This window comes from Sminthopsis crassicaudata, chromosome 1 (assembly GCF_048593235.1).
Source record: "Sminthopsis crassicaudata isolate SCR6 chromosome 1, ASM4859323v1, whole genome shotgun sequence".
NCBI lineage: Eukaryota > Metazoa > Chordata > Mammalia > Dasyuromorphia > Dasyuridae > Sminthopsis > Sminthopsis crassicaudata.
The window spans coordinates 2,386,532-2,440,143 of NC_133617.1; the positions used below are offsets into that span (position 1 = coordinate 2,386,532).

Genomic DNA, 53,612 nt, shown 5'->3' on the forward strand with positions numbered 1-53,612 from the left:
TTGTAATTAGGGAGGGGCTGGTGTGTTCCAGACAGCCACTGCAGGTAGTTCTCCAAGGTCTTTTCTTCACTGGAATAGGAGTTGTACATACTGTATCCCAGGGAAATGTTGGGCAACAGATTGGGATTCCTGTTAATCTCATGCAGGGTGAAGGCAGGCATGACGTATTGCTGGTAATTTTTTTCAATAACTCTGGTGAATTAATGGTAAATGTTATAGAACATTCATGCAAACTTCACACAGAATTCATTTCAGAAGACGGACTTTGCCAACATTTATAACCTCTTTCCATACACATTGTTCCAGTATACTTTTTTTGGTAATTTCTTAAAGGGTGAGGACTACTGGCTTTACGTCCCAGTGAAACTCTGCTTGCTTGAGTCATTCACTGATTCCACAAGAAGACATGGATAGTTGTTAATTCTAGAAGCCTTAGAGTATAATGGGAGGGAGAAATATGGTACTGTGAGGCAAGGTGGAAAAAGAGTAATTAGATTGGTTAGAGTCACTGATATATATAGAAACTGTGGAGTGAGACCATATTTCCCTGAAGAAATAAGGGAAGATTTCATAAACATCATCATTGTCTATGAAAACTGAGGATATTTTGATATCTGGGTATTTGGCAAAGAGGTCCTTTAAAAAAGGAGGAAATTACACACCTAAATTCTAATAAGTGTGAGAACAGAATGTGCCACAGATCCAGGCGAGTAATATTTTACTCAGATCCTATCGAATATCACCTATAAAATGAGTTCCTGGTTTAGCTTTTCTCTATCCTCACTTTTTCCTTTTCTCTCGGGATCTGAGAAGCAAAGTCAGTTCCAAGATTTTGGTTTAGGACCAGATCTTCAACCAGGAGCCCAATAGCAAAAAACCTATACCTTTATTATTTTAGGCCATGTTTAAAAATGGACCAAACTTTGTACAATATTCTTCATAGTGACTACCTCTCAGACACTCTGGGCTTATTTTAATGGATGGAGAAGGTTAGAGTGCCATTATTTTCACTTATATTCAATTTCCATCAAATTATCATGGATGTTGACAATATGGAGGCCTTGCCTTCTCAGTGGCTGCAGTTCTCAACGTAAAAATCAAATATTTCATAAAACATAAAAGAGCATTTGATATAGAACAGTATTGTTATTTAATGTTTCACCAATGGGTGGTGACACTTCCCCTCTAGGCCAAACTTCCCACTTTTCCTAGATGCTGAACAACAAATAGAACAAAAACAAGGATACTAAAGCATTAAAGAGATAACCAATAATTCATATCATTTAATGGCCTTGTTCCTTAGACAAAAATATACACAACTGTAATGAAATGTTTATAATTTATTATTATTGATTTCTAGAGAATTCTTATTTATACGTCCAAAGAAAAGTACAAATGATAAAAGAATCTAGAGGGATTAAATAATAACATAAGACTACAACAAGGTTCAGAAAAGAACTTTTATCTGCCAAGGAACCAATCAGTGAAACATTTGGTTTGTCTTCAACCAGCAGAAGACACAATAAATAGCCAATGAATTTCTCCTCTGATGTAACAGAGGGAAAGGATCCATAAATCGGTGGAGGAGTCTGAATTTTTTTGCAACAGCGCAGGGTTACAAACGGTTATATTTGAGTGTTGCATGCCTGTATACTGAGATCCTGCTATAGAAAGGAGGGATTTGCAAAGAGAATTGATTGTGATAATGCATAAAACTAAGAGCTATGGATGCAGCACAAAGGTCAAGATGTTTGGGAAATCCCAGAAAGTAAATACCATCTCTCTGACCCAGATTCATCCAGTTCAGGAAGAGTTAGCTTGAGAAATGAAAAGAAGCCCCCATCACACCACCTCCAGAAAACAGAATTCTCCAGACATCAGTGAGAGGGAACAGGCATTTCATAAAGCCATTTGCAAGTCTGAGCACTTGCTAGCTCTCCATCCTGCACAATTCTGTCTTTTCCCAATAAAGTCAAATTTCCCGAACCTCATTATCCAGCTCCATCAGTCCTTACTTATTCAGTACCTTTGAGATTACCTAAACTAGGATATTCTGACTTTTGTGACAATATTACTTCTTCCAAAAAGAATAGAAAACAGTAATAAATGTATTTACCCACAGGAAGGAGTAACTTATTTTATTTCCAACTCATAAATGAAGTGGGAGGAGTAGAAGTATCCCTAACCCTAAATTTCCTGAAGAAGGGATCCCATGACTTCCTAACAAGGGGCGCTCTCTTGTTGTCAGATAGGCAAAGCTGGAGAGGAGACACAGCTTCCCTTCCCATGAACAGAGCAGATTTCTCCTTGTTCAGGATCTGGACACTCGGCAAGAACTCTGTCCTAGCATAGAAAGGCAGCAGGGCCCAAGTACTTCTGCTGCTTCAGGCTATTAACCCTACACTATTTACATGAAGTCAGGATGGCCTGGAAGGAAGGGAGAGAAAACACTGACCCTGGTAGGGACTGGGAAACCTGGGGACGGCCTGTTTGATGGGGAAGGGGAAGGAGAAAAGAGGGGAGGGAGGTTTTCTTTCTTCAACTCTGATGTTAAGGAGACACAATGAAAGCTGCCAAGAAGATACAAACATGAAGAGACAGGGAGAGGAGAGAGACTCATACTGAACAATGAGGACTTTTCTTGCATCCTCGCAGTGGAAATGAGCACAGGCAGAGAGAGACACTTACCTATAATCCCTACAAGCCCTGTTAGGAGGCCTCTGAAACCGCTCTGCTCCTGTGACATTGCTCACTTCAGGTGACTTTAGGGGGAGAAAGAAGCCGATCTCCACATCTCCACGGATGTAAAGCATGGGTTGATCCTCATAGCAGTCCTGCCCAGACCCTGGAAGCTGCAGCAGCAGAGACACAGCAAGGGAAGAAATGAGGTGAGAAATGCTTCTCACAATGTGGGGCCACATCTCCCTGAACAGTAACCAAAGTTTTAACTCTGAGGCAATGGAGCGACTGCTCCTGCTACAGCCAAGTCAGCTGCTGGAGTCAGGGACTGAGGAGGAACTTTTCAGCACCAGACACGGCCTGTCTATGTATAGAAGCCCGGGCTCTGATCTCCAGGTCACACTGGAGGAAACAGAGGGACATTAGTGAGGTCCGTGTGCAAGACAAGGACAAAGGTGTAAGATGAGGCACCATTATATACTTTCTCTCTGTCTCCAGGTACATTTATTTTTAGATTATTTTGAGTCCATTCGTCTTACTCGATTTTCCTCAGAGAAGTCTCAGTCTCAGAAGAATTCCGGGGACCAGCCTGCCTGGGGCATCTCCAGCTGAGTCCCTGCATCCAGGGAAATCATAAGTGCAAAATTATATTTTGACCTCTCTTTCCCTTGTGCCGTCAGGCTCCATCCCAGAAGTGCCTTTTGTAGGAAAATAGTTTTGTGACCTGACTTCAGCCTGTGCTGGAGAAACCTCGAGAAATATTCTATTGTAGGACTCAAGATTTATTAAATCCTTCAGTGATGACAATTTCCCTAAAAGTCAGTAAAATTGTAGCCTTGATGCTCATAAGTTCCCTGCACCAGGGTCCACGTGAGCCAGGTCCCAGGCTCAGGGCGCAGTGAAATCCATTTAGAAGAGTCATTATAGACAGTCCAGTGCTCATAGTTTTCCTCTGCTAGTGGGTCTTACTCTTTCTGTAGGATTATAACATCCGTTTGCTAGAGATGAAAGGAGCCTCAGAGGTTCCTCAGTCCAGGATTTTGAGGACAGATTTCCACTCTCCAACAACCCGAACAAAGACACCTGCGGCCTCATCATATTCCCCACCTGAAAAAGTTAAAATCACAGGGTCTACAGACACACCTTTGCCCTTTGGGTGGTGGGAGTGAAATGGACAAAAGACTGGCCCCCTCATCCCTAGGTCAGGGGACCTCAGGCTTATAGGAAAATGTTGCTTAAACTCAATTATGGAAGTGTTATGTTCAGACCGGGCCCCATCCCCCGGTTCATGAGACCCTAGACTTTCCAAGAAGTAGGTGTCTAACAAAGTCACAACATAGCAAAACATGTCAACACTCTCATCCAGACACTTCCCCATTGTAAACGAGAAACTGTGTCAGTGATTCCCAAAATTTGTAACCGCAAGGTAAATGGACTTAAAAGTGTACCTCACTAAAGGTTCAGGGCTGATCTCTACTAGCCTATCTAGTGGGGTCAGTCGCTGGCCAGCTAATAAATGATGCTTTAAATTTAATAATCTGATCAGAGCTATCTGGTGTCTGTCCATTTCATTGGAGACCGCAGAGAGATAAGCCTTTGCCTCAGTCTGACAGCCAGTCCCTCTCCCTGGAGGGTGAAAGAGGTTATGGAGGGTCGCCACCGAGAGATGTTTCTTGGCCCCAGTTTCTAGAAATCTCTTTCTGCCGACCAGGTGATTGAGACCCAAATTTTTGAATTCGGTTCAAAATTGGCACAGAGCTTCCTGAAATCCAGTTCTGCTTAATAAGATCTTGAGGGGCCCCTGCAGCTGCCTGAGTATCCTGCAGCCGCCTGGTCTGGTGAGTACTCCTAAAACAAGTGGCTAAGTTGGACTCAACCTCAAATCCCTTGTTGACCTCCACAGGACGCTGTGTGATGGTCCGGTCTAATCTGGTTCCCTGGCAATATGTATTCCATGTTCTGTCTGTGTGTGATTAGTCTGTGTGTTCTGTTGCTTGCAGTCTGTGTCCTGGGTGTTCTGTGTGATTTGTCTGTCTCTCTGTTGGTTGTGGTTCTTGCCCTGTGTGTTCTGTATGTTTGATTGTCTGTTGGTTGAAGAGCCCTGTTAAAGATTTAAGATAAAATTGCCCATTTTTAATCTGTTGCACTAATTTGTAAGCAAAAGCAACAGACTTTAAAAAGTTATGTAAAAGGTGAAAATGGAGCTCTGCATGTATCTGTATATATGTTTGTTTGCTTTTCATTTTTGTTCTGTGTAAAAATTAGCAACCTTGTAAGAGATAAGAATTCAGCCTCTGTGTTGCAGACTTAGAAAAATATCAGGCTGAATTGTTTGAAGTGGAATTCATTCAGAGAAGTAATTCTTTCAAGAGTGGCTCAGGCAAGGAAAGAAGTTTGAAAAAACAAGTTTGAAAAACAGACTTTCTCTCTCTTTCTCTGTCTCTGGTTAACTGCAGTAGTCATGTGGGGAAAAGGGAGAAAAGGGAGAGAAAGGACAAAATAAAAACATAGATTGAAAGAGATTTGATAGTTTGGAGTTAAAAAAAACATAGAAGAGCAGTGTGCTAACATTTAAAGAAAATAAGTTTGCAAGGAATATCTAGGCACACAAAACTGCATAAACTGCACACAAGTGGCCTAATGCTTCTCTAAAGTTCTCATACACATGAAAACTATGGAAAAAGAGCACGGTTTAACACCATATCAAACATTCATGACTCTTTATACCTAACATTACTCTACTATACAGATGATCCCACATTAACTATCATCAGACACAACTTGATATGTATTGTTTGTTCTCTAAGACACATCAGAAGGCCTGTTCCAAAATGTGATGATCATTACCACAATCTTTGGCAAGAATATTTGTCTCATTGACAAAGCAGATATTCATGGATTATAGGAATGATAAAAACTCAAATCCTCTATGACAAATAGTGTTTCAGATCTGAGGGTCACATATATACCCACACATCACAGTAGGAAAGAATCGGCCCATTTGGTGAAGAAGACTTATTCAGTTTATCCTGCCATGCTCTGTCTGATCAGGATTAAGGAAAAATAATCCCAGAGGGGAACAGGTTGCCTCTACTCTGCACTAGATTTCCTGTTATTATATTATCTGGCAACAAAGTTATTAGATGAACCCTTTCTCATGAATCCCTCAACTACGCAGTTCAGTCATGTTTCCACAAGGACATCTAGAGTTAATTCCTATGCTCTTTGAGCTTGTAAGTTTTTGTTTTTACTTTTCTCCAAGTATATGGTCAGGACTATTTATAATTTCAATGTTAGTGACACGACGAAGATCACAAGTGATTTTTCAACAAGACCCTTAAATATTGAATATTAAATAAATTATAGTTAAATAATGTTAGGTTAAATAAGGAGAGTTTTAAAATAAGGAATGTGGATCTAAATGGAGAGAGGCTTCCACTCCTTCCCCTTTTCATATGAGTAGTTCCATATTCAAAACTGACCTCCATTTCCTTTAAATGAAACCATCTAAATTTTTATTGTTTCTCTTCCATGAAATCATCCCCTATTTTTTTCTTCTGAACACACAAAACAGCCACTCATCTGACTGAACAGTGACAAAGTTCACTAAGCAGCCAGCTTAAACTGCAGTGCTCAGAGAGGTCTCTTTTCAATTTGGAAAAGATGAGGTGCTTTCTGAAATGTCACTCCTTGCACCGAATGTTTCTGCTCTCCTTCTGTGCCCATTAATAAAGTTAGGATCCTCTCTGAGAAGAGTGTCAGGAATGTTCTCACACTCTTGTCCATTCATAAATGTAAATATGAAGTACTTAGGACATCTCTGTGCATAAGCTTCCCAGTGCTCCCTAAAACAAGCACATCCCTGCTCAGGCTCAGTTTCCTTTTATGAATAATTCTCATCTCAATAAATTCTGGACTAATAGTGAGGGGATAAGTGATTATGAAAAATGAAGCTCATAGGATGAGATGTAAAAGACTGCAAGATCATTCAACTTAAAGTCAAAATGATAAGATCTAATCAGTTCTCTTCCAACAGTGAATTGTGCAGTGTTGAATAAACACTTTAACTTCTCCAATCATTATTGAACTTATCTGTGTAATGGGCAAATAGAACTAGTTTTGCTTTCAGATCCTTTCTTGGGTTGAAAGCTAAATGGCTTCTTGGCTTACAATATGGTTGATGTTCTAGGAGTTGTTCAAATTCCCTGATGATGAGGACAGTAGCTTTGTTCAGTCACTAGAGCTAAACTGATCTAAGAAAATGCAGATTAATTAGTATCCCAGTCAATCATTAGCTGCATGATAACAATTTAACTTTTCTCAGTCACACTAGTTTCCACTGTAAATGGGAGTTATAAAAATGTCTTCATTATGAGTTTGTTGTGAAGATCAAAAGAAATACATATTTAAAACATTTTAAAAGTTTTTTTACAGGTATGCATAGATGCATTTAATTTTACTGCTGCTGCTCCTTCTACTTATACTACCAATACTACTGCTGTGACTCCTAGCTTGTACAGAAGAACAGAGAATTTTTTAGGTTCTATCTCATTCACCTGGGGTAAACGGTAGAGGTCAAGCAAGGTCCCCATCTGAACAGACAGAGCTGATGTGGCTCCTCCAATGGCAGCCACAACCTTTCCTGGCTCTCTGCAGTTGGAATTAGGGATGAGCTGGTCTATTCCAGACAGCCACCACAGGTAGTTCCCCAAGGTGCTTTCTTCACTGGAATAGGTGTTGTACATATGATATCCCAGGGAAATGTTGGGCAACAGATTGGTATCACTGTTAATCTGACGTACAGTGAAGACAGGCATGAGCATTTGCTGGTAATTTTTTTCATTATGTCTTGAGAATTAATGGTAAATGTTACAGAACATTAATACAACCTTCACACAGAATTCATTTCAGAAGAGGGACTTTTCCAACATTTAGTCAAAACTAAGGACTCCAATAGCAGTTTAGCTCCTTCCATTTGAATTCAAACTAGCCTCTGTCCATACACATTGTTCCAATATTCTTTTCTTTTTGTAATTTCTTAAATGGTGAGGTCTACTGACTGTATGTCCTAATGAAACTCTGCTTCCTTCAGTCATTCACTCATTCCAAAAGAAGACATGGATAGTTGTTGACTCAAGACGCCTTAGAATATAATGGGAGGGAGAAATACGTTACTATGATGTAAGAGGGGAAAAGAATAATCATCACTTATATATGGAAACTGTAGAGTAAAACTGCATTTCCCTGAAGAAATAAGGGAAGAAAGCTCATCATTGTCTATGAAAACTGGGGAGAATTTGATATCTGGATATTTGGCAAAGAGGTCCTTTTAAAAGGAGGAAATTACACACATAAATTGAAATAAGTGTGAGAAGAGAAGGTGCCACATATCCAGGCCACCAATATTTTATACAGATCCTATCTAACATCTCCCTGACAAATGAGTTCCTGGTTCGGCTTTTCTCTTTCCTCAATTTTTCCTTTTCTCTCAGGGACTGAGAAGAGAAGTCAGTACCAAGAATTTGATTTAGTACCAGATCTTCAAGCAGGAGCCCAGTAGCAAAGAACCTCTATTATTCTAGGCAATTTTAAAAAATAGACCAAACCTTGTACATTATTTGCAATGGTGACTACCTCTCAGACACTCTGGGCTTGTTTTAATGGCTGGACAAGGTTAGTGTGACATTATACTCACTTATATTCAATTTCCATCAAATTATCATTGATGTTGACAATATGGGGTCATCGCTTTCTCCCTGGGATTCAGTTCTCAAGGTAAAAATCAAGTAATTCATAAAACATAAAAGGGCATTTGACTTAGAACAGGATTGTTATTTAATGTTTCATCAATAGGTGGTGACACTCCTTGCTCTGGGTCAAATTTCCTAATTTTCCTAGATGCTGAACAACAAATAGAACAAAAACAAGTATACTAAAGCATTAAAGAGGTAACCAATAACTCATATCATTGAATGGCCTTGTTTCTTAGACAAAAAATATACACAATTTTAAGACTATATTTATAATTTATGAATATTGATTCATAGAGAATTTTTATTTATAAGTACAAAATGAAATGAAAAAAAAATCCAGAGGGATTAAATAATGGCATAAGACTATAACAAGGTCCAGAAAAGAATCCTTATCTGCCAAAGAACTTTTTAGTGAAACTCATGGTCTGTCTTCAACAAGCAGAAGACACAGTAAATAACCGATGAGCATCTCCTCTGATGTGACAGGAAAATGATCCATAAATCGGTGGAGGAGTCTGAATTTTTTTTTTGCTACAGCTCAGACTTACAAACGGTTATATCTGAGTATTGCATGGCTATATACTGAGATCCTGCTATGGAAAGGAAGGATTTGCAAAGATAATTGATCATGATAATGCATAAAACTAAGACCTATGCAGCAGCACAAAGAAGCCAGCCAAGTACCATCTAAATATTTCATTTATTGATCTGAGAGCCAGGGTCTATATTTTCTCTCAGCTAATATTGCAATGACACTAGAGTCTTCAGGTTACTTAGTGAATATTTCAAGATTACAGATACACATCCTGCCCTTGCTTGCAGCTTAACATGAACATTAAACAGTGATTAGCAGTAAGTCTGCCTATTGTAACAATCATCAATTGTAGCACTTGGCAGTAACAGTCTACTTATTGTAACAGAGTCATAAATTGTTAGGTTCTTACTAAGTGCCAAGTCTGTACTTAACAATTCTCTAGTACTGGTCTTTACTAGGAGTTTAACCCCTTTGAGTCTTGAGTGCTGCCCTCTTTTATCCTCCCAGAGAATGGGCGGGCGATAACGCAAGGGATTCTGGGAAGAAATACTTCAACCAATTAACTTGCTCCTCCTAAGCATGCAAGCTCCTCCCCAGGAACTCAAAGGGGTTAAACTCCTAATAAAGACCAGAACTAGAGAATTGTTAAGTACAGACTTGGCACTTAGTAAGAACCTAACAAATTGTGTACTTCCTGAAGGCCTTGCTCCTATGACATTCATCAAGCCTCTTATCTCAGAAATATTTCCAGCAATTCTATTCTAATTATTGCTCTATAATAGACAACCAGCAGGACGATTTCAAAAAGGGCTGGAGAGACTGACATGAACTGATGCTGAGTGAACAGAGCAGAACCAGGAGATCATCGTTCACGGCAAAAACAAGGTTATATGATGATCATCATCTGAAGGACGTGGGTCTATTCAACAATGAGGTGCTTCAGATCCAGTGCTTTACTGATAAAGAGAGCCATCTACAACCAGACAGAGGACTGTGGGAACTGAGTATGGTTCAAAAATGAGCATTTTCACTTTTTGTTGTTATTTGCTTGCATTTTATTTTGTCAATAACATTTTCTGGTTTGATTTGATTTTTCTTGCACAGCAGGACAATTGTATACATATGTGTGAACATATTGACTTTAACCTATAATTCTACCATGTTTAACATATACTGGCCTACTTGCCATCTCAAGAAGGGGGTGAGGAAAGGGGGGAAATTGGAACACAAGGTTTTGTAAAGGTCAATGTTGAAGAATTGTTCATGCATATGTTTTTTTTTTTATTAATTATAGTTTTTATTTACCAGATATATGCATGGGTAATTTTACAGCATCGACAATTGCCAAACTTGTTGTTCCATTTTTTCCCCTCCTTTCCCCACCCAGATGACAGTTTGACCAATATATGTTAAATATGTTAAAGTATGTGTTAAATACAATATACATATACATGTCCAAACAGTTGTTTTGCTGTACAAAAAAGAATCAGACTTTGAAACAGTGTACAATTAGCCTGTGAAGGAAATCCAAAATGCAGGTGGGCAAAAATAGAGGGATTGGGAATTCTATGTAGCGGTTCATAGTCATCTCCTAGAGTTCTTTCACTGGGTGTAGCTGGTTCAGTTCCTTACTGCTCTAGTGGGATTGATTTGGTTCATCTCATTGTTGAAGAGGGCCATGTCCATCAGAATTGATCCTCATACGGTATTGTTGTTGAATATATAATGATCTTCTGGTTCTGCTCATTTCACTCAGCATCAGTTCATGTAAGTCTCTGCAAGCCTCTCTGTATTCATCCTGCTGGTCATTTCTTACAGAACAATAATATTCCATAATATTCATATACCACAATTTATTCAGCCATTCTCCAATTGATGGGCATCCACTTAGTTTCCAGTTTCTGGCCACTACAAAGAGGGCTCATGCATATGTTTTAAAACTAACTAGCTTTAATAAAGAAAAAAAATAAAAGAAAGAAAGAAAAAGAAGAGCTATTCTATGCTCCCAAAACATCTTAAAAACAGAGCTGAGAAGACCAAATAAAGAGGTAACTCACTACAGATCTCACCCCAAATGCTCCAAATTATTTTAAACTGATAATAAATACATTTTACTCATAAAAAAGATGGACTGGAACATTTTTCTAATCTAAGACAACTTCCCATCAAGGAAGGTCCATTGTGAGATAGGAGCTCAGTAGTGGTATTGTTGAGGGCGGTAGCCCCTTGATATTCCTTGTTTGATCTCCAACTTCCTTTGGGACTTGGACCTTTGATACAAGATGTGGTCAAACTAGTTTGGGCTATCTGAGCTGTCCAGGGTTTTACAGCCCCCATTCTAATCTTCTCAGATAGACGAAATGGCATCAGGAAATTCCTTTTTGGGAAGAGACTTCTGTCTGTCTCCAAAAGATAACAAGAGAATCCTTATGTTATTTACATCACTCTCAGGCTGAATGATTGTGCTCTTGTATAAAAGAGACAACTCAAAAATCTACTTTTTTGCAAAATGGGCCTTGTACCATGCAGCCATTTTGCCCACCGGCTCTCCGGTGTTTCCATTCTAATCAATAAAGACTATGTTTCCATAGAGCATTAAGTAGCAAATTCATTTGCTGCCGAACCAGCCCTTGGTTACTTTGGGGAAGGAAGGAGAGAGAGAAAAGGAACTGACCCATCTCGGTTTAGACCATGGTTTACTCCTCATCATTTACTCCTCATCAGTATTGATGAAGCCAGAAAAGTCACAGCCCTGGCTTGATGCCAGCAAACAAGATGTAATAACTCTGAATCTGCTGCTGTCTTGGCAGAAATATGAGGTATTATTGGCCAAATGTAAGCTAATGCCTTTATGAGAAATCCAGACGCCATTAATCAGAATGTTAATAATGGAAAAGTAGAAAACAATGTGATATATCTAATTGGAAAAATAATGACTGAGGAGAGATCATTTTAAACTTATGGGACTTCCTAGAAATCTTCTGGTGCGATATTATCAAGGAAAACTCTTGGTATTTTAGAGGGTAAAAGAGAAATTGAATGAATGCACTGATCATATTCTGAAGAATTCAAGAAGGAAATGTCCAGAAATGGGGTTGTCAAATTCCAAAACTTTTAGGTAAAAGGGAAAATATTGCAAATATCTAGTAAGAAAGAGTTCAAATATAGTGAGAAGAAAGTCAGGACACATAAGATATTGTTGCTTCTTCTTTAAAGGATCAGAGTATTATGAATGTGAATTTCTTAGAGCAAAGGAGCTAGGATTGTAAACAAGAATCACTGCCCAGTAAAACTGATGAGAAACCTTCAGGAAAAAGGTAGGAACTCAGTGAAGTAGAAGAATTTCAAGTATTTGTGATAAAAAGACCAGAACGAAACAAAAATTCTGATTTTCAAATACAGAATTTAGAAGAAGCACAAGTTGTTAATCAGGAAATGGAAATCATTAGGGACTTAACCTGATTTACCTTTTTACATTCTTACATGAGAGCATGATCCTTGTAATTCATGAGAAATTTCCCATTATTAGGGAAGTTAGAAGAAGTGTATAAAAAAGAGTGCATAGGTGTGAACTGAATATGAATATGAAAGAATACTTTATGAAAGAAATAGCATTAAATTAAAGGGTTGGTGGAATATATTGGGAGAAAGGGAAAGGAGAAGTAGAATGGCATAAATTATCTTCTACTAAAATGGAAACAAAGCATTTAGTAGAGGGGAAGGAAGGAAAGGATAGAGAGGAAGTGAATTTGTCTTCATTTGTATTGGGTCTAAGAGGAAATAACATACACATTCAACCTAGATATAGAAATCCATTTTATTTTGCAAGGTAATAGGAGGATAAAGGAATATGAGCAGGGGCTAGGGTAAGAAAAGAGAGGAAATATTGGGAAATGTGTGGTGAAACGTAAAAGGATAAATTGAAAGAAAAATAAATGAATAAATGGGGAAATGCAGTTAGCAATAGTCATTGTGAAAACAATTTTGAAACAGCCTTCTTTGATGCAGCCAGCTCTTCTGAAATGTATAGATAAAGGAATGGAATATGTTAAAATATGAGCCAATCCCCAATTGATATTGATTAAAATATGTGATATCTATTGAAAAGTCCCTAAAATGAGCTGTATGTGCCAACATGTTTGTGGCAGCTCTTTTTGTTGTAGCTAAAAACTGGAAGTTGAATGGATGTCCATCAATTGGAGAATGGTTGGGTAAATTGTGGTATATGAAGGGTATTGAATATTATTGCTCTGTAAGAAATGACCAGCAGGAGGAATATAGAGAGGCCTGGAGAGACTTACATCAACTGATGCTGAGTGAAATGAGCAGAACCAGAAGATCACTATACACTTCAACAACAATACTGTATGAAGATGTATTCTCATGTAAGTGGAAATCTTCAACATAAAGAAGATCCAACTCACTTCCAGTTGATCAGTGATGGACAGAAATAACTACACCCAGAGAAGGAACACTGGGAAGTGAATGTAAATTGTTAGCACTACTGTCTATCTACCCAGGTTACTTATACCTTCGGAAGCTAATAATTAATGTGCAACAAGAAAATGGTATTTACACACATATATTGTATCTAAGTTATATTGTAACACATGTAAAATGTATGGGATTACCTGCCATCGGGGGGAGGGAGTGGAGGGAGGGAGGGGATAATTTGGAAAAATGAATAAAAAAAAATTAAAAAAAAAAGAAAAGTCCCTAAAATTATGCAAATTCATTCACCTAAAACTAACACTACATAGCTTGATATACAAAAGGGATTAAGAAAAAAGGAATAGGAAATATATATACAAAAATATTGATGTCACCTCTGTTCTCGGGGAAAGAATTGGAAATTGAGGGAATTCTCATCAAATACAGAATGACTGAGGAAATTGTGGTATGTGATTGTGATGGAATACTTTGATGATTCTGTAACTATGATGACCAGAAAAATCTGGAAGGATATACATGAACATAGGAAAAGTGAAATATAAGGTGTACAAAGTCAAGCAATAGAGTGGACTGGTCACCAGCAAATAACTTTGCTTTTTCAACAACACAATGATCCAAAACTACTCTGAAAGGCTTTATGATGAACCATCACACAGTTTGTAAAATATTATTTTAAGGGTTCTTTTTATTAACCCAAGGAATGGTGCATGTATAGTTCTCAACAAGACATTTATATAAATACTTTGTGTAACTGCACATGTGGCTTCTCAATGGTTCTGGGGTTGGAAAAGAAGGGAGAGAATGTGGAAGTCAAAGCATTAAAAACAAAGGAAAAATATTATTTTACATGGAATGGGGGAAAATAAAGACATCAAATTAAAAAAAAATAATTCTAGCTCCTGGAACTCCTTTGATTCTTGTTCTGCTTTATGGTATTTTCCCATGATGTCAGGAGAATCACAAGACATTTGGGAATAAAAATGCAGCCCAGTAACCCGGCGCTGGAGGCCAAGATGGAGAAGATCTCCACAATCATCACAGCTTTCCCTTTGGAGCTCTGATATGTGGGGAGGAAAGAGATCCAGACGCTGCAAAACACCAGCATGCTGAAAGTGATGAACTTGGCTTCATTGAAGGCATCAGGCAGGTTCCTGGCCAGGAAGGCTATGGTGAAGCTGCCCAGGGCCAGAAAGCCCATGTAGCCCAGGACACAGTGAAATGCAAAGGCAGAGCCCTCATTACATGTGAGGATGATGTGTCTGGATTCAGAGTGTGTGTCTGCTTCTGGAAAGGGGGGAGAGGTCCCCAACCAGATGGCACAGAAAAGCACTTGAATTCCGGAGCAGATGAGAACAACACAGTAGGGCACTCTAGGATGAAGGAATATCCGCATCTTGCTCGTGGCCCTGTAACCTTGAAAGCCAGAACCACTATGATAGTTTTGGCCAAAATGGAGAAAATGGCCACCGTGAACATAACTGCAAATACTGTTTGTCTGAGAAGGCAGGAAGCAGTGGTGGGACGGCCCACAAAGAGCAAGGAGCAGAAGAAGCAGGGGGAAAGGGTGGAGAGGAACAGGTAGCTGAGGTTCCTGTTATTGGCTTGGACTATGGGAGTGTCTTGGAATTTCACAAAGACCCACAGAACCAGGGCAGTGAAGAAGGAGAGTGAAAGAGCTACAGCTGTCACTGCCTTCCCCCAAGGGTCATTCACATCCAGGAAGGTCACAGTCGTGGAGAGGCATCAATCTCTCTGCTCATTGGGATATTCATCCTCTGGGCGCTTCTTACACTGGTCTGCATCTGCAGGAGACAAACAAGGACTTAAAATTTAGATTAAAACATTTCTCTACATTCCCACAGCAGGAAATAGTCAGGAGAGCTTCAGCAAGTCCTTCTGCTTCCATAGAACACAAAACCCCATTCTCTCTTTACTGATGACACAGTCACTGCTAATTCACTTGGTACACTGGCCAGATCAAATCTATCCATGCCCTTAATCTCTGGTTGGCTTTCTTTCACATTCTTTCATTTCTTTTTTGTAAGTGATGTCACCTTTTATTTTTAACCTAATCACTAAGGACAGTAAGCTTAGACAGTGGAGCCCTTCAGTATCAAATATCCAGACTACTTCTGTGTTGTGTTGGGCAACAACTCAAGTTGAAGAGCTGCCTGTATCAATACTTCCTCACTCTTTCCAGCTCCCAGTTTACACCTTTCCACAACCAATTGATATGGATTTTAAACATTTCCTTGGCAGATACAGTGCATATATTCTTGTCTCTGTTGGAGTAGAAGCTCCTTGAATGAAGGATTCAATTCTTTTTCATCACTCTAACCCTTTATTTATGACCAAGTTCTTCTCATACTAAATAACTATTGACCAACTGATTAATGACTTATTAAATAGCTGGCAAGTTTCTTATAGAAAACCTGTTTCTTTTGATTTGGAAGTGTTCCTTTTATTTATCCCAAGAGAAATGAAGCCTTCCCAGGATATATTCAATAGTGAAAATGATAACCTGTTAATACTTTCATTTCATCAATTAATTTAAAGAAAAATTCTTTTTTGGATCCTCAATGGGATTTTTTCACTAGTATTTGGAATATTGGCTTGACCTTATTTTAAAGGTAGCTTTCAGATCCATGAAACCTGAAATTAGCATCTGGACAACTTCAGTGACCCACTAGACCCTTTATTTCTATCAGAAGTCTCTCTTTTGCCTAAAAATTATTTTTTTCTCCTTATTGAGTCTTCCCTTTTTCTAAGATCTTCACAAATCTTTTATTGCCCCCGACACATCTGCAGTGAAAACCCCAAGAGACATGCTAGCTATGTCACAAGTTGCCATCAGCTGTTTCAATTTTACTCTGCACTATCAGTAAGTACATGACTACTTGTGAATGAATAGGACTTGAAGTCAAGAAAGTCAGAGTTTACAGCCTGTGTCAGAAACACAGTTATTATGTGACTCTGGGCAATTAATATCCTTTGGTGTGCCTTTGTTTTCCTTTCAGTGAAAAGGATAATAATCACACCATCTTTATAAGGTTATCATAAGCATCAAATGAGAGAAAGCATATAGCACAAAATTGAGCCTATATTTACATGTTTTTTTACAATTTTTACCACCATCATCCTCATCCTTCTCGTCACTAAATAAAGAGTTTACCTTCATTGCAAGGGAGAGACCCATTGTAGGATCTCCTTATAGAAGTAGCCTTTACTCTGCTTTCCTCTTTTGCCTTCTTTCTTGAATTCAAAACCATGTTAGGCCAGGCTCAAATACTATTTGAGTATTGTATAAATGCAGTGCTATTGAATAAGCCATGGCAGCATCCATTCTGCTTTGAGCTTATGAGTCAGTGTTGACTCCACAAGCCCTGTGACCCATGAGGTGATTTACTTATCCCATGCCTCATTTCTTTTTTTTTCCCCTTGAGGCTGGGGTTAAGTGACTTGCCCAGGGTCACACAGCTAGGAAGTGTTAAGTATCTGAGACCAGATTTGAACTCTGGTCCTCCTGAATTCAGGGCTGGTACTCTATCCACTGCACTACCTAACTGCCCCTCATGCCTCATTTCTTAACCTCCTGAGCTGATTCGTTATCTGATGTCACTCCATGTGCAATGTGATGAAAACAGGTGATGGCCATGAAGGGGCAGATGCACTTTTAATACTGTGGAAGTCACTCTGCTCCACAATGTGACCCCAGAAAACAAGGCCCAGCTAAATGCCTGACCTTCTTAGGTAGAGATTGTTCCTGCTGCAGGAATTCTCTCTAACCACAATCACAGGTCCAGTCCCAGGGCTATCACTGCTTTCAGCTGTGTTGATTAAAATGTCAGGGGGAAAAAGATATTGAAAAAGATAGCAGTGCTCATGCATAGGTATTGCCAACACCATATAAAGCAAATACAAGGTAACACTGGAAGAGACAATGGAGATAATGACACTAGCAGTGTTGGTTTCATAAGGGATTCTGGTGAAGTTCCAATGAGGTAACACTTAAAAGCATTTTATAAGTTTTAAAATGCTATATAAATTATGGCTCTTATAAACATTATTAAATGAGTAATATATCTGACTCATAATAATATAAATACTAATTTATAATTATTTTATATAATACTATAATACAAGATATAAATATATATAATAATTATAACAACAATAAAAAATAAAATAATTGAAGTCAATTATGTGTATCTTTCTATTAAAGAGGTATCAAGGAATGACTCCTGTTCAGATTTGCCTGAGATTCAGAATGGCTGGAAAACCACATCTCACACAGAGCTGGTGAGAGGAGCAAAGATCACCTACCAATGTGACCTTGGCTATGATATCATAGGCAACTACACCGTCACTTGCCAGTGAGACCTGACATGGAGCAGTGATCCACCCTTTTGTGAGAAAAGTAAGACAAATCTAAGGTTTGTTTTTTTTTCCTGGGTCAATAATAGTCTGATTGTAGCTAGATCCTGTAGTTTGAGGGTCTAAATAGAATACATTGAGTTTAATGATGGGATCCTCAGATTTTCTTTTTTTTCAATTCTAATTTTATTTATCTAATATTTCCCTCAGGTCTATTTTTCATTAGTTTTTTAAATATTTTTGAGTTCTAGGTTCTCTTCCTTTTCCCCACCTACAATTAAGAAACTGCATGTGAAGTAATATAAAACATTTCCCAAAAAGTCAAGTTGTTAAATAAAATATAGATTTCCTGCACTAATGAAAATTAAAACCCTAAAGGAAAAACTAAAGTTAAAAATAAAGAGAGAGGAAAAGAGAGAAATGAAGAATGCTTCAATTTATATTCAGACTCCATCAGTTCCTTCTCTGAGTATGGATAGGATTTTTCATCATAAGTCCTTCAGAGTAGTTGGGGGTGGTTGTACTACTGAGAATAGAAAAATAATTTACAGCTAGTCATTCCCAGAACATTGCCATTACTTTGTATACAGGACATTCCAGATTGTTTTTCCTGAGAGCCTCCTGCTCATCATTTCCCAGAGAACAATAATATTCCATCAGAGAAATTTGTTTCAATTTTTTTTACAATTACTATTGCTAATCGTATTTTCCCCACATTTATTCTCTGTCTCCTTTACCCTGTCTCTGCTCAAAAAGGTTTTACTACTGACCACTCCCTCCCCCAATATGCCGTGTCTTTTATCACCCTACTTCTGGAGAATTGGTGAATATCCTGATAAATCAAAAATATTCATTAAAACATTGAGGGGGCAGAGTGGGTGAATTATACAAAACCACTTTTAGAGAGAAATGCAAAAAAAATAGTTGAATCCCCCTGCTACCTTTTGGGGTTCAAGGTCATTCTATATCCCTGAGAAGCAGACTGAGGATGCTGAAATTGAATATTTTGTTGCTTAGCACAAGTAGTATAATATAGATTCTCTTTCCAAAGATCTTCTCAAATGATTACATAAAAGAAATGACAAAGCAGTAACTGAGCTCCAAGCCTCCAAGGAGATCCATGCTTCAATCAAGGTGTTGAACCAGATAGCTTCTAGAGTTGCTTCCATACAAATCTAAGATTCTAGGATTGCAACATTCTATTATGAGATTTTATGATTCTGAGTTTTAGTGATTCCATGCCATCTGCTGGCATTTTAATAGCACTGCACAATTTAGTTAAATAATTAAAGATATTCCAGAGTATATGCCTGAAGTAACAGTAATTCCAAGCAAATGTTGTAGTACAGAATGGCATATGGGAAAAGTCTGCTCTCATTATGATTCAGCTGCCTAGGGAAGGGCATCAGTGCACATTAGCCTAGAGGGTTCCTTCTAATTCCTAATCCAAATCTCCTCTTATCAAGTAGCTGAGGGGTCTTGCAGCCTCCAAAAGAAAAATGGGACACCAAAGGGGTTTCTTTATGAGGTGGGAGGTTGGATGTGCTTTATCTCTAAGGTACCTTTTTAATTCAAAAAGCCTAAAAGTGAGCTTCATGGCTGGGAGAGGACTCTTCCAGGCCAGTTGTCTGGTTCGAGAAAGAAATCACAGAATCACAGAACTGGAGAGTTGGAGTGATTGTCTAGTCCAACCCATTCCCACGTTGAGCATATTGTCAACTTGGAGCAGCAGCAGATCTCGAGTCACAAAGACCCATCTTCCAGAGTTCAAATTTGGCCTCAGACACTTACTAACTGCATGACCCCAGGCAAGTCATTTAGCCCTATTTGCCTCAATGTCCCCATCTGTAAAATAAATGAGAGAAGGAAATAACAAACCATTCCAGTATCTCTGCCAAGAAAATCCCCCAAAAGGTCACAAAGAGTTGTATACAGTGGAACAATGAACAATATTATACAGTTTCTTCCTGGATATCTTCAAGGAGAGAGGAACCCACCCCCTTTCAAGAGAGGTTATTTGACTTTTCGACAACTTTGATTCTCAGGAAGTCTTTCCTGACTTTAAGCTGCAACTGGCTCATTTGAGATTCCCAACCATTATTCTTGATTCTTTCTTCTAGAGTTAAACATAGCAGCTCTAATCCCTCCTCCTCCTTCATATACTTAAAGAGTTGTCATGGCCCCTCCTGCATCTTCTCTTCTCTAAGATGAACATGCCCAGTTATATTCCTTGATCCTCATATGATTTAGATTCAAAGCCCTTCCCTATCCTGGTTGCCTTCTCTGGATATTCACTAACTTATCAATATCTTTCTTAATCCATGGAATTCAGGTAAGACACTTAATGGGATCTGACGAAAACAAAAAACTAAAAAACACTAGTGGAACTATTGACACTCTACTCTTAAAAACTCTACCTTTCTGAACATGTCCTAAGATCACATTAGCCTAGAACTCAAAGCTTTTGGCAAACTGTTAAGCCCAGTGGTTTGCTGTGTAGATAACCATGTCACCAAGTCATCTAATAAATTCCATAGTTTGTCTTGTAAGGAGGGAGGGGAACCCTACAGTAAATCTCATCTATCCAAGGTCCCACATCACTTACCTACTTGCTGGGATTTGTAAAATACGACAAGTGCCTCAACCATTCTGCCCCTGCTTTATTGAAGGATTTCTGTAATTTTCTCTTTCCCAGCAACATGGGGCTTATAGAATCACACAGAGACCATTTATGAAATATTCCTGCCTCCAAGAAACACCATACACACACACACACACACACACACACACACACACACACACACACACACATATATATGACATAAAATGAAGCAAGTGATCACAAGAATAAATGAAAGAAAAAGCATTTATTTATGACATTGTACTAAGTGCTGGCTATACAATTTGAAAAGTCAAACAATCGCCATTCCCAAGGAACTCACAATCTAATAGAAGAGACAGCATATACAGGAGAAAAGATTGAGAGTCTGAGCAGTCCACAGTGTAGAGCAGCAAGAGCAATTAGTAACATTATGATCCTGATGTCAGTTACAGAGCAAGTAAAGCTTGATGCTTCTCATTCCACTCTGTGTTTTCTTCCCATTCCTTCCTTGGTTACCCAAGGGATTTGTACCCATAAGGAAATCTGCCTCAAATAAATACATCTCGGGGCAGAGCCAAGATGGCGGAGAAGATACACGCGATTCTGTGAGCTCCCTTCTTCCCTCAGTACCAATTAGTTAAATCAGCCTCAAAAATAACGCTGGACTGATAGAAACCACAAGGACTGGAAGCACGACTTACCAGCTGGAAAGAATCTGGAGTTTCACCAGAAAAGGTCGGTTCACAGGGGAGGAAAAAAAGAGGCCAGCACAGATGGTTGGGTGGTGGCACACTTCGCTGATCTCGCTGGGGAGGGCTCTGGGATCAAATCAAAATGGCTGCATGGTACAAGGCCAATTTTGCAAAGAGTAGATTTTTGAGGACTCTGTTTTATACCAGAGCACAATCATTCAGATGCAGTGATGTAAGGAGGTTCCTGAGAGTGATGTAAATAAGATAAGGATTCTCTTGTTATCTTTTAGGGACAGACAGAAGTCTCTTCCCAAAAAGGAATTTCCTGATGACATTTGGTCTATCTGAGTAGATTAGAATGGGGGCTGTAAAACCCCGGCCAGCTCAGATAGCCCAAACTAGTTTGACGAGATCTTGTATCAAAGGTCCAAGTCCCAAAGGAAGTTGGAGATCAAACAAGGAATACCAAGGGGCTACTGCCCTCAACAGTTTTTGCCATTGAACACCTGGTTAAAGGAGGCAAGGTGCTTCATGAGACTGAATCTAACAGGGTAAAGGCATGTGGACTATTGGAACCATCACTGGAAGCAGCTGATGTAACACTTTCAGTAAGTACAGGTCCACAGCTTGATATTTTCTCCTATTTTGTCCTGGATTACTTGGATCTGAGGTTTCAATAACTGACAAAGCTAACTGCATTTCTAAAAAGATGTCTTCTCTTTCTTTAGCTCTCTTAATTGCCTCCTGAACTCACCCACATGATTCATTTCTGTAAGAAATTAGTTTCCATTCAGATCTGTATTTAGGAGAAGCCTCTAAACAGGGATCTGTAGGTTGTGTGAATTATCCTTTTTGTTAACATTTAAACATACTATAGCTTGGGGCAAGTCTTCTTCCTCCACAGTACTAGCAGACAAATCTACTTTAAACACTCTAGAACTTAAAACAACGCCCTCTGGAGGCAGAAGAGAGATTTTCAAAATATTTCAACTAGAAAATATAATAACTGGAAAAACTCCTGGCCCTGTTTCTCTAAAATATTCACTCATCGATTTTCCCTCTGTCTTCCCTCTGTCTTGTGAAAACCAAAAACAGCATTTTTCTCTAAACTCTAAAAATTCCTGTAACTGTCCTGTAATAATTCCCAATTCTCTTTCCTTTCCTAGCTTCTTTAATACTTTCAAGTAACATCCTAGGTCCCTGTCTCCTAATTGCTTTTGCCCCATTCTGATTCAATATGTGCACTACATAAGTATCAGTGGTACAAAACTCAATATTACTTCTACCTAATTCTTGTGTTAGCCTGGAGATAAAGTGATTTTACCTTTTACCTAAATCCTAGAGCTCATCAAGAGGTCCCTCTCCTCTGCAATGGCATTCAGGTCTAGTTGAGTCCCAGTGTGGATGCCTGATCCCCAACTAGGATGAGTGTGCAAACGAAAGTGCAGGAACCAGCCAGGTACCATCTAAGCATTCCATTTATTGTTCTGAGAGCCAGGGTCTGTATTTTCTCTAAGCTCATATTGCAAAAACACTAGAGTGATTAGCAGTAAGTCTGCCTATTGTAACAATCATAAATTGTAGCACTTTGTGGTAACATTCTACTTATTGTAACAGAGTCATAAATTGTGTACTTCAGGAAGGCCTTGTTACTATTACATTCTTCAAGCTTTTTATCCCAGAAATATCCCAAAAAATTCTATTCTAATTATTGTTCTATAACAACGACCAGCAAGAAGATTTCAGAGAGGCCTGGAGAGACTTATAAGAGCTGATGATGGGTGAACAGAGCAGAACCCGGAGATCATTGTGCATGGCAACAACAAGGTTATATGATGATCAATTCAGGAACATGTGGCTCTCTTCAACAATGAGATGCTTCAGACCAGATCCAATGGTTTTGATAAAGAGAACTTTGTATAACCAGAGAGGATTGTGGGGACTGAGTGTAGTTCACAATAGAAAATTTTCACTTTCTTGTTGTCATTTGCTTGCATTTTATTTTGTTTCTCACTTTTTTTCTGGTTGGATTTGAATTTTCTAGCACAGCAAGATAATTGTATAAATATGTATCATAACCTATATTTCTACAATGTTTAACATATATTGGACTACTTGCCATCCCGGGAAGGGTTTAGGAGAGGGGGGAAATTGGAACACAAGGTTTTGCAAGGCTTAATGTTGAAGAATTGTCAATGCATATTTTTTAAATTTTAGCTTTTTATTTACAAGATATATGCATAGGTATTTTTTCAGCATTCACCCTTGTAAAACTTTCTGTTCCAACTTTTCCCCTCCTTCCACTCACCCCCTCCTCTAAATGGCAGATAGAGCAATACATGTTAAATATATTAAAGTATATGTTGAACACTATATATGTATAGATATCATACAGTTATTTTGCCCATGCATATGTTACAAGCTTTAATAAAGAAAAAATAAAAGAAAGAAAGAAAGAAAGAAAGAAAGAAAGAAAGAAAGAAAGAAAGAAAGAAAGAAAGAAAGAAAGAGGAATGCTACTCTATGTTCCCTAAAACATCTTGGACACAGAGCTCAGAAGGCCAAATAAAGAAGGAACTCATTTCAGTTTTCACCCTAAATCCTCCAAATGCCTTTAAAATGATGATAAATGCATTTTAGAGTTTATTACTCAGAAAAAAAGATGGAGTGGAATATTTTTCTAATCTATGACAACTTGGAAAGGTCTATTGTGAGTTAGGAGCACAATAGTGGTATAGGTCAAGCCAGTAAAGTCCCAGCCCTGCCTTGATCCCAGCAATGAAGTTATACCAACTCTGAATCTGCTGTTGTCTTTGCAGAAATATAAGGTATAATTGGTCAAGCTAATGCTTCCAGATATAATCACTCAAAATATACATAATGAAAAAGTAGAAAACAATCTGATATATCTCACTGGAAAAATAATGGTGCCACAGAGATCATTTACAATTATGGGACTTCCAAGACATCTTCTGGTAAGATAATATTGAGGAAAACTCTAGGTATTCTAGAGGGAAAAAGACAAGTGGAATGAACACACTGATGGCCATCTGAAGAACTCAGGAAGAAAATGTCCAGAAATAGGGTAGTCAAACTCCAGAACTTTTAGGTAAATGGGAAAATATTGCAAGTATTTAGAAAGGAAGAATTCAAGGATAGTGAAAAGACAGTTAGAATACATAAGATATTGTTACTTCTTTTTTAAAGGATCAGAGAATTTGGAAGTAGAATTTCTGTAGAGCAAAGGAGCTGGGATTGTAACCAGGAATCACCTGCCCAGTAAAACTGATGATAAACCTTAAGGAAAACAGAAAAAACACAGGAAAATAGACGAATTCCTAGTATTTGTGAGGAAAAGGCCAGAGCTGAACAGAAAATTTCACTTTCACTTACAGGACTCAGGAAAAGCACAAGTAATTAATCAGCAAGAGGAAATGATAAGAGACTTAACCTGATTTATCTGTTGACATTCTTCCATGTAATTCATGAGAAATTTCCCATTATTAGGGAAGTTAGAAGGAGTGAGTATAAACAGAGTGCATAGGTGTGAATTGAATATGAATATGAAAGAATCCTTTTTGAAAGAAATTTCATTAAATTAAAGGGCTGGAGGAATGAATTGGGAGAAAGGGAAAAGGAGAAGTAGAATGGCATAAATTATCTTCTATTAAAGAGGAAACACAGCATTTAGTAGAGGGGAAGGAAGGAGGGGAGGGAGAATGAGTCAATATTACAATCAGTCAAACTGGCTGTAAGAAGAAATAGTTATAGAAATCCATATTATTTTGGAAGATAGTAGGAGGAAAATGAATATGAGAAGGGGGTAGGGTGAGAAAAGAAGGAATATTGTGAAAAGTGTGGTGAGAAGTAAACTCCTTTGATGAGGGATAAATTGAAAAAAATGGAATTAATGGGAGAAATACAGTTAGCAACAGTCATTGTGAAAACAATTTTGAAGCAACTTTCATTGATGTAGCAGCTCTTCTCAAATGTATAGATAAAGGAATGAAATGTTTTAACCTATGTGCCAGTTCCCTATTGATATCGATTAAGATATATGATCTATGTTGAAAAGGCCATAAAATTAGGCAAATTCATCCACCTAAAACTAACATGGCTTGAAACCCAAAAGGGGATTAAGAAAAAAGGAAAAGGAATTATATGTACAAAAATCTGGATGTCACTTTTTTTTTTCTTGGGGAAAGAATTGGAAATTGAGAGAATTCCCATCAAATGCAGAATGATTGAAGAAATTGTGGTATGTAATTGTGATGGAATACTTTGATGATTCTCTAGGTATGATGACCAGAAAAATCCTGAAACATATACATGAAAATATGAAAACTAAAAGGTAATGAGTACAAAGTCAAGCAATATAGCAGACTGGTCACCTGCAAATAACTTTGTTTTTCAACAACACAATGATCCAAAACTACTCTCAAGGGCTTTATGATGAAACTGATGATGTAACACAGATTTATATATATATATATATATATATATATATATATGTATATATATATATATATACATATATATATATATATAATATGTATATATATATATATTTATAGGTTCTTTTTATTAAGCCAAGAAGTGATGCATGTAGACATTATGACATTTATAAAATATTTTTGTAACTACACATGTGGAAGCTCGATGCTTCTGGGTTTGGGGAAGAAAGGAGAGAATGTGAAAGTCAAAGTTTTAAAAATAAAAATAAAATTAGTGTTTTACATGAAACTGGGGCAAATAAAGATGTCAAATTTAAAAAAAAGAAAAATCCTTGCTCCTGGAACTCCTTTGATTCTTGTTCTGTTTTATGGTATTTTCCCATGATGTCAGGAGAATCACAAGACATTTGGGAATAAAAATGCAGCCCAGTAACCCAGCGCTGGAGGCCAAGATGGAGAAGATCTCCACAATCATCACAGCTTTCCCTCTGGAGCTCTGATATGTGGGGAGGAAAGAGATCCAGACACTGCAAAACACCAGCATGCTGAAAGTGATGAACTTGGCTTCATTGAAGGCATCAGGCAGGTTCCTGGCCAGGAAGGCTATGGTGAAGCTGCCCAGGGCCAGAAAGCCCATGTAGCCCAAGACACAGTAAAATGCAAAGGCGGAGCCCTCATTACATGTGAGGATGATGTACCTGGATTCAGAGTGTGTGTCTGCTTCTGGAAAGGGGGGAGAGGTCCCCAACCAGATGGCACAGATAAGCCCTTGAATTCCAGAGCAGATGAGAACAACACAGTAGGGCACTCTAGGCTGAAGGAATATCCGCATCCTGCTCCCTGGTCCTGTAACCCTGAAAGCCAGAACCACTATGATGGTTTTGGCCAAAATGGAGGAAACAGCCACTGTGAACACAACTGCAAAGACTGTTTGTCGGAAAAGGCAGGAAGCAGTGGTGGGACGGCCCACAAAGAGCAAGGAGCAGAGGAAGCAGGAGGAAAGGGAGGTGAGGAGCAAGTAGCTGAGGTTCCTGTTATTGGCTTGCACTATGGGAGTGTCTTGGAATTTCACAAAGACCCACAGAACCAGGGCTGTGAGCAATGAGAGTGAAAGAGCTACAGCTGTCACTGCCTTCCCCCAAGGATCATTCACATCCAGGAAGGTCACGATCTTGGGGAGGCATCTATCTCTCTGCTCATTGGGATATTCATCCTCTGGGCATTTCTTACACTGCTCAGCATCTGCAGGAGACAAACAAGGACTTAGAGTTTAGAGTAAAACATTTCTCTACATTCCCACAGCAGGAAATAGTCAGGAGAGCTGCAGCAAGTCCTTCTGCTTCCATAGAACACAAAATCCCATTCTCTCTTTACTGGATGACACAGTCACTGGGAAGTTACTTGGTATACTGTTCAGATCAAATCTATAGTTGCCCTTGATCACTGGTTGACTTTGGTTCAAGTTCTGTTTATTCGTTTTACATAAGTGATGTCACTTTTTCTTCTTAACCTAATCAGTAAGGACAGTAAGCTTAGACAGTGGAGACCTTTAGCATCAGACATCCAGATTACTTCTGTGTTGTGTTGGGCAACAACTCAAGTTGAGCTGCCTGTATCAATACTTCCTCATTCTTTCCACCTCCCAGTTTACACCTTTCAAGAATTACTATTGTTGAATTTATATGAATTTTTAAACATTTTCTTGGTAGATACAGACAGTGTGTGTATTCTTGTCTCCTCTGTTGAAATAGTATCACCCTTAATGAAGGATCCACCTCCTTTTTATCACTCTGTCCCATTATTTATGACCAACTACTTCTCATACTAAATGACTATTGATTGACTGATGGAATAATGACTTACTAAATATCTGGCAAGTTTCTTACAGAAAACATGTTTGTTTTGTTTTGGAATTCCTCCTTTTCAAAATCCCAAGAGAAATGAACCCTTTCCAGGATGTATTCAACAATGAAAAGGTAACCCTTTAATCCCTTCATTTCATCAATTAATTAAAAGAAAAATTCTCTTTGAATCCTTCATTGGATTTTTTCACTAGTATTTCAAATATCGGATTCACCTTATTTTCACCCTGTCTTTCAGGTCCATGAGATCTGAAATTAGCATCTAGAATGCTTCAGTGACACACCAGATCCATCCTTGCTTTCAGCATTCTGTTTCCTAAAAAATATTTTTCTCCTCATTGTTTCTTCCTCTTTTTTGTGATTTTCACAACTCTTTTATTGCTCTGTCACATCTGCAGTGAAGACCCAAAGAGACATGCTAGTACTGCCCCAAATTACCAGGAGCTAGGATTCCTTGCAGTAACTCACCCATATGACTGGAGATTTCTCCTTCTGAGCATGGGGAGCAGCTGAAGCAACAAGGTGGCTTCCCCTCCAAAGGCAATTTCCTGAATCCAGCAGGACAACTGGCAGTACATACTGCAGAGGGAACCTAAGACAGTGACAGGAGACTGGAATAAACACTTTTAACTGATAGCTATTTATGTTTCTGAAGAAAAACACAGCTAATTTTTACCATTCTGGTTTTGAGAACCACTTTACAGATACAGAATTAAAAGTGTATATGAATTATCACATGATCCAACTTATTCTTTCCATTTGTCACCCACTCTTCCGAAATACTCAGTGACAAACCTTCTCCTACTGAACCATTCACAAAAATGTATTTCACACCCTGATCATTTAAAGATAGTCCATATATTGGCCAATTACAGAGAAGATGACTTTCCTTGTCTCAGTCATAGATGTGGGAGAGATCCCAAAAAGATCTTGAAGCTTCTTCTTGGGGGTGGCCATTGTACTGCAAGTGCTGTTCCCAAAGTAATGTGAATGTTAAATGCCTAGAAGTATTCCTAATATAGTCAAGGGTTAAACAAGGGTGCCCATTAACACCATTATTATGCAATATTGTACTGGAAAAGGTTTCTTCAATAATAGGTGATGAAAGAGAAATTGAAGGAATTGGTGAAGGAGTGGTGTACACTTTTGGCAGAACAAGTGCCCGATGACAGAACCCAGAAACATTTGCAATGTAATTTTTGAGCTTCAGATATGCCTTCAAGACAGGCTTTTGTGGACAACGAGGGTGCATCACGGCCCAGCAGAGGTAGGGTGTATCTAGGACAGCCTGCAAAAGTCCAGCATTGGGAATTTAGTGTGAGGCTCTTAGCCAAAGTACAGCAATAGTGTCTACTGGGTCCTCATCCAGAAAGCCAGTGCATCAGCAGTTCTGCTGTGAGAACTCCAGGGCAAACATAAAAGAGACTCTGGGAGTCAGTGAACCTCAGCAAGCCAACCCAGTGGCAAAGCCTGCAGCACCATTGGCCCCACACAGTTAAAGAGAGACCCCTGTTCTTCAGCAAAAGAAGCTTGAGATAATTTCTTGTGTATCCAAGCAACAGATCTCAAATTTTAAAAGTGAGAAGAGAAGCAAAAAAAAAAGTTCTGACCTGTTAGGTTCTTAATAAATACTAATGAGATAATGAGATATTAGGTTCTTACTAAGTGCTAAGTCAGTACTTGACAATTCTCTAGTTCCAGCCTTTCCTAGGGAAGAGCTTGGATGCTTAGGAGGAGCAAGTCCATTGGTGGAAGTGATTCTTCCCAGAAGCCCTTGCATTATCCCACACCCATTCTAGGGGAGGATGAAAAGGGCAGTTCTGGAGGAAAAAGGGAGTCTCTGCTCTAGACCAGATTTGACACGGTTCTCTGCAGGAAGGAAAGTCACTTCTCTGGACAAGAGTTAACGGCAAGTGTCTGGAGACAACAGTTCTGAGTTGACACAGCAGCTCTCCTCCCAGAGAGTGATCTGCAGCTTCTGGAGACAACAGCACGTTACACTGACCATAAAGAGATATCAGTCAGGGAAGAGCAAAATAAAAGACTGGAAGAGGGTAACAATGACAAAATGCCTATGAATAAAATCTCAGGGGGGAATATGAACTCTTGTCAAGCTCAAAAGCCTCTCCTCAAAAAGCTCAAAAAATATCTTAAAAAAGAGACGACAGAAAAAATGTGCAAGAATGAGAATTATGAAAGAAAATGATGACAATTTGAAAATAAAAACCTAAGCTTGAAAAAGGAAATATGGAAATGTCTAGAAGAAACAACTCTTTAAAAAACAAATTTGGCAAAAATAAAAATATGTAGAAATTAATTATTTCTTAAAAATCAATTCTCTTGGGGGGGGAGGGTAACAAGATGCTGGAAAGAACACATGCATCTTCCTAAGCTCTCCTTTACCCTGAATCAATTTTAACAGAATTCAGCCTCAGAAGTAGTGCTTGACTGTCAGAACACCTGGATATTGGGTGTACAACATATTGCCAACTGAAAATATTCTCGAAATTCTCCAGAAAAGATCTGTTTTGCTCATGCCTGGGGAAGGACTGGGGTTAGGCCAGGCACAGATCTCAGGCAGGCAGTGAGACCACAGGAAACAGCTCACCCTGAGCAGACTGGAGGGAGGTGTGGTGTGGTCTCTGCTGGTGGAAAATCTGGGGGGAGCACTTTAGCACAGTGTGTTCTACTCTGCCCTGGCAGCAAGCCAGCAGATCAGCAGAGAAGCTATAAAAACAGAGGTAAAGTCTATAATCCCAAAATGCTGGAGTCTCTAGAGACCTGGCCACACCCACCCAACAAATGGAGTGACTCAGAATGATCCAAGTGCAGCCACAGTCACTGCTCCCAGTGCAAACACTGCTTTCCCTCTGCCCCTGATTTCACCACAATGGCTAATCTTAACCCAGCCTGTGGGTGCTGTCCCCACTGCTGCTTCACTGCCACTTCCTATTGTCTGCAGAGGCAGCTTGGACATAAGACACTGCCCCCCCATAAGTAGACTGTAGCTTTTGTGTTTTTTTTTCTTAAAATGAGCAAAAATGCAATGCAAGCTCTAATTAAGTGTTGATAACTTCTATAGGGAAAGAGAGCAGATTTCAGACCCTGAGGAAGCCAAAATCAGGTTGGCTCTAGATCTAAAGGTGGATCTGATCTGGTCGCTACCACATAGGTAAATATAATCTGAGAGGAAAAAACAAAAATGCAAGCAAATGATAACAGAAAAGTGGAAATGTCAAGTTGTGGTCCATATTAATTTCCCGGTGTTCTTTCTCTGGATGTAGCTGCTTCTGTTCATTGGAAGAGATTTGGATCTTCTCATTGTTGAAAAGATCAATGTCCATCAGAATTGATCAGAATATAGTACTGTTGTTGAAGTGTACAATGATCTCCTGGTTCTGCTCATTTCACATAGCATCAGTTCCTGTCAGTATCTACAGGCTTCTCTGAAGTCATCCTGCTAGTCATTTCTTACACAACCATAATATTCCATAACATGATTTTCTTCATTCACTTTTTTTATTTCTTTCTGTATTTGTCCAATTGAGTTTTTTAGTGAGTTGTATTGTTTTATGGAATTTTTTCCCAATTTGCCAAGTTTTTTAGGTCAAGTAGATATAAAATCGATGAAATAAAAGTAAAACTTAAGTGAAAATTTTGAAGAAAATATAAAATATTTCACTGGAGAAACTAATGATGTGGAAAATAGAACCAAAAGTGACAATATAGTAATTACAAAATAGTAAGTAGTAGATAAATCCAACCATAAAGTAAACAAGAAAGAAGGTTAGGAGGTGAATAGAATTTTAGAAAATTAGGTAAGATAGATCTCTGAAGACAATTGAAAAGGGATAGAGCGGAATGGACCTTTTTCTCAGTGGATCATAGCACTTCTACAAAAACTGACTACTTCTTAGAGCATAAAATCTTCTGAATCAAATATAGAAATACAGATGTGCAAAATATATGCTGTTCAGAACATGATGCAATAACAAATTACTTCTAATAAATGACCATGGAAAAATAGACCCAAAATTAATTAGAAAGTAAATAATTGAATCCTTAATAATGAGTAAGTCTAACAACAGATGATAGAAAAGTGAATAATTTCTTCCAAGAAAATGTCACTAATAAGATGGTATGCCAATAATTACGGATTGCAGCCAAATAGTAAATGGTGAAAATTTATGTCTCTAAATGTTCATGTGCATAACATAGACAAAGAGGAGATTAATGAACTGGGGGTTCAAATAAAAAAGATAGAGCTAGAACAAGTTAAAAATTTCCAATTAAATAATAGAAATTCTGAAAATTAAATTATATATGGATACAATTGAAAGGGAGGAAACTTGAATTAATAATAAAATTGAGATTTGAGTTTTATGAAAAAAAAACAACAAAATAGATTAAATTTTGGTTAATATGATTAGAAAAAGGAAAGGAGGAAATCAAGTTTCCAGTATGAATCATGAACAGCATGAACTTATCATGAATGAAGTAGAAATTTAAGCAAAAATTAGGAACAATTTTTCCAAAGTTTTGCTAATAAAGATGACATGAATCTAAATGAAATGAATGAATCCTTAGAAAAATATAGCTTGTCCCAATTAACAGAAAAGAAATAACATAATTAAACAGGTTCATTTTAGAAAAGGTAATTGGAAAATCAGTTAACTCAATCCCCTCAAAAATATTTCCTGAACAAGTGAATTCTCTTCATCATTTAAAGAATAATGAATTCTAATATTATGTAAATGATTTGGAAAAAATGATTGAAGAAGGTGTCCTACCACATGTCTTTTTTGACATAGAAATTGTATTTATGTGTAAACCAAAAAAGGCCAAAATAGAAAGAGAAAATGATAACCCAATTTCCCTAATTAATATTGATGCGAAAACTTAAGGAAAAGAGATTCAAGTAGCTTATCATGAAACATAATACATTATGCCCAAGTGGGATTTATATCTGAAATGCAAGGCTGGCTCAGTATAAGGAAAACTATCAACATAACTCTCTATATCAAAAACCAAAGTAACAGATTGTTAGGTTCTTACTAAGTGCTAAGTTGATACTTGACAATTCTCTACTTCTGGCCTTTACTGGGAGTTTTACTTCTGTGACCTCCTGGGGAGCACCTTGCATGCTTAGGAGGAACAAGTTCATTAGTTGAAGTAATTTTCCCCAGAAACCCTTGCGTTATCCCATGCCCATTCTCTGAAAGGATAAAAAAGGGAGGCACTTGAGAGATAGAGAGGGTCTTGTTTGGACCAGACTTGAGGCAGCTCTCTGCAGGGAGGGAAATCACTACTCTGGACCAGAGTTGACGGCAACTGTCTGGAGATAACGGCTCTCTACAGGAAGAAGAATCTGTCCCAGAGATTTGAGTTGACACAGCAGATCTCCTCCCAGAGAGTAGTCAACAGTTTCTGGAGGCAACAGCACATTACAACAGATGTCATTCAATTGTCTCAATCCATGCAGAGAAATTATTTGGGAAAATACAACATCTATTTTTTATTAAAAACACTGGAGAGCATAAGGATAAATGGAGTTCTTTTAAATATTATAAATAGCATCTAGCTAAACCTTTCAGCAAATATTATATGTTTATGAAGATAAGCTCAACACATCTACTATAAGATAGGGTTGCCCATTCTCACCACTATTATTCAGTAATGTACTAGAAATGTTAATTTAAGCAAATAGAATATAAGAAATTTTTGAATGAATCTGGTAATTTGTGCAGGAAAAAATCTATCACACTTTATAGATAACATGATGTTGTATTTATACAATTCGAGAGAATCAACTATAAAGCTACTAGAAACAATTAACAACATTATCAGTTCCACAGGATGTAAACTAAACATAAATATATTATCAGTATTTCTATATGTTGCCAAGAAATCTTAGCAGCAAAGTATGGAAAGGAAAAAGACATTTACAATAATTGTAGGCATATAAAATATTTGGGAGTCTGACTGTTAAGATAAAGGCAGGAAAGCTAGGAACAGAATTACAAAACACTTTTCCTACAAATAAAGTGAGATCTAAACAATTAGAAATATATCAAATGCTCATTTGTAGGCCAAGCTAATCAATTCAAATGTTAATTCTAATTAATCTACCTATTCAGTGCCATTCTAATCCTCCTGCCAAGACCTTGCTTTTTAGAATCAGAAAAATAATTTTAAAAATTCATCTGGAAAAAACAAAATGTCAAGAATTAATGAAATAATAAAAATGCAAACAAATAAGGTCTAGAACTTGTAGAAATAAAACCATTATAACAGTACCTTTCAAAGGTATTTGGTATTGGCAAAAAACACAGTAGATCATTGGAATAAGTTAGGTACAGAATTGTCAACAATTATATTAATCTAGTGTTTCAAAAATTGCAAAGAAGAATTCACTCATTGACTAAAAGTGCTGGGAAACCTGGAATATAATACAACAGAAACTAGACACTAACCAATATCTAAAGTATTATATTAAGATAAAAAAATTATTCATGATTTAGACATAAATGGTGATACTATAAGCAAATTATGGGAATAAAGGTTGGTCTATCCTTGGATATTTGGAGAAGGGAGGAATTTATGACCAAAGAAGAAATGGAGAACATTAAAAATGCAAAACAGATAATTTTGAGTAAATCAGATGGAAAACATTCTGCACAAAAAAACCCCCCAGGATAGCCAAGATTTGAATAGAACCAGTAAGATTGGGGAATTTTTTTTTACTGCACTCTCTCTTTTGAAGGTCTCATTTCTCAAATACATAAATACATAGATTTATATATGTATGTACACATATGTATATGTACATATTATGTATGTATACAAGTCAATTTTATAAAAATATAAGCCATTCCCCAATTGATAAATGGTCAAAAGAATGAACCAACTATTTTCAGATGAAGAAATTGAAGCCATTTTTCATCATATGAAAACATGCTCTAAATCAGGAGTTCTCAAACTACGGCCCGTGGGCCAGAAGAAGCCCACTGACTAGGTTTGTGGGGCCGGCCTGGTTATGGCAAATGGGCTGAGTGGCAGATACAGAGTCTGAGCTTTGGTTTTTACTATAGTCCAGCCCCCCAACAGTCTGAGGGAAAATGAACTGGTCCCCTATTTAAAAAGTTTGAAGACTACTGCTCTAAATCAATATTGACTATGACAATCCAAATAATGGAAACTTTCTCTGATTGAGTAAGATGACAGGAAAAGATCATAATTAATGTTGGAAGAGATATGGAAAAACTTGGATGTTAATTATTATTGGTGGAGTTCTGGAATGACTCAATCATTCTTGAGAGCAATGATGTTCAAAGGATTAAGAAAATGTGCATATCCTCTTATCCATCAGTGTCTCTACTGAGTGTCTATCTCAAAGAGATCATAAAAGAGGGCAAAGAACACATATATGAAAAAAGGTTTCGAGCAACTCTTTTTATATGGACAAGGAACTGGAAATTGAGTCAATTCCCATCAGGTTGGGAAGGGGTAAATAACTTATAGCATAGGAATCTACTGGAATATTATTGTTCTGTAAGAAAGGATTTCAGAAAAACCTAGAAAAACTGAATTAAACTGAGGCCCAGTGCAGCCCTTTTTATAGTGGGTAGAAGCTGGAAGATGAATGGATGTCCATCAATTGGAGAATGGTTGGGTAAATTATGGTATATGAATGTTATGGAATATTATTGTTCTGTAAGAAATGACCAACAGGAGAAATACAGAGAGGCTTGGAGAGACTTACATCAACTGATGCTGAGTGAAATGAGCAGAACCAGAAGATCATTATACACTTCAACAATGATATTGTACGAGGATGTATGCTGATGGAAGTGGATTTCTTCAAAATGGAGAAGAGCTAATCCAATTCCATTTGATTAATGATGGACAGAATCAGCTACATCCAGAAAAGGAACACTGGGAAATGAGTGTAAACTGTTATTTTTACCTTCTGAATCCAATTCTTCCTGTGCAACAAGAAATTTGGTTCTACACACATATATTGTATCTAGAATATACTGTAATATAATTAACATGTATAAGACTGCCTGCCATCTGGGGGAGGGGGTTGGAGGAGGAAGGGAAAAAATCTGAATAGAAGTAAGTGCAAGGGATAATGTTGTAAAAAATTACCCATGCATATGTACTGTCAAAAAAAAGTTATAATTATAAAATAAAATAAAAATTAAATTAAAAAAAACTGAGGCCCAGTGAAATGGACAGAACCCTGACAACATTTTACAGAGTAGTAAGATTATATGATGATCAGCTCTGATGGACTTGGTTCATTTCAACAATGAGATGATAAAAGATAATTCTAAGAGAGTTTGGTCTTATTTGGTTGTGAGTGAATGTATGCGTGAGTTTGTGTGAGTGTGTGTGTGTGTGTGTGTGTGTGTGTGTGTGTGTGTGTGTGTGTGTGCATGAATTGGGATTAAGTGACTTGCTTAGAGTCAAACATCTAAGCAGTGTTCAGTGTCTCAAACTGGATGTAAACTCAGGTCCCCCTGGCTCCAGTGTAGGTCTTCTATCCACTGTGACTAAACAAGATTTGGTGTATAAAATAGTGAGAGAATAGTGGTGTGCTATTAGACATGGTGACCTGGTTGATTTTAGAAAAAGAGGGAAAATTTTGCATGAAATAATAAAAAATAAATTGATTTGAACTAAGAAATATTGTGCAAAGTAACAGCAATGGTTTTCTAATAAAACTTTTGAAGTCTAAGACATTTTGTGTGCTATCCCTTCTAAAATCAATTACAAAGGACAAAAGCAATTATAAACAATTTACCTGCAAAGAGAGATAGAACATGGATACTTTTGTTTTGCACGCACACACACACACACACAAATAGATAGATAGATAGATAGATAGATAGATAGATAGATAGATAGATAGAAAGATAGATACACAGATACATCTTTTAGGAAATAAGTAAGCAATATGTAATGGAAAGTCATGGGGATATATTGAATCTCTATGTTGTGCTGTGTAAAGTTAAAGGTTTTTTTTCCTTCTTTGCTAGATAAGTTGAAAAAAATACAAATTAAAATATATTTATGCCTGCTTTTAAAATGGCAGAAAATGGGAATATGAAATGGTATCCATAAATTGAAGATTTGTTGAAGTACATATTATATTTATAGATATCTGTGTGAATACATAGATATAACTTTACATATATGTATATATATATGCAACTAAATTTCTCAGTGTGTTTAACAAGATACTTATGTAGATGTGCATAAATATAATAAAGTATTATAGTGCTGTAAGAAATGTTGAAGAGGATTGCTACAGAGAAAACAGGGGACACATGCATGAACTTATGACAAGTGAAAGAGAACCAGGTCTTACATTCTAGCCATTTTCCCACCCAGCTGCGCCTGTCAATAATGGAGAGTACACCACATAAGTCAAGGTTTCTTCCTGTTTAGCAGCATAAATTAACAATAATGTCTCTGACCTTTGAACTCCACAGGTTCCACACTATGACATTTGCACAAATTAAAAAATCTTGACCGGGCTGAGCTTCTGGGATAAAATCCCCCACGTACAGAAGATGATCATTTTCATAATCAAAGTATACATAGTTCATAATGGCATACTGGGCCTCTGTACGTCGATTATCATCCACAAACACCTGCTCACCAACAATGTTCTTAAATTTGGTGTTTTTCAGGTAGGAGTGCAGCTGAAAGAGAAGAGAAATGCTCATCAGTGAGAGACACCTCAGGGAAAGGCAATTGAGCATGAGAATTTATGGAGTCTTGTGCTCTTATTTTTAGGTGGGGTCAAATCTGGGTTTATTGTGGGTCACAGAAATTACCCTCTGACACCTGCAGGGTTGCCTGCATCTCCCAGGTTTGTAGTTTCAGTTTCACACTCAAATCCTCGCCCCCTATATATAATGTATTGCCAAGGTCTGCTTGCAAAATCTCTCTAATATATTCCCCTCTTGTTCTCTGCTACTGGAACATCTTCATGACTTCACACCTGGATTATTGCAATATCCTCCTGCTGGTTGCCTCTGACTAAACCTCTACTCTTCTACCTTCCATCCTGCCTGGGAAGGGATTGTTCTGAAGTGCAGGCCAGACCCAGACACTCCCATCCTTGATTATCTCCAGTGGTTTTCTGCCATCTCCAGGATAGACTATCAAACCATTTGTGTGACATTCAAAGACAACCAGGAGCTCAATACCTTAGCCACTGAATAAAGAACACCTGAAGAGGCTGCAGGAGTGGTAGCCAATGAAGCAGTTCTTGTACCACAGATGTTAAGAGGGGTAAAGACCTTGTGGGAAGGGTATTACAGGGGTCTCTTTTAAAGCCAAGGGACAGGACTCAGTTGTTTTGCCAGTACGCAGATGGAGCACATCTTCCTGGCTCACAGTTTGAGAGTTAGGAAGACAATTATCATACAAGATTCACAGAACAGAATAGAGGCCAAGACATTAATAAAGAGATTTCTTCCAAGATCAGACAACCTTAGGAGCCATAAAACGTCCAGCTCCCTAGAAGAATCCCTGAAAATAACTGCACAAAATTCCTGAAGCTTGGGACATTGGTCCCTTTACCCTGGAAACAGGACACTACTCTAATGCACAGGTAAAGTCAAAGAATAGGCTGGGAAAATTGGCAAACAACCAAAAATTATCCTGTTCCTTGAAAATTAATGTGATGAACAGGAAGATGAAAAATCTATACTAAGAAAAAATTAAAGTTAAAGCTCCTATATCCAAAGTCCTCAAAGAAAGTAAGAATTGGTCTAAAGCCACAGAAGAGTTCTAAATGAATTTTCAAAATGGAGTCAGAGAAGTAGAGAAAAAAGTATTAATAAAAATGAGAGAGATGTAAAAGCAGTCAGAAAAAAACTTAGAAGAGAAAAACGCCTTAAAAATCAGAATTCAACAAATTGAACAGGAAATATAGAGGTTCATTGAGGAGAATATTTCCTTAAAAATAGAACTAAGAAGGTAGAAGGTAATGATGTTTTCAGAAATTAAAGACAAAACCAAAAGGAAAAAGAATGAAAACAGTATGCAGTATCACAATGGAAAATGCTGTCCTGGAAAACAGAAAGAAGGGAGATCATTTATCATTATGAGACTATACGAGTTCTACAATCAAAAAGAACATGGATTCTATCTTTCAAGAAAGTATCAAGTAAATTTCTCCTGCTTTCCAAAATATGAAGGGCAAATAGAATATGAAAGAAACTACAGATCATCTACTGAAAAAGATCCCCAAAGGACCTCACCAGGGATACTATAGCCCAATTCTAGACCTCCAAGGTGAAGGAGAAAATAGTACAAGGATGCAGAAAGAAACACATCTATATATTGGAGCCACATTGAGGATGAAAAAAGAATCCTCACCTTCTTAATGGAAAGATCAGAGTGCATAGAACAGCCTTCTGGCTTACAAGTAAAAATCACCTGCCTGGAAATCCTAAGTTCAGTCCTTCAGGAACAAAAATTGGGTTCCTAATGAAATAAAGGGCCTTCAAATATTTCTGATAAAAGAAGTCCAGAGATGAATAGGAAATATGAAACCTAAGATTATTTACAACTCTAAGACTCTAGGAAGGAAATTTCATTGTAACTTTATATGCTATTTGATAAATATTGGAACCCAATAAAATCTTTGAGGAGTATACAATCAGAATAGTTTTAGAAATTGAAAAGTCTTCAAGGTCTTCCATGTCCCACTTCTTGCTAAAATACATACTCAAAAAATCATAGCTAAAAAAGTGCCCCTCTTTCCGTATTACCTGCCATGGATGAGGCAATACAGATTCTTCATTTCCCAAGGATATTTTCTCGGATTTTTTCATCAGTGTTTCATGGAGAGCCCAAGCCACAGCATATACAGCATTGTAGATGTTGTAACTCAAGGCAGATGTGGTCATGTCCACAGGGTAAAAAGGTAAATGTTTCAGGGAGGCATTTGGTAAATATAAATCTTGCTCAGGGATGTCTGGTTGTTCTGAGCATTTCAAAAGGGATGACATACGTGCCTGAATAAAATTGTTCCTCATTCTTAAAGGAGAATTATTCTTCCAGATAAAACTCTCAAACCCAGGGACTGGACTAGTCAAGTGTGAAAAGAAGAGAGTGGCATGGAAAGTGAAACCATAATGGTACAGGGCTCTGGTTGTAGTGTCTAAATGAGATGTGGCAATCCACACCTTCTTGGTTGGAAATAAAAATCCTGGTGGGTTTCCCATAATTGTTAATGAGTCAGTGTCAGTATGAATGACAATGACTTTGACTTCTGAAATTAGGATCCTGGACTTGAAGGCCTCAGAGGTCTCCTTATTTTTTCTCTCACTGAGAGGGATCTTCTCTGTGAAGGACACACAAACTCTGTTCTTTTTCATTTCCTCTCTCATTTCCTTGAGGAATTCCTCACCTCTCATATCATCAAAGACAATCAGACCTATCCAGTTCCATTGAAAATATGCCAATAAGCGGACAATTCCTCGGTGAAGAGAAGAGGACTTGTGGGCCATCTGATAGAGGGAAGGAAACTGGACTTTGTCAGCAAGACTGGGATCAAATGGACCATAAGAAATCTGGATGAGAAAAAAAAATATGGATGAGCAGGTGCATGATACTGCAGAGAGAACTAAAGTAAAATACACAGTCAAATGGGTCTATTTATTGTTAGAAGAAAATTTTAGATTTTATTGTAAAGTTTATCATAAATGAAAATTTCTCTCTGAAAGTCTAAGTCTCTGTGAGCTCTCAAAAATACAATGACTTATTGAAGGCATCCAAGCAAGGAATCTTCCTTAAGGTTCCCAAAGGAACCAGAATATATAAATTATTTCTTCATTTGATCTTTGGCCCAGAACAAATTTCTAGAGTAAACCAGCTCTATATTATTGAGGCTGAAGACAAGGTTTTCTTTGGTGAATGAAAGAAAACCACATGATCAGAACTGTGTACTTTTTAAATTTGGGATAAAATAATATTCACCTATAGATGTCATTATGGGTTATAATTGTGGTATTTTCAACAAGAAAATCTAACTGGTTTCCAGTAGACCCTGAATATGTATTTCTGGCTTTATGGAATCAGAAAACTGAGATTCCTAAAGGAGTTTAGTGAGATCTAAATGAGTGATACAGGAAAGACACCCCCAGTACAATGTTGCTGAGTATCTGACATCCTCCCAATCACTAAATATGTCCAAGAATATGACTTTTCAAGTATAATGACAGATCATTCTTCTTCATGTATCATTGCTATAAATAAAACAAACAGGAAACAAAAAAATGTTTTTTCAACATTAGAGAAATGCAATTCAAAACGAGTTGGATGTAGCAAAAGACACCTATCAGATTTACAAATATCCCCAAAACATAAAAGGAAAGCAAAAAATGTGGAAAATTTTTGTAAGAAGTGTCTCTGGTAAAATTCAGCAGCAAACTGGGCAATGTGTATTGTAGATTGACTTCATTTCTTAAATACAAAGTTATCTCCAGGCATATGAAAAAATTCTAAGTCACTATTTTTAGAGATGTGCAAATTGAAACAATTATGCAGTACCACATCCCACTTATTAGATTGATTAACATAATGAAAAAGAGAATCATAAAAAATCCTGTAAGGGATATTGTAAACTGGGGACATAACATGCTGGAATTGTAATCTGCTCCAATTATTTTGGGAAAAAATTTGAAAAGATGATCAAAAGGCTTTAAAACTGTTCATATCCTTCCATCCAGCAATACCTTTGATCAATCTACATACCAATATTATTACAAAAGTGAGAAAGGACTAATTTGAACTAAATTCTTTAAGCAGATGTGTTGAAATATGTGCATTTGACTTCCAATCTTTAGCCATAGCAAAAATATGTAATTTATGTAATTATGTGTAATGCCTCCCATATTGATGGATATATGTTTCAAGGTCATGACCACCCTATGTTCTAAATCAAAAGGAAGGGGGAGATGTTATTTCATTTGTATTTCAATTGTAAAATGGCTATACTAACTACAGTGTATGATGATTAGGGAATGTAGTTAGGTTGATATAAATGAGAAGCAAAAGAAAATCCTTGGAAAGTTCTAGGTACAAAGATGCAAAGTGTAGTGAGCATAACCTGGAAAGCCTCCTACACTGAAATAGTACTATTGTACCATAAGGAACTCTGAATGATTTAGAAATCCTCATCAATACGATGAATCAAGAAATTCTAGGGGAACTAATGAAGAGACATATATTTCATCAATAGAGAAAGATATTGTCTGAATCCTGTACTATTTTTCATGTTTTTTATTTCTTTCTGTTGAGTTCTCTTTTAAAAAATGACTGAATTGGAAATGTTTTTCATGATTGTACATGTATAACTGATGTCTGAATGCTTATCAGTTTAAGTAGGGGCACCATAAAGGAAGAAAGAGAAAGAGAATCGGGAACTCAAAACATTAAAATTTGTTTTTGACATGCTATTATTGAAAGCAATGAAATATGATATAGTAACAATTGCTTGTAAACATTTAAGAAAATAAATAAATACAATTTTAAGATTATTAAAAACAGCTGAAACATGTCCTAAACTACACATAATTGGTCTAATGCTTCTCTACAGTTCTCATACACATGAAAACTATGGAAAAAGAGAACATGGTTTAACACCATGTAAGACATTCATGACTCTTTGTACCTAACATTACCCTTCTCTACAGATGAGCCCACATTAACTATCATCAGAGACAACTTGAAATGTATTGTTTATTCTTTAAGACACATCAGAAGGCCTGTTCCAAAATTTGATAATCATTACCACAATCTTTGGCAAGAATATTTGTCTCATTGACAAATACACATATTCATGGATTGCATAAGAGGGCTGATAAAAACTCAAATCATCTATGACAAATAGTGTTTCAGATCTGAGGGTCACATATATACCCACACATCACAGTGGGAAAGAATCTGCCCATTTGGTGAAGGAGATATTCAACTTATCCAGCTGTAATATGCTGATGTCTCCAGAAGCTGCCGATCGCTCTTTGGAAAGAGATCTGCTGTCAACTCAAATCTCTCAGACAGATTCTTCTTCCTGTAGAGAACCATTGTCTCCAGGCAGTTGCCGTTAACTCTCCTCCAGAGAAGTGACTTCCCTTCCTGCAGAGAGCCCTGTCAAGCCTGATGTAGTGCAGAGTCTTCTCCTATTTCTGGAGTGCTGTCCTCTTTTATCCTCCCAGAGAATAGGCGTGGGATAATGCAAGGGTTTCTGGGAAGAACCACTTCAACCAATGAGCTTGCTCCTCCCAAGCACACAAGCTCTTCCTTAGGAATTCACAAGTCAAACAACCAGGAAAGGCCAGAACTAGAGAATTGTTAAGTACCGATTTAGCACTTAGTAAGAACCTAATATCTTATTGTCTCATTAGCACTTAGTAAGAACCTAATATCTTATTATCTCATTAGCACTTAGTAAGAACCTAACATCCAGCCATGTTCTCTCTTATCAGGATCAAGGAAAAATAATCCCTGAATGGAACAGATTGACTCTTCTCTTGACCAGACTTCCTGCTGTTATATTATCTGGCAACAAAGGCCCTAGATGAAGGCTTCTCATGAATCCCTCACTTAGACAGCTCAGACATGTTTCCACAAGGACATCTAGAGTTAATTCCTATGCTCTTTGAGCTTAAAGTTTTGTTTTTACTCTTCTCTAAGTATATGGTCAGGACTATTTATATTAGTGACACAACAAAGATCCCGATTGCTTTTTCTCCAAGAGCCTTAAATATTGAATCTGTATCCGTAAAGAAATAATAGTTAAATAATGTTAGGTTAAGTCAGGAGAGCTTTAAAATAAGGAATGTGGATAGAAATGGAGAGAGGCTTCCAGTCCTTCACCTTTTCATATCCATACTTCCACATTCGATACTGACTTCTATTTGCTTTAAAGGAAACAATCTAAATTTTCATTATTTCTCTTCCATGAAATCATCCCCAATTTTCTTCTTTCTTCTGAATACACAAAACGGTCACTGATTTGACTGACCAGTGACAGAGTTCACTAAGCAGCCAGCTTAAACTACAGTGCTCAGAGAGGTCTCTTTTCAGTTTGGAAAAGATGAGGTGCTTTCTGAAATGTCACTTTTTGCACCTAATGTTTCTGCTCTCCTTCTGTGCCCATTATTAAAGTTAATAATGTGAATAATATTCTCAAACTCTTGTCCATTCGTAAATGTAAATATGAAGTTCTTAGGACAGCTCTGTGGATAAGCTTCCCAGTGCTGCCTAAAACAAGCACCTTATACATCAGTGCTCATGCTCAGTTTCCTTTTATAAATAATTCTCATCTCAATAAATTCTGGACTAATAGTGAGGGACTAAGTGATTATGAAGAATGAAGTTCATAGAATGAGGTATAAAATACTGAAAGTTCATTTAACTTAAAGTCCAGAATGGTAAGATTTAATCAGTTCTCTTCCACCAGTGAAGTGTGTAATGTACAGTAAACACTTTAACTTCTCCAGTCATTACTGACCTTATCTGTATAATGGGCAAATAGAACTAGTTTTGCTTTCAGATCCTTTCTTGGGTTGAAGGTTAAATGCCTTCTTAGCTTACAATATGGTTGATGTTCCAGGAGTTGTTCATTTTCCCTGATGATGATGAGAGTGAATTTATTCAGTCACTAGAGAGTTAAACTGATCTAAGAAAACCTAGTTTAATTAATATCCCAGTTGATCATAGCTGCATGATAACAATTTAACTTTTCTTAGTCACAATAACCTTCACTGTAAATAGAAGTTATAAGAATATCTTCATCATGAGTTTGTTGTGAAGATCAAAAGAAATACGTTTGTAAAACATTTTTAATTTTTTAAAGATATACATAAATGCATTTTATTTTACTGCTGCTGCTCCTGCTACTTCTACCACCAACACTACTGCTGTGACTCCTAGGTTGTACAGAAGAACAGAGAATGTATTAGGTTCTATCTCATTCACCTGGGGTAAATGGTAGAGGTCAAGCAGGGTCCCCATCTGAACAGAGAGAGCTGATGTGGCTCCTCCAATGGCAGCCACAATCTTTCCTGGCTTTCTGCAGTTGTAATTAGGGAGGGGTTGGTATGTTCCAGACAGCCACCACAGGTAGTGCTCCAAGGTCCTTTCTTCACTGGAATAGGAGTTGTACACACGGTATCCCAGGGAAATGTTGGGCAACAAATTGGGATCACTGTTAATGTCATGCAGAGTGAAGGAAGCCATGTAGAGTTGCTGGTAATTTTTTTCAATATATCTGGTGAATTAATGGTAAATGTTATAGAACATTGATGCAAACTTCACACAGAATTTATTTTAGAAGAGGGACTTTCCCAACATTTAGACACAAGTAAGAACTGCAATAGCTGTTTAGCTCCTTCCATTTGAATTCAAAATAACCTCTCTCCATACACATTGTTCCAGTATTCTTTTTTTGGTAATTTCTTAAATGATGAAGACTACTGGTTTTATGTCCTAATGAAACTCTGCTTGCTTGCATCATTCACTGATTCCACAAGAAGACATGGATACTTGTTGCTTCTAGAAACCTTAGAGTATAATGGGAGGGAGAAATAAGGTACTGTGATGCAAGGTGGAAAAAGAGTAATTAGATTGGTTAGAGTCACTGATATATATGGACACTGTACAGTAAGACCATATTTCCCTGAAGAAATAAGGGAAGATTTCATAGACGTCATCATTGTCTATGAAAATTGAGGATATTTTGGTATCTGAGTATTTGGCAAAGAGGTGCTTTTAAAAAGAGGAAATTACTCACTTAAATTCCAATAAGTGTGAGAACAGAATGTGCCGCAGGTCCTATCTAATATCTCCTATAAAATGAGTTTCTGGTTTAGTTTTTCTCTCTCCTTACTTTTTTCTTTTCTCTCATGATCTGAGAAGAAAAGTCAGTTCTAAGATTTTGGTTTACTACCAGATCTTCAACCAGGAGCCCAATAGCAAAAAACCTATAGCTTTATTATTTTAGGCCATGGTTAAAAACTGGCCAAACCTTGTACAATATTGTTAATAGTGAGTACCTCTCAGACACTTTGGGCTTGTTTTAATGGGTGGAGAAGGTTAGCGTGACATTATACTCACTTATATTCAATTTCCATCAAATTATCATGGATGTTGACAATATGGAGTCCTTGCCTTCTCTGTGGCTGCAGTTCTCAAGGTAAAAATCAAATAATTCATAAAACATAAAAGGGCATTTGATTTAGAACAGGATTGTGATTTAATGTCTCACCAATGGGTGGGGACACTTCCCCTCTAGGTCAAACTTCCCACTTTTCCTAGATGCTGAACAACAAATAGAACAAAAACAAGGATACTAAAGCATTAAAGGGATAACCAATAATTCATATCATTTAATGGCCTTGTTTCTTAGACAAAAATATACACAACTGCAATGAAATGTTTATTATTTATTAATATTGATTTGTAGCGCATTTTTATTTATATGTACAAAGAAAAGTACAAATGAAAAAAGAGTCCAGAGGGATTAAATAATAACATAAGACTACAACAAGTTTCAGAAAAGAACTTTTATCTGCCAAGGAACCATTCAGTGAAACATATGGTTTGTCTTCAACAAGCAGAAGATACAATAAATAGCCAATGAACTTCTCCTCTGATGTAACAGAGGGAAATGATCCATAAATCGGTGGAGGAGTCTGAATTTTTTTTCACAGCACAGACTTACAAACGGTTATATTTGAGTGCTGCATGCCTGTATACTGAGATCCTGCTATAGAAAGGAGGGATTTGCAAAGAGAGTTGATTGTGATAATGCATAAAACTTAGAGCTATGCAAGCAGCACAAAGGTCAGGATGTTTGTCAAAATCCCAGAAAGTAAATAAACACCATCTGTCCCGGGTTCATCGGGTTCAGGAAGAGTTAGCTTGAGAAAAGAAAAGAAGCCCCTCTCACACTACCTCGAGAAACAGAATTCTCCAGACATCCCTGAGAGGGAACAGGCATTTCATAAAGCCATTTGCAAGGCTGAGAACTTGCCAGAGCTCCATCCTGCACAATTCTGTCTTTTCCAAATAAAGTCAAATTTCCCATCCCTCAGTTTCCGGCTCCATCACGCCTAACTTATTCAGTACCTTTGAGATTCCCTAAGCTAGGACACACTGACTTTTATGACAACATTACTTCTTCCAAAAAGAATAGAAAACAGTGATAAATTTATTTACCCACAGGAAGGAGTAACATAAGCTCATGTTTCCAATGCACAAATGAGGTGGGAGGAGTAGAATTATCCCTAACCCTAAATTTCCTGAAGAAGGGGTCCCATGACTTCCTAACAAGGGGTGCTCTCTTGTCAGGTAGGCAAAGCTGGAGAAGAGACACAGCTTTCCTTCCTGTGAAAGGGGCAGATTTCCCCTTGCTCAGGATCTGGACACTCAGCAAGAACTCTGTCCTAGCATAGAAAGACAGCACGGCCCAAGTACTTCTGCTGCTTCTGGCCATTAACCCTTCACTATTTACATGAAGTCAGGATGACCTGGAAGGGAGGGAGAAAAAACACTGACCCTGGTAAGGACTGAGCAGCCTGGGGATGACCTGTTTGATAGGAAATGGGAAGGGGAAAGGAGGGGAGAGGGGTTTTCTTTCTTCAACTCTGATGTTAAGGAGACACAATGAAAGCTGCCAAGAAGATACAAACATGACGAGACAGGGAGAGGGGAGAGCACCCCAACTCATGCTGAGCAATGAGGACTTTTCTTGCATCCTCGCAGTGGAAATGAGCACAGGCAGAGAGAGACACTTACCTATAATCCCTACAAGCCTTGTCAGGAGGCCTCTGAAACCGCTCTGCTCCTGTTACATTGCTCACTTCAGGTGACTGTAGGGGGAGGAAGAAGCCAATGTCCACATCTGCAGTCATGTAACGCATGGGTTGATCCTCATAGCAGTCCTGCCCAGACCCTGGAAGCTGCAGCAGCAGAGACACAGCAAGGGAAGAAACGAGGTGAGAAATGCTTCTCACAATATGGGGCCACATCTCCCTGGACAGTAACCAAAGTTTTAATTCTGAGGCAATGGAAAGACTGCTCCTGCTCCAGCCAAGTCAGCAGCTTAAGTCAGGGACTGAGGAGGAACTTTTCAGCACCAGGCACAGCCTGTCTATGTATAGAAGCCCGGGCTCTGATCTCCAGGTCACACTGGAGGAAACAGTGGGATATTAGTCAGGTCCATGTGCAAGACAAGGACAAAGGTGTAAGATGAGGGACCATTATATACTTTCTCTCTGTCTCCAGGTGCATTTATTGTTAGATAGTTCTTGGGTCCATTCCTCTTACACCATATTCCACAGAGAAGTCTCAGTCTCAGAAGAATTCCGGGGACCAGCCTGCCTGAGGCATCTCCAGCTGAGTCCCTGCATCCAGGGAAATCATAAGTGCAAAATTATATTTTTACCTCTCTTTCCCTTGTGCCAAGTCAGGCTCCATCCCAGAAGTGCCTTTTGTAGGAAAATAGTTTTGTGACCTGACTTCAGCCTGTGATGGAGAAACCTCATGAAATATTCTATTGTAGGACATAAGATTTATTAAATCCTTCAGAGATGACAATTTCCCTAAAAGTCAGTATTATTGTAGCCTTGATGCTCATAAGTTCCCTGCACCAGGGTCCACGTGAGCCAGGTCCCAGGCTCAGGGCGCAGTGAAATCCATTTAGAAGCTTCATTATAGACAGTCCAGTGCTCATAGTTTTCCTCTGCTAGTGGGTCTCCCTCTTTCTGTAGGATTATAACATCCGTCTGCTAGAGATGAAAGGAGCCTCAGAGGTTCCTCAGTCCAGGATTTTGAGGACAGATTTCCACTCTCCAACAAGGAGAACAAAGACACCTGCAGGCTCATCATATTCCCCACCTGAATAGGTTAAAATCACAGGATCTACAGACACACCTTTGCCCTTTGGGTGGTGGGAGTGAAATGGACAAAACACTGGCCCCCTCATCCCTAGGTCAGGGGACCTCAGGCTTATAGCAAAATGTTGCTTAAGCTCAATTATGGAAGTGTTATGTTCAGACCGGGACCCATCCCCCGGTTCATGAAATCCTAGACTTTCCAAGAAGTAGGTATCTAACAAAGTCACAACATTGGAAAACATGCAGACACTCTTGTCCAGACACTTCCCCATTGTAAACGAGAAACTGTGTCAGCGATTCCCAAAATTTGTAACAGCAAGGCTGTACCAGGATATGGCAAACGAGCTTAAAATTGCACTTCACTAAAGGTTCAGGGCTGATCTCTACTAGCCTGTCTAGTGAGGTCAGTCGCTGGCCAACTAATAAATGATGCTTCAAATTTAATAATCTGATCAGAGCTATCTGGTGTCTGTCCATTACATTGGAGGCCCCAGAGAGATAAGCCTTTGGATCAGTCTGACAGCCAGTCCCTCTCCCTGGAGGGTGAAAGAGGTTATGAATCCTAGAGGGTCGCCACCGAGAGATGTTTCTCGGCCCCAGTTTCTAGAAATCTTTTTCTGCCTACCAGGTAATTGAGACCCAAATTTTTGAATTCCGTTCAAAATTGGCACAGAGCGTCCTGAAATCCAGTTCTGGTTAATAAGATCTTGAGGAGCCCCTGCAGCTGCCTGAGTATCCTGTAGCCGCCTGCTCTGGTGAGTACTCCTGAAACAAGTGGCTAAGTTGAACTCAACATCAAAGCCCTTGTTGACCTCCACAGGATGCTGTTTGATGGTCCGGTCTAATCTGGTTCCCTGTTAATATGTATTTCGTGTTCTGTCTGTGTGTGATTAGTCTGTGTGTTCTGTTGCTTGCAGTCTGTGTCCTGGGTGTTCTGTGTGATTTGTCTGTCTGTCTGTTGGTTATGGTTCTTGCCCTGTGTGTCTTGTATGATTGATTGTCTGTTGAAGATTTTAAGATAAAATTGCCCATTTTTAATCTGTTGCACTACTTTGTAAGCAAAAGCAACAGACTTAAAAAATTATGTAAAAGGTGAAAATAGAGCTCTGCATGTATCTGTGTATATGTTTGTTTGCTTTTCATTTTTGTTCTATGTTAAAAATTAGCAACCTTGTAAGAGATAAGAATTCAGCCTCTGTGTTGCAGACTTAGAAAAATATCAGGCTGAATTGTTTGAAGTGGAATTCATTCAGAGAAGTAACTCAAGAGTGGCTCAGGCAAGGAAAGAAGTTTGAAAAAAAAAAGACTTTCTCTCTCTTTCTCTGTCTCTGGTTAACTGTAGTGGTCTTGTGGGGAAAAGGGAGAAAAGTGAGAGAAAGGAAGAAATAAAAACATAGATTGAAAGAGATTTAATAGTTTGGAAAGTTACAAAATATATAGAAGAGCAGTGTGCTAACATTTAAAAAAATAAGTTTCCAAGGAATATCTAGGCATTCTCTGGGAAGGCAGAAAAATGCACTTCGTGGGCTTGGAAGTTTAGAGAAGCTCCCCTTGGATTCTGGGAGGGAAAAATTTTCAAGGTGAAACAAACTTCTCTCCAAGGGTGGGGGTCCTGGAAAAAGCCCCTAGTCTGTTTTGCTAATTTAAAAGCTTTGTTAAGTTTTAAGAACAATGATTAAGAAATTTGGGAATTGGTTATTTGAAAATTTGCTTGTGATTTTAAACTTTTTAATCTGTTTTGTGGTATGGAATTGTGATGGAATACTTAGATGATTCTGTAAATATGAGGATTAGAAAAATCTGGAAAGATATTTACACACATCGTGATAAGGTTTAGAATTGGGAATTATTAAATGAAATGAGGGTTTAATTGAGGTCTAGTGACAGGTTCAGGGTACAAAGAGTCAAATGGAGCTCCCCTGCAATCCCTTTGGATTCGGTGCAAGGATACAGAGTTAAATGAGGTCTAGTGGAGGCACAGGAGTGAAATGTAAAGGAATTTACAAACACAAAAAACTAGATTGATAAAAGAGGTTTATTTGGGGGTTTGGAAGTAAAGTTAAAAGTCTCATTAGTAAAAGATGAAGGTAGAGTTAAAAGGGCACTGGAAACAGTGTTCTAGTGGGCAGAGAGTCTTTGGGGCCAGGCATGTGTAGACCCTTTGCAAAGAGAGAGCTCCAGTCTGCATCTTTTATAAGGGGCTTTGTCTACAGGCTGAAGGAAGATTGTGGGTGGAGTCCCAGGTTGGTTCCTGGCTGGGTTTCAGATGGCTAGATAGAATTTGAATTGAATTCAGTGTGTTTCAGGACTGAGGCATCCCCACCCAGATAACAAAGAAGAAACTGTTTGTGCTTGGGGGTAGAGTCCCCTCACTGAGGCAGAATCAAAGGAGGTTTTCTCCTTTAAGGATTTTTTGGAGTTTGGGGGTTTCCTCTACAATATGAAAACTGAAAGGGAATGTTTACTAAGTCGAGCAATAGAGTAGAGAGGTCACCTGCAAATAACTTTGCTTTTTCTTTTTTTTTTTTTTTTTTTTTTTTTTTTTTTTTTTCTTCTTTGGGTGTAGTAAAAGCTTTTTATTTTCTTTTTTTTTATTATATATATATATATATATATATATTTTTATAATATTATCCCTTGTATTCATTTTTCCAAATTAACCCCCCTCCCTCTATTCCCTCCCCCCGACGACAGGCAATACCATACATTTTACATGTGTTACAATATAGTCTAGGTACAATACATGTGTGCGAATATCATTTTCTTGTTGCACAATAAACATTAGAATCCGAAGGTACATGCAACCTGGGCAGACAGATATTAGTGCTAACAATTTTCATTCCCCTCCCAGTGTTTCTTCTCTGGGTGTAGCTACCTCTGTCCATCATTGATCAACTGGAAGTGAGTTGGATCTTCTTTATGTTGAAGATTTCCACTTCCATCAGAATACATCCTCATACAGTATTGTTGTTGAAGTGTACAGTGATCTTCTGGTTCTGCTCATTTCACTCAGCATCAGTTGATTTAAGTCTCTCCAGGCCTCTCTATATTCCTCCTGCTGGTCATTTCTTACAGAGCAATAATATTCCATAACCTTCATATACCACAATTTACCCAACCATTCTCCAACTGATGGACATCCATTCATCTTCCAGTTTCTAGCTACAACAAAAAGAGCTGCCACAAACATTTTGGCACATATATGTCTCTTTCCGCTCTTTAGTATTTCTTTGGGATATAATCCCAGTAGTAGCGCTGCTGGGTCAAAGGGTATGCACAGTTTGATAACTTTTTGGGCATAATTCCAGATTGCTCTCCAGAATGGCTGGATTCTTTCACAACTCCACCAGCAATGTATTAGTGTCCCAATTTCCCCACATCCCCTCCAACATTTGTCATTATTTGTTCCTGTCATCTTAGCCAATCTGACAGGTGTGTAGTGGTATCTCAGAGTGGTCTTAATTTGCATTTCTCTGATCAGTAGTGATTTGGAACACTCTTTCATGTGAGTGGATATAGTTTCAATTTCTTCCTCTGAGAATTGTCTGTTCATATCCTTTGACCATTTATCAATTGGAGAATGGTTCAGTTTCTTATAAATTATGGTCAGTTCTCTATATATTTTGGAAATGAGACCTTTGTCAGAAACTTTGTTTTTAAAAATATTTTCCCAATTTGTTACTTCCCTTCTAATCTTGTTTGCATTAGTATTATTTGTACAGAAACTTTTTAGTTTGATGTAATCAAAATCTTCTATTTTGTGATCAATAATGATCTCTAGTTCTCCTCTGGTCATAAATTCCTTCCTCCTCCACAAGTCTGAGAGGTAGATTATCCTCTGTTCCTCTAATCTATTTATTATCTCCCTCTTTATGCCTAAATCATGGACCCATTTTGATCTTATCTTGCTATATGGTGTTAAGTGTGGATCCATATCTAATTTCTGCCATACTAATTTCCAGTTTTCCCAACAGTTTTTTCCGAATAATGAATTTTTATCCCTAATGTTGGAATCTTTGGGTTTGTCAAAGATTAGATTGCTATAGATGTACCCTTTTTTGTCCTTTGTATCTAATCTGTTCCACTGATCTACCGGTCTATTTCTTAGCCAATACTAAATGGTTTTGGTGACTGCTGCTATATAATATAGCTTTAGATCAGGTACACTTAGACCACCTTCCTCTGAGTTTTTTTTCATTAGTTCCCTTGCAATTCTTGACCTTTTATTCTTCCATATGAATTTTGTTGTTATTTTTTCTAGGTCATTAAAATAGTTTCTTGGGAGTCTGATTGGTATAGCACTAAATAAATAGATTAGTTTGGGGAGTATTGTCATCTTTATTATATTCGCTCGGCCTATCCAAGAGCACTGAATGTCTTTCCAATTATTTAAATCTGATTTTATTTTTGTGGCAAGTGTTTTGTAATTTTTCTCATATAATTCCTGACTTTTCTTTGGTAGATGGATTCCCAAATATTTTATACTCTCAACATTTGTTTGGAATGGAATTTCTCTTTGTATCTCTTGCTGTTGCATTTTGTTAGTGAAATATAAAAATGCCGAGGATTTATGTGGATTTATTTTGTATCCTGCCACTTTGCTGAAATTTTGAATTATTACTAGTAGCTTTTTAGCAGAGTCTTTGGGGTTCTCTAAGTATACCATCATGTCATCTGCAAAAAGTGATAGTTTAATTTCCTCATTTCCTACTCTAATTCCTTGAATCTCTTTCTCGGCTCTTATTGCCGAGGCTAGCATTTCTAGTACTATATTGAATAGTAATGGTGATAGTGGGCAACCTTGTTTCACTCCTGATCTTACTGGGAAAGGTTGCAGTTTATTTCTATTGCATATTATGCTTACTGACGGTCTTAAATATATACTCCTGATTATTCTAAGGAATAATCCATTTATTCCTATACTCTCAAGAGTTTTTAGTAGGAATGGATGTTGGATTTTGTCAAATGCTTTTTCTGCATCTATTGAGATGATCATATGGTTCTTATTAATTTGATTATTAATATGGTCAATTATATTAATAGTTTTCCTAATATTAAACCAGCCCTGCATTCCTGGAATAAATCCTACTTGATCGTAGTGTATTATCTTGGAGATGATTTTCTGAAGTCTTTTTGCTAATATCTTATTTAAGATTTTAGCATCAATATTCATTAAGGAGATTGGTCTATAATTTTCTTTCTCAGTTTTCGATCTACCAGGTTTAGGTATCAGTACCATGTCTGTGTCATAAAAGGAGTTTGGTAGGACTCCTTCATCC

The 53,612-nt window shown here is 37.8% G+C and overlaps 1 protein-coding gene and 1 pseudogene across 1 annotated transcript; both read right to left on the reverse strand.

Annotated features, from left to right (window-relative positions):
* Positions 1-14,170: 14,170 nt before the first annotated feature.
* On the reverse strand, positions 14,171-14,895 carry LOC141557784 (vomeronasal type-2 receptor 26-like; annotated as a pseudogene).
* Positions 14,896-15,162: 267 nt separating this feature from the next.
* Positions 15,163-47,358, reverse strand: LOC141558323 (vomeronasal type-2 receptor 26-like). Its single transcript, XM_074295757.1, has 6 exons — positions 47,234-47,358; positions 44,414-44,705; positions 36,945-37,116; positions 27,872-27,982; positions 25,878-26,783; positions 15,163-15,221 (listed from the first exon to the last, which is right to left on the reverse strand). The coding sequence occupies exons 1-6, from the start codon at positions 47,356-47,358 to the stop codon at positions 15,163-15,165; spliced, it is 1,665 nt and encodes a 554-aa protein (XP_074151858.1).
* Positions 47,359-53,612: the final 6,254 nt, after the last annotated feature.

What these genes read in the sequence shown, in the direction of transcription:
- LOC141558323 (XM_074295757.1), bottom strand. Translation starts at nt 47,358, where the DNA reads ATGCGTTACATGACTGCAGATGTGGACATTGGCTTCTTCCTCCCCCTA. An exon ending in AAGGCTTGTAGGGATTATAG is followed by an intron (nt 44,706 to 47,233) that starts GTAAGTGTCTCT and finishes TTAATTCACCAG; the next exon opens with ATATATTGAAAAAAATTACC. An exon ending in TATCCCAGAAGCTCAGCCCG is followed by an intron (nt 27,983 to 36,944) that starts GTCAAGATTTTT and finishes TTCCCTCTGCAG; the next exon opens with TATGTACTGCCAGTTGTCCT.